The sequence below is a fragment of the Mustelus asterias genome, chromosome 1 (assembly GCF_964213995.1).
Source record: "Mustelus asterias chromosome 1, sMusAst1.hap1.1, whole genome shotgun sequence".
Lineage (NCBI taxonomy): Eukaryota > Metazoa > Chordata > Chondrichthyes > Carcharhiniformes > Triakidae > Mustelus > Mustelus asterias.
The window spans coordinates 175,869,686-175,941,774 of record NC_135801.1 but is presented as its reverse complement, the minus strand read 5'-3'; the positions used below and the strand labels follow the sequence as shown (position 1 = coordinate 175,941,774).

Sequence of the window (72,089 nt, the reverse complement as noted above, 5' to 3'; positions counted from 1 at the left end):
AGCCCTCCACCTCATCCACTACTCCACCAATCTTGGTGTCATCAGCAAATTTACTGATCCACCCTTCAGCCCCCTCCTCTAAGTCATTAATAAAAATCACAAAGAGCAGAGGACCAAGCACTGATCCCTGCGGCACACCGCTAGCAACCTGCCTCCAATCCGAAAATTTTCCATCGACCACCACCCTCTGTCTTCGGTCAGACAGCCAGTTACCTATCCAATCGGCCAACTTTCCCTCTATCCCACACCTCCTCACTTTCATCATAAGCCGACCATGGGGGACCTTATCAAACGCCTTACTAAAATCCATGTATATGACATCAACTGCCCTACCTTCATCAACACACTTAGTTACCTCCTCAAAAAATTATATCAAATTTGTGAGGCACGACTTGCCCTTCACGAATCCGTGCTGACTATCTCGGATTAATCCGCATCTTTCTAAATGGTCGTAAATCCCATCCCTAAGGACCCTTTCCATCAATTTACCAACCACCGAAGTAAGACTAACCAGTCTATAATTACCAGGGTCATTTCTATTCCCTTTCTTAAACAGAGGAACAACATTCGCCATTCTCCAGTCCTCTGGCACCATCCCCGTGGACAGCGAGGACCCAAAGATCAATGCCAAAGGCTCTGCAATCTCATCCCTCGCCTCCCAAAGAATCCTAGGATACATTTCATCAGGCCCAGGGGACTTATCGACCTTCAGTTTATTCAAAACTGCCAAGACATCCTCCCTCCGAACATCTATTTCCTCCAGCCTATTATTTTGTTGTTAAAGGGAATACAGAATAAATAAAAAGCCTATGACGCGCTCAGCCAAGCACATAGTACAGTCTAAATTGTGATGACTTTCATTCATTAAGGAAATGCTGTATGTGGCTGTATTGGGTTTCAACATGAGGAGAGTAGGTTTCTTAAAAGAAAATTTATTCCATTCTTAAAATTACAAAACCAACACTCAGAGTGGACCAGGCAGACCCGAATCCATCTCCTTGCTTGCTCCAAAAACTAAATTCAAATTCCAATTGAATCCAATTCAGGGTCCCCACAAGAGAGATAAACAAGATCCAAGCTGACACAACAAGGCATTGCATCCCATCTTGAGCTTGATTTGACGCTTGACCTGAGCCAAAAGGCCGAGAAACAACTTTTGAATGGAATAGAAATTAAATGACCAAAACAGATAATGGTGTCCTCAAATCAGAACAAAGGACTTTTTTTTCATTCATTTGTGGGACATGGGTGTCACTGGGTTGCCCATCCCTAGTTACCCTTGAACTGAGTGGCTTGCTAGGCCATTTCAAAGGGCAGCTGAGAGTCAACCACATTGCTGTGTCTCTGGAGTCACATGCAGGACAGACCAGGTAAGGACGGCAGATTTCCTTCCCTAAAGGACATTAGTGAACCAGATGGGTTTTTCTGACAATCGACAATGGTTTCATGGCCATCGGTAGATTCTTAATTCCAGATTTTTTAAAATTAAATTTAAATTCCGCCATCTGCCCTGGTGGCATTCAAACCTGGGTCCCCAGAACAACAGCTGAGTTTCTGGATTAATAGTCTAGCGATAATACCACGAGGTCATCACCTGCCCTGATTTGATTAGATTAGATTAGCCCATCCTGAAACTGACTATTGAAGTGCAGATGTTCTTGGGCTGAGGCTTGCTCCATTAAGCAGTGATATGGGGTGCTTGACACCTCAAGAAAAACAACGATTACATCCTTACATGAGAAATACAATGCTTTATGGTACTTTGTGTAAGTGTATGCCTGAGGGCTATATGTGATCAACAAGCTGATTCAGTAAACTGGTAACACATGCAATGCCACAAAGGTTCAGACAATCTCATAGCCCTTTTGAGTATTTAACATGCATGTCCATTCTGCAGAAGGGCACACATTGCTACAGAAACTTACACATGGAACTCCTAACAAATAAATATTCCTGTAGGGTTTGACGTACCACTGACATAGCCAACACCTCAGCATTGCTGCTCTGCTTACTGCCAAGGCAGCAGCTGACAGAAGACAGTATGGGAGTAGCAACCATAACCATCCGGCTTGGGTCACTGTGTGGAGTTTGCACATTCTCCTCGTGTCTGCATGGGTATCTCCTCCCACAGTCTGAAAGACATGCTGGTTAGGTGCATTGGCCATGCTAAATTCTCCCTCAATGTACCCGAACAGGCGCCGGAGTGTGGCGACTAGATTTTCACAGTAACTTCATTGCAGTGTTAATGTAAGCCTACTTGTAACTAATAAATAAGCTTTACTTAAATAATTGATGCGATATAGATGGGTGAAGTCACAGCTAATATTGACCTTATTACGTTCTTTATTCTCAAAGGGTAGCATGCACTATATTGTCAATGGTCAAATAGTCAGTTGTATCCGATTAATGGAATTTATAATATAACAATGTACAAAACATTCTGCTCTAAAGCTGTCAAACTAAAATTGCAATCTATATCCTGTAGTTCATCTGAAGAACTGTAAGCACTGGGTGAACAAATATAACCACGTTTCTGCGATCTGATATAAACTAACCACAGACTCATTTGTAAGACATTGGATCACACCTCACCGTGCTTCTTTACACCTTTCTGCTTGATTTCATCAGAATTTGATATTAATATAAAAGGACAACAAGTATATGTAGGATTGAGTGATCAAAATGCAGGCGCACTTTACACAAAATATTTTCCTTGAACAAAAGAAAATGATTCGAATTCTTTTCATTCAATTAGTTTATTTAACCAGAAATTTCTAACAAATACCTTTCTTTTACATCGATTTTGATTCCTAATAAATGAATAAATTAGGCGGGCAATGCCCATTCACTGCTGAGAATTTGTGATCCAACCCAGACTGAGGAGATGGAAAGCCTATCTGAAACGAGTGGGTTCGATCTGAGTGCATGCCCACCAAATCACCCTAATCGGTGCGGCATGGTGGCACAATGCATAGCACTGCTGCCTCACAGTGCCAGGGACCCGGGTTTGATTCTTGGCTTGGGTGACTGTCTGTGTGGAGTCAGCACGTTCTCCCCGTGTCTGCATGGGTTTCCTCCAAGTGCTCCAGTTTCCTCCCACAGTCCGAAAAGACGTGCTGGTTAGGTGCATTGCCCATGTTAAATTCTCCCTCAGTGTACCCGAACAGGCGCTGGAGTGTGGCGACTTGGGGGTTTTCACAGTAACTTCATTGCAGTGTTAATGTAAGCCTACTTGTGATTGATAAATAAACTTTACTTTTAGAAACATAGAAACATAGAAAAACAACAGCACAAACAGGCCCTTCGGCCCACAAGTTGTGCCGAACACATCCCTACCTTCTAGACCTACCTATAACCCTCCATCCTATTACGCTCCATGTACTCATCCAGGAGTCTCTTAAAAGACCCTATTGAGTTTGCCTCCACCACCACTGACAGCAGCCGATTCCACTTGCCCACCACCCTCTGTGAAAAACTTACCCCTAACATCTCCCCTGTACCTACCCCCCAGCATCCTAAACCTGTGTCCTCTCGTAGCAGACATTTCCACCCTGGGAAAAAGCCTCTGAGAGCCCACCCGATCTACGCCTCTCAACATCTTATACACCTCTATTAGGTCTCCTCTCATCTTTCGTCTCTCCATGGAGAAAAGACCGAGCTCCCTCAGCCTATCCTCATAAGGCATGCCACTCAATCCAGGCAACATCCTTGTAAATCTCCTCTGCACCCTTTCAATCTTTTCCACATTCTTCCTATAGTGAGGCGACCAGAACTGAGCACAGTACTCCAAGTGGGGTCTGACGAGGGTCTTATATAGCTGCATCATTATCCCCAGACTCCTAAACTCAATCCCTCGATTGATAAAGGCCAGCACACCATATGCCTTCTTAACCACCTCCTCCACCTGCGGGGCCGATTTCAGAGTCCTATGGACCCGGACCCCAAGGTCCTTCTGATCCTCTACAGTACTAAGAGTCTTTCCCTTTATATTGTACTCCTTCATCCCATTTGACCTACCAAAATGGGCCACGACGCATTTATCAGATGAAGTCCATCTGTACCACTTGTCCGCCCAGTCTTGCATCCTATCTATGTCCCTCTGTAACTTCTGACATTCCTCCAGACTATCCACAACCCCACCAACCTTCGTGTCGTCAGCAAACCTACCAACCCAACCCTCCGCTTCCTCATCCAGGTCATTTATGAAAATGACAAACAGCAAGGGTCCCAGAACAGATCCCTGGGGCACACCACTGGTGACCGACCTCCATTTAGAAAAAGACCCATCCATACCCACTCTCTGCCTCCTTTGGGCAAGCCAGTTCTGGATCCACCGGGCAGCAGCCCCTTGGATCCCATGCCCTCTCACTTTTTCTAGAAGCCTTGCATGGGGGACCTTATCGAACACCTTGCTAAAATCCATATAAACCACATCTACCGCCTTCCCTTCGTCAATGTGTTTAGTCACATTTTCGAAGAACTCCACCAGGCTCGTAAAGCACAATCTGCCCTTGACAAAGCCATGCTGAGTATTCTTGAGCATACTAAACCTCTCTAAATGCTCATATATCCTGTCCCTCAGGATCTTCTCCATCAGCTTACCAACCACTGAGGTTAGACTCATCGATCGGTAATTACCTGGGCTATCCCTATTCCCCTTTTTGAAAATAGGAACCACATCCGCAATCCTCCAATTCTCCGGCACCTCCCCCGTCTCCATCGACGACACAAAGATCATCGCCAGAGGCTCTGCAATCTCTTCCCTCGCCTCCCACAGTAACCTGGGATACATCCCATCCGGACCCGGCGACTTATCTATCTTGATGCCATTCAAAGATTCCAGCACAACCTCTTTCTTAACGTCCACATACTCAATCATTTCAGTCCACTGCACGCCCGCAGTACATCCACCCAGGTCCTTCTCCTCTATGAAAACCGAGGCAAAATACTCATTGAGCACCTCTGCCATTTCTACTGGTTCTGTACAGACTTTCCCGCCTTCACCTTTTATAGGCCCTATTCCTTCACGTCTCATCCTTTTACTCTTCACATATTTATAGAACGCCTTAGGGTTCTCCTTAATCCTACCTGCCAGGGCCTTCTCGTGACCCCTTCTGGCTCTCCTAATTTCCTTCTTTAGTCCCTTCCTACAAGCTGTATACTCTGCTAAATCCCTATCTTTGCCAAGCTCTCTGAGCTTTTTGTACACTTTCCTTTTCTTCTCGACTAGGTCCCGCACAGCTTTCGTGCACCACGGTTCCTTTAACCGACCAACACCTCCCTGTCTGCTTGGAACGTTGTCCTGTAGAACTCTAGACAGACATTCCTTGAAAAACTGCCACCTCTCTTCAGTACATTTCCCCGAGAATACCTCCTTCCAATTTACTCCTCTAATTTGCTGTCTAATGTCATATTTATTTATTAGTTTAATTCAGCAATAAATGGATAATTTTGGGGATAGGTCCTGGCTGCGATTGTTGTCAGTGCAGACTTTATGGGCCGAATGGCCTCTTTCTGCGCTCTAGGGATTCTATGATTGAGCAAGTTATTGCCATGTAAGTGCACTCGATATCACTGTCGACGATACTTTCTACAAATTAGCCGATGATAAATGGGGCTAATTGGTCAGATTGGATTTGTCCTACTTTTTGAGTACAGGACTTACCTGGGCAATTTTCCATGTCGTTGGGTAGAGGCCTAAAAGGTAGGGATATGTTCGGCACAACTTGTGGGGCCGAAGGGCCTGTCTTGTGCTGTAGTTTTTCTGTTTCTATGTTTCTATCCCAGTGTTGTAACTGTACTGGAAGAGCTTGGCTCCGACACAATGCATTCAAATACACAAATCTTCAGTATGACTTTTGTCAGCGCCCATTTTTTTAAAGCATATCTTCACACCCAGGCTGTTTTTTCCCTTTGGGAAGTAATAAAGGGATTGGTGAAAGGATTCCCAAGCTGATTATCAGTCCACTGAACAACATTATGAATGCTCCTCCCGTGGCCAGCAAGTCCTGGTTCTGGACTTGAACACAGTAAGAAGTTTAACAACACCAGGTTAAAGTCCAACAGGTTTATTTGGTAGCAAAAGCCACACAAGCTTTCGGAGCCCCAAGCCCCTTCTTCAGGTGAGTGGGTCTGTGTCGATATGCGCGATCTTCTTGGAGATCCTCTCCACTTGGAGCCGGCAGTTTGCGGTAACCTCCACTCACCTGAAGAAGGGGCTTGGGGCTCCGAAAGCTTGTGTGGCTTTTGCTACCAAATAAACCTGTTGGACTTTAACCTGGTGTTGTTAAACTTCTTACTGTGTTTACCCCAGTCCAACGCCGGCATCTCCACATCTGGACTTGAACTCAGAGTTTCTGGTCCAGAGGTAGAAGAGCTACCACTGCACTGCACAGCCTCCATTTCAGGGCCCATAGCCTTTGCAGTGTCCAGTGCCTTCAGTCATTTCTTGACACCAATTGGAGTGAATCGAAATGTCTGAAGATGGACAAAGATGGTGCTACAGACCTTATGAGGATGGTAAGATGGATCACCCACTCAGCAGTTCTGGCTGAAAATGATTGCAAATGTTACAACCATGTCTTTTGCACCGACTTGCTGGTCTTCCCATCATTAAGGATGGCGATCTTTGTGGCTTCTCCTCCTCTGGACAGCTCTTTAATTGTTCATCACTACTATTGTCCAGTACCTTGCTGGCTTTGTACCATGTTTTTTCCCATCTGTGTGTCAGTATATTGTCACAATAAGTAGTCTCACAACTCCAGGTTAAAGTCCAACAGGTTTATTTGGTAGCATAAGCTTTTGGAGCGCTGCTGTTGGACTTTAACCTGGTGTTGTGAGACTACTTGTTGTGCCCACTCCAGTCCAACACCAGCAACTCCACATCACAGTATATTGTCTACAGGGAAGGTACAAATTTAAAGAGATGTCAATGTTTGTTGATAAAAATGTTGCTCTTTAGCCCCTGTATCCTTTGCAAATTAACATTAATTGATGACATAATTTGATGTGAAGGTTATGTTTTGAAAGCAGCTTCAGTTAGCTTCGCCTGTACTTTCGGGAAATCACTGGCGTCTATACTAAAAGTGGCCAAATGTCTTGAAATTTTTTAGTTGGTCAGAAAGAGCCAGAGTGGATTTGTAAATGATAGATCTTGATGAATGAATCTATCTGGACATTTTGAAGAGCAAGGAGGTGAAAGGTTATCAGGGACAGGAATGTGGAGTTGAGGTTACAATTAGCTCACTCACTACATCAAATGGCAGAACAGGCACGAAGGGCTGAGTGGCCTACTCCTGCCCCCAATCCAGATGTTTGTATGTAAGAGCTGACTGGTATGGGTCTGACCATAAATAGCAGTAAATCAGAAAAGTGTAATGTTAAGGGATTAACTGAGAGGCACCAGGGACAAGTAAAAATCAGAGCCAGCATAATAAAGTGATCAGTAATTGTAATAAGTAATACAAGGATAAGTAGGCAAAAGTAGAATTAGACAAGGAGACTAAGTTAAGGTAAGAGGAGTACATTTTAAGAATAAGTCATTAGAAAAGTTAGAAATTAGAAAAAGTTAGAAAAAGACGAAGTACATTTAAGTTTCAGACATGGCAGGTGAGATCAGCCAAGTGGAATGTGTGACCTGTCATATGTGGGAAGTCATGGGCTTTACCAGCATCCTAGATGACCACATGTGCAGGAAGTGCTCCCAACTGCAGAAACTTGAGCTCCAGGTTTCGGAGCTCGAGCAGCGACTGGAGACAATGTGGTGCATCCGCGAGACTGAGTTTGTGGAAGGTGCGTTTAGAGAGGTGATCACACCGCAGCTCAAGGGGCTGAAAGAAAGAAGGGTGACCACCAGGCAGCGCAAGAGAAACAGGTAGTGCATGAATCCCCCAGGGTCCCATTCTCAAATTGGTTTTCCAGTTAGGAATCTGGTTCCTCAAGGGAGTGAAGTTAGAGCCGAGCTTCTGGCAAGACAAGTGACCTGGCTGTAAAGGTAAAATCACCATAGTCCCAGATGACCATAGGCTGCTCCCCCCTTTGAGGGGGAGAGCTGACTGGTGGTGATTTAACCCGAGGGTCACCACACCTCGGGCAAGCAGCAGGGTTGAGAATGCAGGGGGGCCTTCATGGATAACCTCAGCCGATACAGGAATTGAACCCACGCTGTTGGCATTGCTCTGCATCACAAGCCAGGTATCCAGTCAACTGAGCTAACCCATCCCCTGGCTGTGCAGGAGGGGAGGAAGAGTGATAGTGTGATGAAAGTTTGCAAACTATATGTTTATTTATTGTGCTTATTTTATGTTTTAGGTAGTCAATATGTTTGGAAGGAATACAGCTGGGAGAGCAAACTAATTACTCATTTCAACCTTGCAAGTGGTTACGTTGAGTAGTTAATGGACTTTTGTTTATTTAAGTTCCCCTGGGATTTCAGAGTAGAGTGATTGACAGCGGCATGCATGCTGTGATTTATGTACAGTCCTGGATCTGTAGCAGAAAAAGAAACAGGCTTTTGCAGAAAGGAATTGGAGTTTGGCTGTTATGGTTAAATTTGAGAGAATTTTGCAGATTTCTGAAAGGTCTATATCTCTCAAAAAACTCCTAAGGCAGTCTACACTAATCATAGCAAGTATATTAGTGATTGCTAACAATATTTAAAGTGGGTTTTAAGTCTTGTAAGAAGGATGTTGCTTATTTCAAACAGAAATAGTGATAAGATCGAAATTAGAGTTGTTTCTTTTCATGTTTAAAGATTGTTCAACTGTTAAGAGTTAAGCTGCTTCATTTTGTTAGAGTTAAACTTAAACTATGTTATGAATAAAGTTTATTTTGATAAAAGATCCCTAATTTGTCAGTAGAATTACTCCTGGAGTGAAGCATTTATGCCAAAATAGAAAAACTGTTGGGGTCTGGTCTGGCTTCATAACATACCTTGGGGTTCTGGTCCAGGATCCTAACAATAGTGATAGGGGATTCATTAGTTAGGCAAGCATTTCTGCGGTCGTGACGTGACTCCAGGATGGTGTGTTACCTTCCTGGGGTCGAGGTCAAAGATGTCACTGAACCAGAGGTGGCGGACTTACACTTTTGGAGGCCTGGCACTCTCCCTCTTTGAGGGGCCCCGTGATGTCACCACCCCCCCCCCCCCCCCCCCCCCCCGCAGTAATGTGTCGGCCCGCTCACCATTGAGGGCCTTGACCTCACCTTCCCAGCCCTCCTCATCTCTGGCCTTGGGGTCGAGATGCCCCTGCAGGCACTCCCCTCTATGTAAGCTGGCAAGTGAGATGGTAGCTGCCTGGTCTCTGCTGCTGCTGGCTATCCGGCCTGGCCTCTACTCTCACCCCCACCAGTCCAGTTGCCCAGCCCTCCTCACTCTCAGCCCTGGCCTCTGATCGAGTCAGCCGGCTGCTCCCCGAAAACAACACTGATGCCTGCCTGGCCCTCACACCTCCAAACTGCTCACCTCTCACTCGGGTGGCCAGGCCTCAAGCCTCGACGACAATGTGTGTTCCTGCCTGGTTGCTGGCTTTATCTGGCCAGCCGTGGCCTCGGCTCTCGGCTGCCCTCGGTCGGTGGCCTTGCCCTCGCTGGTATAGTTGCTGCCCAGCCCTCTCACTCTCAGATAAAAGCAAATTACTGCGGATGCTGGAATCTGAAACTAAAAGAGAAAATGCTGGAAAATCTCAGCAGGTCTGGCAGCCCGAGCTTTGACAAAGGGTCGCCTGGACGTGAAATGTCAGTTCTTTTCTCTCCTTACAGATGCTGCCAAACCTGCTGAGATTTTCCAGCAGTTTCTCTTTTGGTTCCTCTCACTCTCAGCCCTGGCGTCTGGTCGAGTCGTCCCGCTGTTCCCTGAAAACCATGCAAATTCAGAGATACAAGGCTCTGATTGTTGCTCCCACAGCCCTCTCAGTATAGTGCCCCCATTGGCCAGTGCCCCAAGCTGCAGCACTCTGTGTTTCACTGTAAGTCCGCCTCTGCACGGCAGAGTATCCAAAAGGGAGAGGGAGATAAATCAAAGATCAAGGGACAGGTTGGTACCAGTGTTATAGGTAGAATGAAGGACGAGATCTTGCATCAAGAGTTCAGGGAGCGAGGCAGCAGATTAAAAATCGGGACTTTAAAGGTTGTAATCTCTGGATTATTCCCAGTGTAATGTGCTAGCAAGTGCAAGAGAATAGGGCAAATAAATGAGTGGCTCAAGAGTTGATGCAGGAAGGAGATTCCTGAATAACTGGGACAGTTTCTGGTGGGACATGTACAAGCGGGATAGTCTGCAGCTGAACCAGAATGGGACCAACATCCTTATGGGTGGCTTTTCTGGTGCTGTTGGGAGGAGTTTAAATTCGGCAGGAGGAGGGGACACAGAGCATTGCGACAATAGGAACACCTCATACAATAGTAAAGGAACCAAGACAGAGGGAGTTCAACGATGTTGAGTTCCAAGGGAGTAAGGTGAGGCTGGATGGCCTCTACTTTAATGCTAGGAGTTTTAGTATTAAGCATTAAGGAAGACAGATGAGTTAGAGATGTGGATTGACAGGTGGAATTGTGATATTGTTGCCATCACAGAGATATGGTTGAGGGAGCAAGTCAACCTTCTGGGCAATAGGATCTTCAGGCGTGACAGGGGAGGGTGTAAAAGATGAGGTGATGTTATATTATTAATTAAGGAGTCAGTTACTGCACTAAGAAGAAACAATATCTTGGAATAGTCTTCAAGTGCAACTTTATGAGTAGAGCTCAGGAATATCAAGGGGGCTGTCACATTACTGGGAGTAATTATAGGAAGAAGTCTCACAACACCAGGTTAAAGTCCAACAGGTTTATTTGGTAGCAGTAATTATAGGCACAGTCAATGGGCAATACAGAAGTAGATATGTAGACAATTTACTGAGGTCTGTAAAAATAATGATGAGGGTAATTGTATTAGGGGATTTCAACTTCCCCAACATTAATTGGGATAGTCTGGTGTTAGAGGGGGTAAATTTCTTGAAATGTACTCAGGAGAGCTTTTTATTTCAATATGTAGAAGATCCAACAAGGGTCGGTGCAGTGCTGGATCTAATTCTGGGGAACAAAGCCGGACAGGTGTTTGAGAGGTCATTGGGGGAGCATTTTAGTGATAGCGACCATGGGCGGCACGGTAGCACAGTGGTTAGCACTGCTGCTTCACAGCTCCAGGGACCTGGGTTCGATTCCCGGCTTGGGTCACTGTCTGTGTGGAGTTTGCACATTCTCCTCGTGTCTGCGTGGGTTTCCTCCGGGTGCTCCGGTTTCCTCCCACAGTCCAAAGATGTGCGGGTTAGGTTGATTGGCCATGCTAAAATTGCCCCTTAGCGTCCTGAGATGTGTAGGTTAGAGGGATTAGCGGGTAAAATGTGTAGGGATATGGGGGTAGGGCCTGGGTGGGATTGTGGTCGGTGCAGACTCGATGGACCGAATGGCCTCTTTCTGTACTGTAGGGTTTCTATGATTTCTATAACACAGTATAATGTAAGTTTCTAATGGAAAAGTAAAACAAGAGTCAACAAAAAAACGTTTTGGATTGCGGGAAGGCAGATTTTATTAAAATAAGGCAGGGTCTGGCCAAAGTAGACTGGGAACAGCTTGTTGTGGGGAAAATCGACAGCAGAGCAGTGGGAAGCATTCAATAAGGAAATGGGGAGAGTAAAGACCCAACATGTTCCCTGTAGAGTGAAATGTAGGAGTAACAAACCTAGAGAACCTTGGATGTCTATGAATATTTAGAACCAGATAAGAAAGAAAAGCAGGTACTAAAGGAACAAATCAGCAGAGGCCTTAGTGGAGTATAGAAAGTGGGTAAGATTGGGGAGAATCCCAATCTATTCAATAAGTATATTGAGGGAAAGAGAGTAACCAGGGAAAGAATAAGGCCCATTAGGAACCAAGGGGGCAATCTGTGCCTGGAGCCGCAGGACATTGGTAGGGTGTTAAATGAGTACTTCACATCTGACTTCACTCAGAAGAAGGAAGGGGTAGGTACAGAACTTGGGGAGAGGGACTGGGAGATTCTTGAACAGTTTGACATAGGAAGGTATTGGAGGTTTGGCAGGCTTAAAAGTGGATAAATCCCCAGGTCCAAATGAGTTGTATCCCAGGCTGCTGTGTGAGGCAAGGGAGGAAGTTACAGGAGATCAGATCCAAATTTTTAATTCCTCTCTGGCCACAGGGAAGGTACCAGAGAATTGGAGGGCAAGAAGGATGGTAGATAAAACTGGGGAATTACAGACCAGTGAGTCTCACGTCAGTGGTAGGGAAACTACTGGAGAAAATTCTGAAGAGGGAATGAATCTTCACTTGGAGAGGCAAGATGTGACCAGGGATAGTCAGCATGGCTTTGTCAGAAGGAGGTCATGCCTAACAAATTTGATTGAATTTTTCAAGGAGGTGATCCTGTGTGTCGATGAGGGTAGTGCAGTTGATGTAGTTTAAATGGATTTCAGCAAAACCTTTGACAAGCTTCCACACGGGATAATGATAAAGAAGGTAAAAGCACCTGTAGTCCAGGGTAACATTCAAGGTGCTGGAAAGTGGGATTAGGGTAGATTTAGCGTAGTTTTGTCAATGCAGACTCGACGGGCCGTAGGGCCCCTGTACTGTATGACTGTACGGACTCAGGCTGAATGGCTTCCATCCATGTTGCAATGATGCTACAACACTTGTGAGGGATGTTAAATCTCACATTTATGGCCTCTTATTCAATCCAATGGGGTTTTAAGAGAAATTTCTTTCGGAGAAAATTCAGAGAGTGGTGAGAACGTGGAACCCACTGCCACATAGTGTCGCTGAGGCGAATAGCATATCTGTATTTATGGTGAAGCTAGTAAGTACATGAGCAAGAAAGGAGCAGCCTGGCATGTTGCTTGGATTCAATGAAATAGGGTGGGAACAGTCCCGTGTGGAGTATAAGTGTGGGAAGAACCCTGAATTAAAAGTGAAAGTAAAGTAAAGTCAAGTTTATTTATTGGTACAAGTAAGGCTTACATTAACACTGCAATGAAGTTACTGTGAAATTCCCCTAGTCGCCACACTCCAGCGCCTGTTCGGGTCAATGCATCTAACCAGCACATCTTTCAGACTGTGGGAAGAAACCGGAGCACCCGGAGGAAACCCACGCAGACACGGGGAGAATGTGCAAACTCCACACAGACAGTGATCCAAGCTGGGAATTGAACCCAGGTCCCTGGCACTGTGAGGCAGCAGTGCTAACCACTGTGCCCCCATGCCACCCCTTTGTACATTAATGGTTTGTGGGCATGGCTGGCAAAGCCAGCCTTCATTGCCCATCCCAAGAGTCAGACCAAATTGCCTGTGTTTTTTTTGCTGTAAATTCTTTCTAAATAATGTGCCAAAAAAAAAGCACCTTCTTATCAAACCACATCATTATCTGCAAAGAATCGGGGTTATGAAGCAGTGAAACCAATGTGCAAAGCTTCAAAACCTGAACGGCTTTGGCGCCTGAGAAGGTAGATTTAGGAGCAGTGATAAAAAGAAGAAAACAAAAGATGATAAAGTTGCTGCTTTAAAATGCACTCCAACAAACCCCACCAAAGAGTAACACCAAGTCTTAGGATGATTTCATGCAAATCTCCCCAACCTCAAACCAACACTAAGACTAGGCTGCAATTATCACTGGAGCTCTGAATGCTTTCCAGTAACATTGTGAAAGAAAAGCTTCCAAATGATCTTCAAAACCGTGTAGTCAAAAACAGCTGCTCTAAGGACATCTCACTCCACAGTAACTTTTTAACAGTAGCCTTTAATGCCCAGAATTTAGTACAGCATTAATGGAAAGTGAAATGACATGACATGAACTTTCAATAAGCTTGGCCCCATCAGATTATTAAATGTTTTAAGGGTTTTGAATAATCACAGGTAAAATTCCCAAATATTTAAGGCTTTGAAATTTCTCCTTGACCTAAGGCAATCTACCTAATTTTTGGGATAGTAACTCAACACTGCACCAAATAACTTTGAACTTTAACCAAGTGTATTCCAGGATGACCCATCCAAACACCCAGCAGCAGTTAGATATTTGATCATTTCTATATATCCTGTTTATTATCTTCAACCCAGGCAGGTCACGGATCATGCAAAGGTCCGCTGAACTTGGGTGGGATTTTGTGGTCTTGGGGCACCGTGGCTGGAAAATCCCACCCATAGAGTCAGTTTTACATCACGGAAAGAGGCCCTTTGGCCCATCATGCCCACACCGGCTATCAAACACCTATCTAGTCTAATCCCATTTTCCAGAACTTGGTCTGTTCCCTTGTTTGCTATGGCGTTTAAAGTGCTCATCTAAATACTTCTTAAATGTTTTGAGGCTTCCCGCCTCTACCACCCTTTCAGGCAGTGAGTTCCAGATTCCCATCATACTCTGGGTGAAAAACCTTTTCCTCACATCTCCTATAAACTTAAATATATGACCCCTGGTTATTAACCCCTCTGCGAAGGAGGAAAAGTTCCTTCCCATCCACCCTATCAAAGCCCATCATTATTTTACACACCTCAGTCAGTTCCCCCTCAGCCTTCTCTGCTCCGAGGAAAACAACCCCAACACATCCAGCCTCTCTTGATAGCTGAAACACTCCAACCCAGGCAACATCCTGTTGAATCTCCTCTGCACCCTTTCTAGTGCAATCACATCCTTCCTATAGATTAGCGACCAGAACTGCACACAGTACTCTAGCTGTGGCTTAACGAACATTTTATACAGCTCCACCATATCCTCCCTGCTCTTATATTCAAGCCTCGGCTAATAAAGGCAAGTTTCCCATTTGCTTTGATTTTCACAGTAACTTCATTGCAGTGTTAATGTAAGTCTACTTGTGACCTTATCTACCTGTCCTGCTGTCCTTTCTTAAAAGGATCAATCAGCATAAAAAATGGAACTTACATTTATTTAGCTCCTTTCATGACCTCAGGGTGCCCCAAATTGTTTTAGTCAGTGAAGTACTTTTAGTCACTGTTTCAATGTAGGAACACAGCAGTCAATTTATACATGGCAAACTCCCACACACAGCAAGGACGGTACGGTGGCACAGTGGTTAGCACTGTTGCCTCACAATGTCAGGGACCCGGGTTCAATTCTCGGCTTAGGTCACAGTCTGTGTGGAGTCTGCACGTTCTCCCTGTGTCTGCGTGGGTTTCCTCCGGGTGCTCCGGCTTCCTCCCACAGTCTGAAAGACGTGCTCGTTAGGTGCATTGGCCATGCTAAATTCTCCCTCAAGTATCCCTGAACAAGTGCTGGAGTGGGGCGACTAGGTGATTTTCACAGTAGCTTAATTGCAGTATTAATGTAAGTCTACTTGTGACACTAATAAATAAACTTTAAACATGATAATGACCAGATCATCTGTTTTTAGATTCTGAATGAGGGAGAAGTTTTGGGCAGGGCACTGGGGAGAACTTGTTTGCTGTTCTTTGAATGGGTGCCTTGGGATCTTTTACATTTTGCCTGAGAGACATTTAAATCTCACCTCAAAGACAATACTTTGCAGGGGATGCTGTATTCTGAGTTATTTGAGTTGGATGCACCCTCCACCTGCTCAGATCTGCATGCACATTGGTGGGTCCCCAATCATTGATAAAATGGGTGGCACAAGAGGCACAAATGACACATTGTAAAATATACAATGCAGCACTCCCTCGGAATTACACTGGAATGTCAGTATGGAAAAACTTCTGCTCAGGGCCTATTATCCATGGTCAACACTCAGTGGGAAAAGTAACTTTGATTAGAAAGCTAGTGGTGAATTTTAAGACCCGTGAACAGAGGGGGTTGGGGGAGGGGTTAAATCAGCAAACATTGCAAAACCCACCCCACTGCCAACATGTCTACTTTCATTTTAATATAGCGGGTTTGTGGATGCAGTATCACACTCTGGAGGGATGAGTGTTAAGCTGCAGCTGCATAATCCAAAGACTGAATCATTTCAATATTTGAGATGGGTTCCTTGAGGAGAGTCCCCATTGCCACATTCCATGACTTCCCCTGCCCTTTCAGGACTTACTGTACATCCCGGGAGCGGGAGAGCACCTGGTTGCATCTCCATACATTTCTGAGCCACCACTGCAACTGATTGATCCAAACTGCTTGGAGCTGCAGACATATGGTGAAGGCCACTGCATTGGTCCTGCATTTCTCTTTGGCCTGCCACAGATCATTGTCCATGAAGTTGGTTGACACAGGGCATGGAGTGACTGCATCACATTCTGCCCACGGTTGTGTATGGCCTCAGGAAATCTCTGACACATACCCACATACTCCCCTTCACGTGCTACTGTTCACATGTGACGCCTTCCTCACCTCTTGTGCCACCCATTTTATCAATGATTGGGGACCCACCAATGTGCATGCAGATCTGAGCAGGTGGAGGGTGCATTCAACTCAAATAACTCAGAATACTGCATCCCCTACAAAAACTGCATTGCCTCTTTATGTGGCTACTGCCGTACCTCTGATAATGCCCTGTAGGAGCAAGTCAACTTCAATTAGTGAAGCTGCCAGCTCTCAATTCTTGCACCTTCTGGCATTTCACTGATATTCGACTGTGAATTTATGAATAGAACTGCAAAGATAAAGGAGAAGATGCAACTCAATTGTCTGGTTAAAACATGATACTGTCACCCGTGCTCTGTAGTTGCCTGGCTCTCTACTACCCTGCCACACTCTGTAGCTACCCCATCTTACCCTCGGTCATTACCTGCCTCACTGCCATCCTGCCACACACTGTAGCCACCCCATCTTACCCTTGGTGGTGGCCTGGCTCACTGCCATCCTGCCAGTCTCAATGGCTTCTTCCTCCATTTGCATCAGGATTCCCAGTGAGGGGGTCCCACCCCAGGTGTGACACCTTTCCTGGATGCTGTGCGTTCTCTGCCCCTGCATGGTGAAGAACAAGAGTACAATGAATTTGAGGGGCCTACTGAGTGCATTAAGATGCACTGACACCAGGGAGGTGATGGCCTCATGGCATTATCATTCGACTATTAATCCAGAAACTCAGCTGGGGACCTGGGTTCGAATCCCGCCACGGCAGATGGTGGAATTTGAATTCAATTTTAAAGATTAAGAATCTACTGATGACCATGAAACCATTGCCAATTATCGGAAAAACCCACCTGGTGTTCACTAATGTCCTTTAGGGAAGGAAATCTGCCGTTCTTACCTGGTCTGGCCTACATGTGACTCCAGAGCCACAGCAATGTTGTTGACTTTCAACTGCCCTCGGGCAACTCGGGATGGGCAATAAATGCTGACCAACCAGCGATGCCCGCATTCCACAAATGAATAAAATAAAAATTCGATCATCCTCACAATAGAAAAGATTTATCCATCATGATGGATGAGGAAAGGAGCTGGGCACACATACCTCTGCATTGCCACAAACATGTGACATTCAGCCATTCTGTGCAGAGGATGAGTCAAATTCATAACTGTCCTCTAAGCATTGCAGGGCACTCACCTTGCCAGACCTCAAAACCCATCAAAGCTCTTGTGGTATGACCACACCCTTCTGACCACACTGCTGACCTCCTGCTGAACTCCAGCCGTGCCTGCTGGCTTTTGGTCACTGGCCTCCACCCAGTCTCACTCTCAGCCAGCTGGATATGCTTCCTTCACCCCGCTGCTTCCTTCACCCCACCAGGGTGGGGTCTCTCTGCTAAGGCTGGTGCAACCCTTTCCCCCCATCTCACTTCCATTTCACTCTCTTCAGCATCACCTTCACTCCAACCAGTTAAAATCCCTGGTCACTCTTTAAATCGTCCCTGCCTATTTGCCCTTCACCTCCTCAACCTGTCTGCGGTTCTCCATTGGATGGTGATCCCCAGGGGTGAGTTCTTAATTGGGTCCAATTGCCAAAGATTAAACTGGAAGAAGAACCACTCGCACCTCTGGGTTAAAGAACCTTTGCAATACACAATTTGATATTTAAGTAAAACGTGACCAATGTCTCTGCCATTCCTGTCTGAGTTCCTTCATCAGTGTGGATTTGGATTCATCCATCTTAAATTTTACTGTTTTTTTCTTTTTTCTTCTGCTATTATTTGAACTATTTCATACCTTCCCCCGCGCAACTACACCCTCACATCCTCCATCATTCGTAAAACATGATACAAAATGCTTATTTCATACCATCACCACAACTCCATGCTCCAAAATCACATTCCCACTCATCTCTCACTTGTTCTACCCTCTTTCCAAACATGAAGCTTTTAGTATTTCCTTGTGTGCTGCCTGTTAAGTCTTAATCACACTCCCCTTTAGCTCTTTAATCTCATACCCCACCATACTTCACTATTCCTCATTGTACGATTAGTTATCACGATGGGCGTCACAGTGGCACAGTGGTTAGCACTGCTGCTTCCTGGCTTGGATCACTGTTTGTGTGGGGTCTGCACGTTCTCCGGGTGCTCCGGTTTCCTCCCACAATCCAAAGATGTGCGGGTTAGGTGGATTGGCCATGCTAAATTACCCCTTAGTGTTAGGGAATCTAGCTAGGGTAAATGCATGGGGTTATGGGGATAAGGCCTGGGTGGGATGTGGTTGGTGCAGACTCGATGGGCTGAATGGCCTCCTCCTGCACTGTAGGGATTCTATGAAATGGATTTCAATATGCTTATTTCATACCATCAATCACAACTCCATCCTCCAAAACCACACTCCCTCTCACCTCTCCCTTGTTCTACCCTCTCTCCAAACATTCTATCACTCCATGTGCTCATGAAAGCTTTTACTATTTCCTAGTGTGCTGCCTGTTAAGCCTTATTCACATTCCTCTTTAGCTCTTTAACCTCATCTCCCCACCAGGGCGGCACGGTAGCACAGTGGTTCGCACTCCTGCTTCACAGCTCCAGGGACCTGGGTTCGATTCCTGGCTTGGGTCGCTGTCTGTGTGGAGTTTGCACATTCTCCTCGTGTCTGTGTGGGTTTTCTCCGGGTGCTCCGGTTTCCTCCCACAGTCCAAAGATGTGTGGGTTAGGTTGATTGGCCATGCTAAAATTGCCCCTTAGTGTCCTGAGATGCATAGGTTAGAGGGATTAGTGGGTAAAATATGTAGGGATATGGGGGTAGGGCCTGGGTGGGATTGTGGTCGGTGCAGACTCGATGGGCCTAATGGCCTCTTTCTGTACTGTAGGGTTTCTATGATTTCTACTTCACTATTCCTCATTGTACCATTAGTTATCACTTCCCTTCTAAATTTACAAATAACTAAACATGCAAAAGACTTTGTATATCTGAACATATTTTCTTGTGAATTCAACTGCAGAAACCAAGAACAAAAAAAAAGCTAGAATCTTCAATATGCCAGATCACCGTAAATAGATAATCTGGTCTTCTGATACTCGGGTGCAGTACTGAGGGAATGCTGTCCTATCGGAAGTATCTTATCTCGGCTGAGGAGAAGTCAGTCTGCCCTCCTCAGTCACAGATGAAAGGTTCCATGGGATCATCCAAATTAGGGAGGGGAGCTCCCCCCTCGGTTTTGTGGCCAATATTCATCTCAGAATTGATAATCGTTAACAAAACATAGATTATTTGCTCAGTCGTTAGTTTTTGTGGGAGAGTTGCTGCTTCCAAATCGACTAATAGGTTATAAATACTAGAGACACTCAGCACTCGGGGTTCCCGCTTTCCTTCCAGATTTTCTACCAAAGCAATATTTGGCTTAATGATTCTCCTAATTTAAAATCGTGCTGTTTTTTAAAAAAGTACACGATTAGCTTTGAATGTGGGGAGTGTGCTGAGGTAGTGAAAGGCGCGAATACAAACACAAATCCTTCTCCACTCTCTCCATTCATCCTTCGAGATTGCCCCGGGTCACTTGCAACGATTCGATGCTGTGAAGGTTAGCAGTGTTGTGAGGGTCTGTCAAGGTTTAAATGATCTTTAATTCGCAGCGTTGGAGGGTATCATGCACATTGGTGTTACAGGATAGCAATGTTTATCTGTGCGGTGTGAAATGTTTTATTGCCCGCTTCGAGGCATTTATGCTTCAACATATTCCGAAGTTACCTCAATTTACCGCTCCCTGCACCCACTTTGTGTTCTCTGTGCCACTCACCCACGCTGCTTGCGGCTTGGGAGAAAGTTAAAACCCCTTCAATCAAATAAAAGAGAAAAGGAAGCCGTTACAATTTCGGTGAATTATACTACAGGCTATGTTTCAAAAAATGTGCACCGCCTGTACCTTGATCAGAAGTCAACTTGTAAATTCCACAAGACCTGTCATTCTGAGAGGAGTGTAGGTTATAGTAAATTGAGTATAATTAAATGAGTTCGTCACTAAAGAAACATTTTAAACATGGGAAATGTTTAAATGCAAAACTTCCCACTCCTAAAGTTGAAGTTTTAAGTTTATTTATTATTGTCACAAGTAGGTTTACATTAACACTGCAATGAAGTTACTGTGAAAATCCCCTAGTCGCCACACTCTGGCGCCTGTTCGGTACACTGAAGGAGAATTTAGCATGGCCAATGCACTTAACCAGCACGTCTTTCGGACTGTGGGAGGAAACCGGAGCACCCGGAGGAAACCCACGCAGACACGGGGAGAACGTGCAGACTCCGCAAGCCGTGAATCGAACCTGCGTCCCTGGCGCTGTGAAGCAGCCATGCCAACCACTGTACCACTGTGCCACTCCTCTACATAAAATAGGATTTTCACATTCTTTACTCATTATTGGGTCTTTCTCGATCGGGCTGCTTTCCCAGGGAGTTTAGTCTTTCATCAGTTAGGATGCCCCTGGACTTATTCCACCTCCCCACAACCCCCCGGGAATTGAGACCTGGAATTCAAGTAGATCGCGTGTGTATGTTATTAGGCAAGGGGGGGATTGAAAATTGGTGAATCCGACATTTAATCAAATGTGGAGATGCTGAAGTGAATTGTCCATCTCTGCATGTGGCTGTTCCCTCGCCACAAGCAACGTGACATTGTCTCTGTAACTGGAACACAAGCTCCCATCACCGTCACTTACTTGAACAATGTAATGTCCGCGGCCTTGCTTTGAACAGGTAATTGCAATGGGAATCCATAAAGCTGCTCCCCAAAACACAGTCCCGATGGTTCCGTTTTCTCAATCCCTTGTTCTGAATAAAAACCTTAAAACTGAAGCTGCTAACAACCGCGCCGCCAGAACAATTCACCGCCTGCTGGTTTCATCTGTTTAATGGTCGCTTTATTTGGTCGCTCCCTGAGAGTTTTCATAATTTCAGAGTCCCTGGAACAAAATGTATTTTTATAAAGGCGGGGGGAGTGGGGTGAAATAGCAAGATGATATTTGAAGGTAGAGTTTATTTTTGTTCTACTTTTAGATTTATGGATGTTGAGATGCATACTATACATATAAATAATATATGGATTTTCACAGTAACGTCATTGCAATGTTAATGTAAGACTACTTGTGACTAATAAATAAACGTTTTAGGCTTTTTAAACTTTTAAAATGTCTTTTAAAACGAGTGTCGAACTCGTTTAATTATATTCACTTTGATATAATCTAAACTCCTCTCAAAATGACAGGCCTTGTTATACAATGTGGGAATTTTGACTTTTATCTCTGGGCTGGAATTCTTCCTAATTCCTCCCTAAAATGTTCTTTTCAGCCTCAATCATGCATTTATATAGCGCCTTTAACATCCCAGGGCCCTTCACAGAAACATTCTAAAACACAATTTGACATTAAATTGTATGTTAATGTAAACGGCCATGAGCTTGGTCGAAGAGTTAGTTTTTTTTTAAACAATGTGTCTTGATAGAGATGATGTGGAGATGCCGGCGTTGGACTGGGGTAAGCAGAGTTTTGGGGTATCTTGATAGAGAGGCAGGGAGGTCTCGGGAAGGGATTCCAGAGCTTAAGGCTATGAGCCCTGAAGGTGCAGCCACCTAAGCTGGAGCGATTAAATGTGAGAGTGCACAAGAGGCCAGAATGAGGAGAGGGTTATCGTGGAGGGTTGTGGGGCTGGAGAAGTAACAGGGATAGTTGGAGCTCGGCCATTGAGGGATTTCAAAACAAAGGGTGAGTGTTTTTAAATCAGTATAGTGCCTAATGGCAACATGTGTATGTCAGCAATGATGTGGAGATGCCACAACCGGGATCTTGGGTTCATGTCACACTATCTGTAACCCCCACAGCTTGCCTGGACTTGCAGAATCTCACTGGCTGTCCTGTCTGGAGACAATATGCATCTCTTTAACCTGTGCTTAATGCTCTCTCCACTCACATTGTTTGTACCTTTCAGACTTGATTATCTGTAAAGACTGCATTCCAATCATTATTCTGTAAATTGAGTTTGTGTCTCTGTATGCCCTGTTTGTGAGCATTTCTCCACTCCACCTGACGAAGGGGCAGCGCTCCGAAAGCTAGTGGCATTTGCTACCAAATAAACCTGTTGGACTTTAACCTGATGTTGTTAAACTTCTTACTATGTCAGCAATCGCAGCGGCGTGTGGGGAAACCGGGCTTCTTCTGAGCTGAGACAGGGGCAACAGAGTTTTGGGTAACCTCAGAGAGTAGAAGGTGGAACAACAGCCAATCCCAGCAGTCTGGGATAAATTCCTGGCATCCCCGAGATGAGTGGCTTTTGAAGGAGGATGTAAATAATTACTTGTGGCTTTCAAATGTTTGTGTTGCTGGGAACATTCCTCCGGGGGAAGCGATCCACACACACTGATGTTGTACACATGAGTGATATAACATTGTCTCAAAGGCAGCAAATACACACTGCGTTTTGGTTTTTTTGTCCATGGGATGTGGGCATCACTAGCAAGGTCAGCATTTGTTGCACATCCCTATTTGCCCATGAACTGAACTTGCTTTTAGAGGGGGCAGTTCAGAGTCAACCACATTGCTGCAGGTTTGGAGTCACATGTGGGCCAGACAGATAAGAACGGCAGATGTCCTTCTGGCACAGTGGTTAGAACTGCTGCCGCACGGCACCAGGGACCCGGGTGACTGTATGGAGTCTGCGCGTTTCCCTGTGTCTGCATGGGCTTCCTCCCAGAGTCGTAAAGACATGCTGATTAGGTGCATTGGCCATGTTAAATTCTCTCTCAGTGTACCTGAACAGGCGCTGGAGTGTGGCGACTGGGTAATTTTCATAGTAACTTCATTGCAGTGTTAATGTAAGCCTACTTGTGACAATAATAAATAAACTTAACTTAAAGGACATTAATGAACCCAGGTGGAGTTTTATGATGACCAATGGAGGGAGGCAATGGTCTAGTGATATTATCGCTAGACTATTAATCCAGAAACTCAGCTAATGTTCTGGTGAGCCGGGTTCGAATCCCAGCATGGCAGATGGTAGAATTTGAATTCAATAAAAAAAATCTGGAATTAAGAATCTACTGATGACCATGAAACCATTGTCAATTGTCAGGAAAAATCCATCTGGCTCACTAATGTCCTTTAGGGAAGGAAATCTGCCGTCCTTACCTGGTCTGTCCTACATGTGACTCCAGAATCACAGCAAGGTGATTGACTCTCAACCGCCCTCCAAGGGGCAACTAGGGATGAGCAACGAATGCTGACCAACCAGCGATGCCCGTGTTCCATGAATGAATTTTTAAAATGATAGATTCACGGTCACTGTTAACTGGCTTTCAGTTCCTGATTTATTAATTGAATTTAAATTCCACCAGAGCATTAACCCAGGCCATTGGATTACTAGACAGTGACTTTACCATTACACCACCATCATCCTGATTGGGGTATCTGATCATTTACTCTGGCAGTTGGGCAATTAGAGGTGAACAATAAATGTCGCTCTTGTCAGTGATGCCCAGATCCCCTGAAGAAATATTTTAAAAGTTCAATTTTTTAAAACTTTGATTATCTGTAAATAATTCAGTTAAACGGGTACCTAGAGCTATCAGAATCAGTTCTATAAATTAAGAAATGTACAACAAACACAGACGATGAGGTTGTAACTAAATGGAAAGATTTCACAGGCTGGCATTCTTTTCTCTAGAAAGGAGAAGGTTAAGGGAAAATCTAGTGGAGGTGTTTCAAATTAGGGAGAGTTTGATAGGGTAGAAATGGAAAGAATGTTTCCACTTGTGTGGAGTCAACAATAGAGACCATAAATATAAGGCAGTCCCTAATAAATGCTATCAGCACTTCAGGAGAGATGCCTTTATCCAGAGAGTGGTTGGAATGTCATACCATGTGGAGTAGTTGAGCTGAAGCATTGATGTTTTCAAAGGATAGCTAGGGTGACAGGTTGGCACAGTGGTTAGCGCCAGGGACCTGGGTTCAATTCCGGCCTCAGGTCACTGTCTGTGTGGAGTTTGTATGTTTCCCCGTGTCTGCGTGGGTTTCCTCCAGGTGCTCCGGTTTCCTCCCACACTCCAAAGATGCACAGATTAGGTTGATTGGCCATGATAAATTGCCCTTTAGTGTTAAGAGGATGAGCAGGGTAAACATGTGGGGTTCTGGGGATAGGCCGTCTGTGGAATTGTTGTCAGTGCATGTTGTTGATGGGCTGAATGGCCTCCTTCTCCATTGAAGGGATTCTGTGATTCTATAAGTACATAGGGTGGAAAGAATAAAAGGATGTGCCTCATGTGGAACATTAACATTACTATGTGCAGTAAATCCTACATAAAATCAAATGCACAATAAACAACTGAGTGACATGCCACCCATCATGTGACAGATTGTAACAATTACGCCAGAATCTTTATTGACCAGAAACCGGCTGCAATGAAGAGAATCAGAACACTTGGACAGTGAAGAAGGTTATCTAGGATTGCAACGGGCCAGTGGGCTGATGAATGGCAGATGGAGTTTAATTTAGGTAAATGCGAGGTGATACATGTTGGTAGATCATACCAGGGCTGGAATTACTCGGGTAATGGTAGGGCATTGGGGAGAGTTATAAAACAAAGAGATTTAGGGGTACAGGTTCATAACTCCTTGAAAGTGGAGTCACAGGTGGATGGGTGATGAAGAAGGCATTCGGCATGCTTGGTTTCATTGGTCAGAACATTGAATTCAGGAGGTGGGACGTTTTGTTGAAGTTGTACAAGACATTGATAAGACCACACTTGGAATACTGTGTATAGTTCTGGTCACCCTATTATAGAAAGGATATTATTAAACTGGAAAGAGTGCAGAAAAGATTTACTAGGATGCTACCAGCACTTAATGGTTTGAGTTATAAGGAGAGGCTGGATAGACTGGGACTTTTTTCCCTGGAGCATAGGAGGCTGAGGGGTGACCTTATAGAGGCCTATAAAATAATGGGGGGCATAGATCAGTTAGATAGTCAACATCTTTTCCCAAAGGTAGGGGAGTCTAAAACTAGAGGGCATAGGTTTAAGGTGAGAGGGGAGAGATACAAACGGGTCCAGAGGGGCAATTATTTCACACAGAGCATGGTGAGTGTCTGGAACAAGCTGCCAGAGGTAGTATTAGAGGCGGGTACAATTTTGTCTTTTAAAAAGTGTTTAGACAGTTACATGGGTAAGATGGGTATAGAGGGATATGGGTAAAACGCGGGCGATTGGGACTAGCTAAGTGGTAAAAAAAAAGGGGGCATGGATAAGTAGGGCCGAAGGGCCTGTTCCCACGCTGTAAACCTCTATGACTCCATGACTTGATAAACCCTTGCCTTTTTTGGACGCCTTGCGTGGTTACATTTTATTTCACCTGAACTTTCTGCAAGAAAATGTTGGAAATGCAATCTGATAATACGGCTATTGATGTGTTCAATATTTATGAAGCGACATTAGGATTAAACATTGCAGCACATCAGTGTTTTCTGCCGAGTGTTCCAGGATGGAACATATCAGCGCCTGGTTCAGTCAAACACCAGAGACATGCTGACAGAAATCTGGATATCATTTGAAACTTGAAGCATTTTTTTTAAAGTCAGCGCGCTTACAATAATGTAAATGACTGAGAAACGGTAACTGAGCTTTTCTTGGCAATGTGCTTGTCTTGGTAAGTTAGGTTTTTATAACTCACTGTAGGACATTCTGAGAGTAAGTGCGTGTGTAAAAACCCTTTCTTTGTAGCAGAGAGACCATTTTCCACTAGAACTTGTTCATCGATTAAATCCGGAGTAAGGAAGATGCAGAATAATTAAAGTTTAATGAATCAACGCACACATGCGGAGTACGGTCCTGCAAAGTGGTATAATATATCCGTGAGAAGAGAGACGTGGTAAATGCAGTTTATTGAGATAACAAAGAGAGCTTGCGGCACATAGTCATAGCACCATGATCATAGTGAATGGCGGAGCAGCCTCGAAGGGCCGAATGGCCTGCTCCTGTTAACCCCGCGCGTTTATTAAATTGTCATATTTTAATATAATATGACCTGATCAAAAGCGGGCTAAAGGACTGTGGAGAAATGGCAGGGAGGTGGAGTTAGGATGAGATGGAGATGAGCCATGATCATCGAGAGCGGGCATGAAAGGGCTGAATTGCCCCTAATTCTTATGTTCCTGTACTGTTTAGTGCTTCGGGTATAAACTAAACACGCCTCACAGTAGACTTGAGATGAAGGTGATTCCTGTTCCAGTTGTGTGCATACGGAATGCTTTCCCAGATGAAGCAGTTAAGGCTGATGGTTGATGCTGAACATTGGGAGATCTTTCCGAGCACAAATACACATTGGGGGATATTGTGTGTAATCTGATGGAGTTTAGTGAACAGGGCGCCAAGAGTAATTGACAAAATGTAATGTAGAAAGTCAGATTAAATAGACATTCTGAAATGCTGTTTGATTTAAATCTCGTGTTCAGAAAGGTTAGGAATGATAAGAGACAGTTAGATGTATCAAACACTGTCTTTGCACAAGCTGTGTACAATCCGCACTATCCTGGATTCCACCCATTTCCTCAGAGGACCTTCTGCACCTCTCTAAACCTTAAAGTAGCATTCGAAATAATTATCCACCCCCAAATCCATTGTGACCCCTTTCAGATGAACGTTCTTCTAATGTTTCTTGAAGCGTTTGATTATAGCTGACTACACGTGAAAGATTTGACACAAATGGGTACACTCTCACTAAACTGGGAATGCACCGTTTAACTGAACACCTCCAGCGGCTGTGCCTACCGCAGGAATTAATTTAACTCAATACACTTCATGATTCCATCTCACAAAAAACCTTTATTCCCGTTTATCTCACAGAGAGTGTCTTCGTTTTCGAGTTTCTAGCTCTCAGTTGATGCTGTCACAGTGCGAGTTGAGCAACTTGCTTTGTTTATATCATTCCTGTATGTTATTTGAAATATTTTGGATATATTGCACAGTGAAGAACACAATGCCTGATGTCTGACTTCCCCGGCTCTATTTTTCCTGATCTGCTACGCCCCAGCTCTTGCTTCTTCTCTGAATCCTTCCAAAGTGTTTCCTCTGAATTCTCAAAGGATCACAGAATAGTCCAAATTTGACATCTGTCAGAGTAACGGAATTGAAACAGTCGGCAGGTCAGGCAGCATGCGGGGAGAGGTGACATGCTGAATATTGGCAGCAGCCTTTCCAGTTTACAGTGCAGGTTTCCAACATCTACAGTGTGTGTTGGAATGAGATATCCTAGTGTTGACCGATACAAGCATGTGCTTGGACAACATGAAGTTTAAAGTTTATTTGTTATTTATTAGTCACATGTAAGGCTTGCATTAACACTTCAATGAAGTTACTGTGAAATTCCCCTAGTCGCCACAGTCCGGCGCCTGTTCGGGTCAATGCACCTAACTATGTTATTAATTAATTATGCCGGAAATGTTTTTGTAAATAAATATAAGACATTTAGGATCAGCCATGGTCGTATGGGCTAAATTGCATACTCCTCCGCCTAGTTTATATGTGCTCTGTGATGAGACTGGAGTGTCTGTGACATGACTCTCCAATGATGGAACCGATGATATTTAGCTATTTCATGTTCCTTAAATGTCTGCCAATGGCATGTTGACATATGGAAGTGTTAAGTGTGGAATACTGACTATTGTCCTGGGGTGGTTGTGGAGCCTGGAACCCGCTGTCCAGATTTGAGTTTGTCAGTGATATTTGCATAGAAGGGGTGTGAGAATGACGCGCCGTTCAGCCAGCAGCTGAGTGGTGCCGAGTGGCAGGGAACCACCTGGGTTACTCTTAGAGGCGACTGGTTTCTCTCTCAAAGCACAACCTCCTCCCCGGGCCTTCAGCAAACAGCTTAAACATGAAGCTTCTTGGATATATCTGTATTCTGGGCTGCTGGATACAAAGTAAGTTGCACTGTGTGAAAAAGCTATATTAACATTGTTATAGTATTACTTATTGGAGGGAGTTTTGAGCAGCGCTTAGACAGGGGATGAGTGTCAGGCTCGACTCTGGAATCATAAAGTTACACAGCAGAGAAAGGGGCCATTCGGCCTATCGTACCAGTGCCTGCTCTTCGAAAGAATTACCCCATTATACCCCTCGTTCTCCCCCTCCCCCACTCCTCCTGTAAATGTTTGCGAGGGGAATTTCACAGTAACTTTATTGCAGTGTTAATCTAAGCCTTACTTGTGACCAATAAATAAACTTCTTTAACTGCTTTTTAAGGGTGTTTTTGAAAGTTATGAACGAATTTGTATATGCTTACCCGGGAAAGGGAATGACAAAAACTAATGTCAATGTTTTTTTTAAAATCAACACTGTCTGACCAGGTGCCTACCCACAGCCAGTCTTAGTCCAGACTCCGAGGGAAATACTGGCGGCCAAAGACGAGAAGGTCGAACTCTCTTGTGATTTGAAAGGAGCCTCACTCGAGCAAGTTTTTTGGTACAAAGTCGAACGCAACCAGACGACGCATTTTGTGAAATCGGCCAGCGTCCTGAATAAGCAGGCGCAGGGAGATGGAATAACTGGGCGGTTCGTTTTGAACAGGGATGCCTTTCGACTGACATTCAGTTTAACGATTAAGGACTTGAGGCTCACCGACAATGGGACCTACTACTGTCTGATGATGGACACTCCACGTCTGTACTTTGGGGCTGGAAGTGTGCTGACCGTGGGTAAGGAGATGTTCGAATATTGTCAACTGTAACATAACCAAAATAAGTAGAACCGTTTTACAAATATTGCAGGTCAGGCAGCATCGCTGGAGAGAAAACAAAATTTAAAATCGATGGCCTTTCATCAGAAGTTAAGAAAATAAATATAAGGACAGGTTCAGCTTAAGGGACACGGGCCCAGTTGTGATTTCAGATACCCATGTTCTGTAAATATTTGCTCACTTGCAAAAAGAATAATATTTATAGAACTTTTTTTCAGATTATACCGGTTTAACCTAATGTTCTGTGTCCACTTTTTAAAAGGTTGTCTTTGTTAATACTGTTCTAGTTGCTGGCGGTGGATTCTTAGAGAAAGTTAGCACCCTCCTCAAGTCTAACAAAGCTGATTGTGATAAACGAGTGATGTCTTATAGGTCTGATATAAACAATCCGCATTGCCATTTGCGAATTGCCCGCTTCTCCTTGTCAGAAGGCGCTTTGGATGTCACATCTGGAAAGAAAATGCTCACCAAACTCTGTTCATTTCAGTTCCAGAGAGAGAGAAAGTCACTTCCCCGCCTCCAACTACAAGACGCCGCAGAAATCCTCCGAACAGGCGCCGGAACACTGGCCGCAACAAGAAAGCGAATAGTAATGGTAAGAAAAAATGTAAATTGCCTCAACCTGGTCTGAGAGATAGACTGGGCCTGTTCTCCCCACTGAATACATCTGACTGATAAACAGGGCTGGTCTTAAATATTCAATTTAACTAGCAAACGGTTACTGAACGGATGGCCTGGCCTAAAATGTCCCAATTCTAACTCAAACCTTGCCAGAGAACTCTTTACAGGACAGGTTTGTTTCTCTGAATCCCCCCGCAATCTGAATCTGCCTCTGTATTTATTGATTTTCCCCCCAGTTTTCTGATAAATGTTAACTCTCTTTTTCCCCCCTGATTCTGCCTACCTCGCTGAGGATTTCCAGCATTTTCTGCCTTTAATTTTTTTAAATTGTGTTGTTTTTTTGCTATTGTTGTTGCTGCTGTAAAAAAAAACTGCTGTGTTTATTTAGTGATCAGCCCACGTCAGGTGCAAGATGTTTATTGAACTGTGTTTTGAGTTATTTAGTTTATTTTTAAAATCCCCTACAAACCCCGGTTGAGATGCTGGGGAAAGCGTTCTAACTTCCATGTGGAGTTGAGAGAACCATGAATGTCTGTAATAAAAATGAGGAAGGTTTTCCTTTCAACTGGACACTGACATTTCCCAGGAAGGGAACTGTTATTCATGGGGAACTCCTGGGAAGATGTCCTGATGCAAACCAACATGCCAGTCTGGAGCAATAGACCCAATTTTGATTTTGATTTGATTTATTATTGTCAACTATATTAACATACAGTGAAAAGTATTCTTCCTTGCGCGCTATACCGACAAAGCATACCGTTCATAGAGAATACTGAGGGATCTTCATTACATATGGTTTCCCAGTATTTCCTGCAGTTCCCATTCGCACAGCCCATTTGTTTATTTCAAGACATATGTTGGCGGATCCCTGAATATGATCACTCCACCATTGGTGACTGCCAAAGACCTAAGAAATAGGAGCGGGGAATTAGGCCAGTCAGCCCTTTAAGCCCGCTCCGCTTTTCAGCTGATGGCTGATCTTCTAATTTAACACCATTTCCCTGCACTATCCCCAAATCACCAGAAGTTTTTAATACGTAGAAATCTACTGATCTCAGTCTTGAATAACTTAAACTTAAACTAAGACCCCTTATTCTGAGACTGTCCTCTGGTTCTAGACTCCATCCAGGGAAAACACCCTTCCTGTTTGTATGCTGTGGAAACCTGTAAGAATTTTGCATGTAGATCACCTCTCATTCTTCTAAACTCCAGATAATGAAGGTCTATTTTATCATCCCTCAGAGGACAATCCCCTCCATCCCATACATTAATTTAAAGTTAAAGTTTATTTATTAGTCACAAGTAAACTTACATTCACACTGTGATGAAGGTACTTTGAAAATTCCCTAGTCGCCACACTCCGACACCTGTTCAGGTACACTGAGGGAGAATTTAGCATGCCTGCACATCTTTGGAGTGTGGGAGGGAAACGGAGCACCCGGAGGAAACCCAGACACGGGCAGAATGTGCAAACTCCACACAGACAGTGACCCAAATTGGGAATCAAACCCAGGTCCCTGCTGCTGTGAGGCAGCAATGCTAACTACTGTGCCACCAATGAAACTTTTCTGGAACTCCCTCTCTAAACCTCTGCTCCTCTCTCTAAACCACTTTCTGTCCCTTTGAAGCAATCTTTAAACAATGTGAGCAAGCTTTCAGTCACCTCTGCTAATCTCTCCTAATGTGAATGGGTGTCAAATGTTCATCAATACCACTCCATTCAATCCCCTTGGGAGTTTGAGCACCTTAAAGGCAATATATTAAAAGCAAGTTGCAGCTTAGAAACTTAGAAACTTAGCTGTTTATTTTCGTTGGACTTGACAACAGTGCGATGAATGTAGAAAGTTTTAATGGTCTGAAATTACAGTGAGCGTTTTTAACCCGTTCCCTTCAACTTTGAATGAATTCAGTCGGTCATGGATTTGTGAGGACGTTGATACATGGTCTGTGGTAAATGTTAGGGATGGAAGACTCAGTCTCTCTTCCCTTGAGACAATTAGAATGAGGATTTTTGTTCAGTTGAATCAGACTCCTGGTGCTTTGGCCCCAAGAAACCCTCCTGATGTGCCGTGTCAACCAGCCCTTCAATTTTACAAGTCAGCTTACCCTGCAGAGTGTGGCCACTCCACCCATCGTGTCTGCATTGCCTTTTTTTGCTAAAGTAAAGCAAAACCATCTCATTTATCCCCATAGCCTTGGGTCTTCTGTCACATCAATGCTTAAGGGTCCGTTGCCCTCTTAAAAAGTGCAGTGGGTTCTCCTTCAGTGTTTACAGATATGAATGGTCACTTGCAGAATTCCCCATGGAATCTGTCCAATTTGGCACTAAATGTCATTTATGTTAAAACGCATCATTATCAAACTAATGGTTATATTTTAAAGTTCATTGCAATGGATGTGGTGGCAGAATGAATAAGGACAGAGAAAAACTATCCTGAACTGAAGCAGCAAGCTCAGGCCAGGGAGTATCTGCGTATCCAGTGGGGTAGAACATAAGAACTAGGAGCAGGAGTAGGCCATCTGACCCCTCGAGCCTGCTCCGCCATTCAATAAAATCATGGCTGATCTTTTTGTGGACTCAGCTCCACTTACCCGCCCGCTCATCATGACCCTTAATTCCTTTACTGTTCAAAAGTTTATCTATCCTTGCCTTAAAAACATTCAATGAGGTAGCCTCAACTGCTTCACTGGGCAGGGAATTCCACAGATTCACAACCCTTTGTGTGAAGAAGTTCCTCCTCAACTCAGTCCTAAATCTCTTCCCCCTTATTTTGAGGCTATGCCCCATAGTTCTAGTTTCACTCGCTAGTGGAAACAATTTCGCTGCTTCTAACTTATCTATTCCCTTCATAATCTTGTATGTTTCTATAAGATCTCCCTTCATTCTTCTGAATTCCAATGAGTATAGCCCCAGTCTACTCCATCTCTCCTCATAAGCCAACCCTCTCAACTCCGGAATCAACCTCGTGAATCTCCTCTGCACCCCCTCCAGTTCCAGTATATCCTTTCTCAAGTAAGAAGATCAAAACTGTGCACAGTACTCCAGGTGTGGCCTCACCAGCACCTTATACAGCTGCAACATAACCTCGCTGTTTTTAAACTCCATCCCTCTAGCAATAAAGGACAAAATTACATTTGCCTTCTTAATTACCTGCTGCACCTGCAAACCAACTCCTTGTGATTCTTGCACAAGGACACCCAGGTCCCTTTGCACAGCAGCATGCTGAAATTTTTTACCATTTAAATAATAGTCCATTTTGCTGTTATTCCGACCAAAATGGATGACCTCACATTTACCAACATTATACTCCATCTGCCAGACTCTTGTCCACTCACTTAGACTATCTATATCCCTTTGCAGACTTTCAGCGTCCTCTGCACACTTTGCTCTGCCACTCATCTTAGTGTCATCCACGAATTTTGCCACACTACACTTGGTCCCCAACTCCAAATCATCTATGTAAACTGTAAATAATTGCGGTCCCGACACTGATCCCTGAGGCACACCACTAGTCACTGATCGCCAACCAGAAAAACACCCATTTACCCCCAATCTTTGCTTTCTGTTAGTTAACCAATCCTCTATCCATGCTAATACATTACCCGTAACACCGTGCACCTTTATCTTATGCAGCAGCCTTTGGTACAGCACCTTGTCAAATGCCTTCTGGAAATCCAGATACACCACATCCGCAGGTTCCCCATTGAGCATGTAATGTTCTCAAAGAATTCCACCAAATTAGTCAAACATGACCTGCCCTTCATGAACCCATGCTGCGTCTTACCAATGGGACAATTTACATCCAGCTGTTTTGCTATTTCTTCCTTGATGATAGATTCAAGCATTTTCCCTACTACAGAAATTAAGCTAACCGGCCTATAGTTACCCGCCTTTTGTCTACCTCCTTTTTTAAACAGTGGCATCACATTTGCTGTTTTCCAATCTGTGGGAGCCACCCCAGAGTCCAGCGAATTTTGGTAAATTACCACTAGTGCATTTGCCATTTCCCCTGCCATCTCTTTTAGTACCCTGGGATGCATTCCATCAGGACCAGGAGACTTGTCTACCTTTAGCCCCCATTAACTTGCCCAACACTACCTCTTTCGTGATAATGATAGTTTCTAGGTCCTCACCTGCCATAGCCTTCCTGTCATCAATTTTTGGCACGTTAATTGTGTCTTCCACTGTGAAAACCGACACAAAATACCTATTCAATGCCTCAGCCATTTTCTCATTTCCAGTTATTACATCCCCCTTCTCATCCTCTAAAGGACCAATGTTTACTTTAGCCACTCTTTTTCATTTTATATATTTGTAGAAACTTTTGCTCTCTGTTTTTATATTCTGAGCTAGTTTACTCTCATAATCCATCTTACTTTTCTTTATAGCTTTTTTTGTGGCTTTCTGTTGACTTTTAAAGATTTCCCAATCCTCTAGGTTCCCGCTAATCTTTGCCACTTTGTACGCCTTTTCTTTCAATTTGATACCCTCCTTTATTTCCTTAGATATCCATAGCTGATTATCTCTTTTTCTTCAGTCCTTCCTTATCACTGGTATATACTTTTGCTGAGCACCGTGAAAGATCACTTTGAAAGTCCTCCACTGTTCCTCAATTGTCCCACCATAAAGTTTTTGTAAAGTATGGTTAACCTTGTAGGAAATATGACTTTTGGTCAGACCCCAGTCATAGAACATAGAACATTACAGCGCAGAACAGGCCCTTCGGCCCACGATGTTGCACCGACCAGTTAAAAAAAAAACTGTGACCCTCCAACCTAAACCAATTTCTTTTCGTCCATGAACCTATCTACGGATCTCTTAAACGCCCCCAAACTAGGCGCATTTACTACTGATGCTGGCAGGGCATTCCAATCCCTCACCACCCTCTGGGTAAAGAACCTACCCCTGACATCGGTTCTATAACTACCCCCCCTCAATTTAAAGCCATGCCCCCTCGTGCTGGATTTCTCCATCAGAGGAAAAAGGCTATCACTATCCACCCTATCTAAACCTCTAATCATCTTATATGTTTCAATAAGATCCCCTCTTAGCCGCCGCCTTTCCAGCGAAAACAATCCCAAATCCCTCAGCCTCTCCTCATAGGATTTCCCCTCCATACCAGGCAACATCCTGGTAAACCTCCTCTGCACCCTCTCCAAAGCCTCCACATCCTTCCTGTAATGTGGGGACCAGAACTGCACACAGTACTCCAAGTGCGGCCGCACCAGAGTTGTGTACAGTTGCAACATAACGCTACGACTCCTAAATTCAATCCCCCTACCAATAAACGCCAAGACACCATATGCCTTCTTAACAACCTTATCTACTTGATTCCCAACTTTCAGGGATCTATGCACACATACACCTAGATCCCTCTGCTCCTCCACACTATTCAAAGTCCTCCCGTTAGCCCTATACTCAACACATCTGTTATTCCTACCAAAGTGAATTACCTCACACTTCTCCGCATTAAACTCCATCCGCCACCTCTCGGCCCAACTTTGCAACCTGTCTAAGTCTTCCTGCAAACTACGACACCCTTCCTCACTGTCTACCACACCACCGACTTTGGTGTCATCAGCAAATTTGCTAATCCACCCAACTATACCCTCATCCAGATCATTAATAAATATTACAAACAGCAGTGGCCCCAAAACAGATCCCTGAGGTACACCACTTGTAACCGCACTCCATGATGAATATTTACTATCAACCACCACCCTCTGTTTCCTATCCGCTAGCCAATTCCTGATCCAATTTCCTAGATCACCCCCAATCCCATACATCTGCATTTTCTGTAGAAGCCTACCATGGTGAACCTTATCAAACGCCTTACTAAAATCCATATATACCACGTCCACTGCCTTGCCCCCATCCACCTCCTTGGTCACTTTCTCAAAAAACTCAATAAGGTTAGTAAGGCACGACCTACCTGCCACAAAACCATGCTGACTATCACCTATCAATTCATTACTCTCCAAATAACTATAAATCCTATCCCTTATAATTTTTTCCAACATCTTGCCGACAACAGAAGTGAGACTCACCGGTCTATAATTCCCGGGGAAGTCTCTGTTCCCCTTCTTAAACAATGGGACAACATTCGCTAACCTCCAATCTTCTGGTACTATACCAGAGGCCAACGACGACCTGAAGATCAGAGCCAGAGGCTCTGCAATCACTTCTCTTGCCTCCCAGAGAATCCTTGGATAAATCCCATCCGGACCAGGGGATTTATCTATTTTCAGACCCTCCAGAATATCCTGCACATCCTCCTTATCAACTGTAATACTGTCTATTCTACTCCCCTGCAACCCAGTGTCCTCCTCAGCTATATTCATGTCCCCTTGCGTGAACACCGAAGAGAAATATTGGTTCAATGCTTCACCAATCTCCTCCGGTTCCACACATAACTTCCCTCTGCCATCTATAACTGGCCCTAAACTTGCCCTAACCAACCTTCTGTTCTTGACATACCTATAGAACGCCTTAGGATTCTCTTTAACCCTATCCGCCAAAGTCTTCTCATGTCCCCTTTTAGCCCTTCTAAGCTCGCTCTTCAACTCCCTCTTAGCCAATCTAAAGCTTTCTAGTGCACTACCCGAGTGCTCACGTCTCATCCGAACATAAGCCTCCTTTTTCTTTTTAACCAACAAAGAAACTTTTTTGGTGCACCACGGTTCCCTAGCCCTACCAATTCCTCCTTGCCTGACAGGGACATACCTATCACAGACTCGCAGTAGCTGCTCCTTGAAAAAACTCCACATGTCGGACGTTCCCAGTCCCTGTAATCTCCTAGTCCAACCTATGTTTCCTAATTCTCTCCTAATAGCCTCATAATTACCCTTCCCCCAGCTAAAACCACTGGCCCGAGGTTCATGCCTATCCCTTTCCATCACTAAGGTGAACGTAACCGAATTGTGGTCACTATCACCAAAATGCACACCAACTTCCAAGTCTAGCACCTGGTCTGGCTCATTTCCCAGCACCAGATCCAATATAGCCTCACCTCTAGTTGGCCTGTCTACATACTGAGTCAAAAAACCTTCCTGCACGCTTTGAACAAAAACTGACCCCTCTAACGAGCTAGAGCTATAACAATTCCAGTCAATATTAGTCAAGTTAAAATCCCCCATAACAATTGCCCTATTACTTTCACTCCTAAGCAGGATTGACTCCGCAATCCTTTCCTCAACCTCTCTAGAACTTTTAGGAGGTCTATAAAAGACTCCCAACAGGGTGACCTCTCCTCTCCTATTTCTAATCTCCGCCCATACTACCTCAGGAGCAGGAATAAGCCCTTCGAGCCTGCTCCATCATTCAATATGATCATGACTGATCCTCTCTCTCAGTGCCATATTTTCACACTCTCTCCATAAGACTTGATGCCATTGAAATATAAAAGAAATCTATCCCATTCTCCGCCATTCAATATATTCATGGCTGACCCTCTATCTCAATGCCATATTCCTGTTTTTTTCCCATGCCCCTCAGTGCCATTAAAATCTAAAAGATTATCTATCTCTTTCTTGAATATATTCAGTGGCTTGGCCACCACAGCCTTCTGTGGTACAGAATTCCACAGATTTGATTTGATTTGATTTATGAGCATTTAGAGAGGTTTAGTATGCTCAGGAATACTCAGCACGGCTTTGTCACAGGCAGATCGTGCCTTACGAGCCTGGTGGAGTTCTTCGAAAATGTGACTAAACACATTGACGAAGGGAAAGCGGTAGATGTGGTTTATATGGATTTTAGCAAGGCGTTCAATAAGGTCCGCCATGCAAGGCTTCTAGAAAAAGTGAGAGGGCATGGGATCCAAGGGGCTGCTGCCCTGTGGATCCAGAACTGGCTTGCCCAAAGGAGGCAGAGAGTGGGTATAGATGGGTCTTTTTCTAATTGGAGGTCGGTCACCAGTGGTGTGCCCCAGGGATCTGTTCTGGGACCCTTGCTGTTTGTCATTTTCATAAATGACCTGGATGAGGAAGTGGAGGGATGGGTTGGTAAGTTTGCCGACGACACGGAGGTTGGTGGGGTTGTGGATAGTCTGGAGGGATGTCAGAAGTTACAGAGGGACATAGATAGGATGCAAGACTGGGCGGAGAAGTGGCAGATAGACTTCAACTCAGATAAATGCGTCGTGGTCCATTTTGGCAGGTCGAATGGGATGAAGGAGTACAATATAAAGGGAAAGACTCTTAGCACTGTAGAGGATCAGAAGGACCTTGGGGTCCGGGTCCATAGGACTCTGAAATCGGCCCCGCAGGTGGAGGAGGTGGTTAAGAAGGCGTATGGTGTGCTGGCCTTTATCAATCGAGGGATTGAGTTTAGGAGTCCAGGGATAATGACACAGCTATATAAGACCCTCGTCAGACCCCACTTGGAGTACTGTGCTCAGTTCTGGTCGCCTCATTACAGGAAGGATGTGGAAAAGATTGAAAGGGTGCAGAGGCGATTTACAAGGATGTTGCCTGGATTGAGTGGCATGTCTTATGAGGATAAGCTGAGGGAGCTCGGTCTTTTCTCCTTGGAGAGACGTAGGATGAGAGGAGACCTAATAGAGGTATATAAGATGTTGAGAGGCATAGATCGGGTGGACTCTCAGAGGCTTTTTCCCAGGGTGGAAATGGCTGCTACGAGAGGACACAGGTTTAAGGTGCTGGGGGGTAGGTACAGGGGAAATTTTATGGGGAAGTTTTTCACTCTCACTCAGAGGATGGTGGGCGAGTGGAATCGGCTGCCGTCAGTGGTGGTGGAGGCAAACTCAATCGGGTCTTTTAAGAGACTCCTGGATGAGTACATGGGACTTAATAGGATGGAGGGTTATAGGTAGGCCTAAAAGGTAGGGATATGTTCGGCACAACTTGTGGGACTGCAGGGCCTGTTTTGTGCTGTAGTTTTCTATGTTTCTATGTTTCTATTATTGTCACATGTATTAGCATACAGTGAAAAGTATTGTTTCTTGCACGCTATACAGACAAAGCATACCGTTCGTAGAGAAGGAAATGAGACAGTGCAGAATGTATTGTTACAGTCATAGCTAGGGTGTAGAGAAAAATCAACTTAATGCGAGGTAGGTCCGTTCAAAAATCTGACAGCAGCAGGGCAGAAGCTGTTCTTGTGATGGTTGGTACATGACCTCAGATTTTTATATATTTTTCCCGATGGAAGAAGGTGGAAGAGAGAATGTCCGGGGTGCGTGGGGTCCTTAATAATGCTGGCTGCTTTACCGAGGCAGTGGGAAGTGTAGACAGGGTCAATGGATGGGAGGCTGGTCTGCGTGATGGATTGGGCTACATTTACGACCATTTGTAGTTCCTTGCGGTCTTGGGCAGAGCAGGAGCCATACCAACCTGTGAAATAACCAGAAATAATGTTTTCTAAGGAGGATCTGTAAAAGTTGGTGAGAGTCGTAGCTGACATGCCAAATTTCCTTAGTCTTCTGAGAAAGTAGAGGCGTTGGTGGGCTTTCTTAACTATAGTGTTGGCGTGGGGGGACTAGGACAGATTGTTGGTGATCTGGACACCTAAAAACTTGAAGCTCTCGTTCCTTTCTACTTCGTTAGGTTCACCACTCTCTGAGTAAAGAGATTTCACCTCATCTCAATCCTAAATGGTCTACCGTGTATCCTGAGATAGAGTCCCCGGCTCCCCAGCCAGGGAAAACATCCTCCCTGTATCTAGTTTGTCCGGCACTGTCAGAATTTTATACATTTCAATCTTGTACAATAAAGCTTCTTGGTACTCCTGTTGTATCTGCAAAGCAAGATCTCTTGAAACAGGATCAGCAGCCTTTGCTCAGTGACAGTATTCCATCTTGCCTTTAAATCAGAACATCTTGAGTTCAAGTCTCACTGCAGAATCTGGGCATATAGTCCAGTCTAGTACTCGGAGTGCCTCACTGCCGGAGATACTGGCCTTTGGGGTGAGACGGGGCAGCACTGGTGAGGGGCATTGATCATGCTGAATTCTCCCTTAGTGTACCCGAACAGATGCCGGAGTGTGGCGACTAGGGGATTTTCACAGTACCTTCATTGCAGTGTTAATGTAAGCCTACTTGCGGCACTAATAGATAAACATTAAACCAAGGTTTTGTTGCCCTAGCCTATACATGTGAAACATCTCAAGGTGTCATTAGAAGAGTGGGGGAGCTCTCCCGGCATATTAGACAATATGTATCCCTCAACCAGTACAGAAATGTATGAAATGGCCATTTATTTAATTGCCGTTTGTGGGATCTTGCTGTACGGACATTGGCTGTGACTTCGCAAAAGTCCAACAATGGCCACACTGCGAAAGTACTCAATTGGCTGTCATGATGTGGAGATGCCGGCGTTGGACGGGGATGGGCACAGTAAGAAGTCTCTAATCTGGTGTTGTGAGACTTCTTATTGTGTTAATTGGCTGTAAAATACTTTGGAGCGTGCTGAAGTCGGAAAAGGTTTTTTTCTTTTATTCTCTTTAACTTGTTTGCATCTTTCTGTTGGTCAACATGACCATACATGATAGTTAATGGGACCATAAATGATGATCAATGGGACCATACATGGCAGTCAACATGACCATACAAGACAGTCAATAGGATCATACATGACAGTCAATGGCACCATGCATGATGGTCAGCATTACCATACATGGAAGTCAATAGGACCAAACATGATGGTCAACATGACCCTACATGACAGATAATAGGACCATTTATGACATTCAACATGGCCATAAATGATGGTCAACGGAACCATACATGACAGCTTCATCTTTCAGCAGATAGAGTGATGAGCTATCTAGATCCATGGGACATGGGCTTGATCTGAGAAATTGAAAAGTGCAAGATCAAGCCTTGACCTAATGGCATCAGTGGCTTCTATGCACACTGATAGAGAGGTCATAGGGAGGTAGGATGAGGAAGAAAAAAATCAATGGAGAATTAAGTATTTATTTGAGGGAGCTAATGACTGAAAGACAATGTTTGGATTCAAGGGAGTGACTGAGAGACATTAACGTTTGGGTTTAGGGAGTGAGTGACTGAGAGACATTAATGCTTGGGTTTCGGGTGTGAGTGACTGAGAGACATTAACGTTTGGGTTTAGGGAGTGAGTGACTGAGAGACATTAATGCTTGGGTTTCGGGAGTGGGTGACTGAGAGACATTAATGTTTGTGTTTGGGGGAGTGAGTGACTGAGAGACATTAACGTTTGGGTTTAGGGAGTGGGTGACTGAGAGACATTAATGTTTGGGTTTGGGGAGTGACTGAGAGACATTAATGTTTGGGTTTAGGGAGTGACTGAGAGACATTAATGTTTGTGTTTGGGGGAGTGAGTGAGTGAGTGAGAGACATTAACGTTTGGGTTTGGGGAGTGAGTGACTGAGAGACATTAATGTTTGTGTTTGGGTGAGTGAGTGAGAGACATTAATGTTTGTGTTTGGGGGAGTGAGTGAGTGAGAGACATTAACGTTTGGGTTTGGGGAGTGAGTGACTGAGAGACATTAATGTTTGTGTTTGGGGGAGTGAGTGAGTGAGAGACATTAATGTTTGGGTTTGGGGAGTGACTGAGAGACATTAATGTTTGGGTTTGGGGAGTGACTGAGAGACATTAATGTTTGCATGTGAGGCTTTGGTGTCTTTTCCATGCTGCGTGTTTCTATGTTTCTAATGGGCATCTATCACACTAATACCCAGATTCATTTTAAAAATCATTCACTTAAAGCTCTCAGTGTTGAAATCAAACCGTAAGAAATTCCAGTCCAAAGGAATTCTGTTTTGAGACATGTTCCGGTAATGTTAAGATTACAGACACAATTAGCTTTGACTCAAGCTCTCCAGTTGGGACGCTGGATGTGGAATGTATCAGCGCTGGACTACAGACAGCCTTAACATTTGAATGACCCAGTGGGTTTTTGCCCAGTGACATGGCTGGCTTTGTCCTGTGTATAGATCTGTCCATTGTGTTGTGCTGAGCAAAGATTCCTGACGTGTAATTGTGTTGTTCTACCAGGATATGTGTGCAGCTGGACTATCTGGGGGTCATTTCTCGCCTTCAACCTCCTGTTGCTGAGTTCTACCATTGCTATTGTCATCCACCGTCGGAGGAGGGGTAAGTCCCGACATTAGTTAATGTTAATATCGACATTGATCCATTTCATTAATCGTAGCAGTATTTATTTACCCGCTATATCCCCGTGTCTCCTCACTTTCTAGATTCCCGGAGGCGATGTCCCCACCAGTTTCGGAAAAGGGAAAGGTAAATTTTGCACAGCTTTAAGGGAGGGGTAAGAATGAGATGATGCCTCTAATCACATGTGGAATGAACACTGTATTTTGTTTTAATTACTCAATTTTTAAACTTACAAAGCAGAGTGGACAGAATAAACTAGTGTGGCAGGGGGGTGGGGATCAAAACAGTAGGTCAGTAAGTACTGAGGCTGGGGTCGAGCTGGGGGCCAGGGCAAGGCTAGCTAAGAAGAGGAGCACTCTGGAACAGGATGACCTGAGTGGGCCTGGAGGTCTGGAGTGCATCTGCTTCAATGCGAGGAGCATAACGGGTAAAACAGACGAACTTAGGGCCTTAATGCTTACACGGAATTTGGATGTGGTTGCGGTGACGGAAACTTGGTTAAAAGAAGGACAGGACTGGCAGCTGAATATTCCGGGGTATAAGTGTTTTAGGCGAGACGGAGGAGGGGCTAAAAAAGGTGGGGGAGTAGCGGTATTAGTTAAGGAGCATATTACAGCGGTGCAGAGGGTGGACAATTTAGAGGGGTCATGTAATGAGTCGCTGTGGGTGGAGCTCAGAAACAGGAAAGGTGCAATCACTATGCTGGGGGTATACTACAGGCCACCCAACAGCCCACGGGAAGTGGAGGAACGGATATGTCAGGAGATTCTGGATATGTGCAGAAAAAATAGGGTTGTTGTAATGGGAGACTTCAATTTCCCTGGTATAGACTGGAAAGTGCTTAGGGCTGGGGGTCTGGACGGGGAGGAATTTGTAAAATGCGTACTGGAAGGTTCTTTGGAACAGTATGTAGATAGCCCAACTAGAGAGGGGGCTATACTGGATCTAGTTCTGGGAAATGAGCCCGGCCAGGTCGTCAAAGCTTCGGTCGGGGAACATGTGGCAAATAGTGACCACAACTCTGTTAACTTTAGGAAAGTAATGGACAAGGACGAGTGTTGTCCTAAGGGTAGGGTGCTAAATTGGGGGAAGGCTAACTATAGCCGGATTAGGCAGGAATTGGTGGCCGTTGATTGGGAGATGCTGTTCGGGGATAGGTCCACGTCTGGCATGTGGGAGTCTTTTAAGGAACAGTTGACAAGGCTGCAGGACAGGCATGTGCCTGTAAAAAGGAAAGATAGGAAAGGTAGGATTCGGGAGCCGTGGATAACCAGGGAAATTGAGGACCTGATCAAAAAGAAAAGAGAGGCGTACCTTAGGTCCAGGCAACTGAAAACAGATGAAGCTCTGGAGGAATACAGAGAGAGTAGGAAAGAACTCAAATGGGGAGTTAGAAGGGCAAAAAGAGGTCACAAAATGTTCTTGGCAGACAGGATTAAGGAGAACCCTAAGGCATTTTATTCATATGTTAGGAACAAAAGAGTTGTCAAGGAAAAAGTTGGACCTCTCAGGGACAAAGGAGGGGAATTATGCTTAGAACCCACGGGAATAGGGGAGATCCTAAATGAATACTTTGCATCGGTATTCACAAAGGAGACGGACTTGTTGACTGGGAGTGTCTCAGAGGGAGGTGTTGACCCGTTAGAGAGAATCTCCATTACAAGGGAGGAAGTGTTAGGTTTTTTAGGTAACATTAAAACTGACAAATCCCCAGGGCCTGATGGCATCTAGACTGCTCAGGGACACAAGAGATGTAATTGCTGGGCCTCTGACGGAAATCTTTGTCTCTTCATTGGACACAGGTGAGGTCCCTGAGGATTGGAGGATAGCGAATGTGGTACCGTTATTTAAGAAGGGTAGCAGGGATAACCCAGGTAATTATAGGCCAGTGAGCTTGACGTCCGTGGTAGGGAAGTTGTTGGAGAGGATTCTTAGAGACAGGATGTATGCGCATTTAGAACGGAACAATCTCATTAGTGACAGACAGCATGGTTTTGTAAGAGGGAGGTCATGCCTTACAAATTTGGTGGAGTTTTTTGTGGAAGTGACAAAAACGGTTGACGAAGGAAGGGCCATGGATGTTGTCTATATGGATTTCAGTAAGGTATTTGACAAAGCCCCTCATGGCAGGTTGGTTAAGAAGGTTAAGGCTCATGGGATACAAGGAGAGGTGGCTAGATGGGTAGAAAACTGGCTTGGCCACAGGAGACAGAGGGTAGCAGTCGAAGGGTCTTTTTCCGGCTGGAGGTCTGTGACCAGTGGTGTTCCGCAGGGCTCTGTACTGGACCTCTGCTATTTGTGATATATATAAATGATTTGGAAGAAGGTGTAACTGGTGTAATCAGCAAGTTTGCGGATGACACGAAGATGGCTGGACTTGCGGATAGTGATGAACATTGTCGGACAATACAGCAGGATATAGATAGGCTGGAAAATTGGGCAGAGAAATGGCAGATGGAATTTAATCCAGATAAATGCGAAGTGATGCATTTTGGAAGAACTAATGTAGGGGGGAGTTATACAATAAATGGCAGAGCCATCAAGAGTATAGAAACACAGAGGGACCTAGGTGTGCAAGTCCACAAATCCTTGAAGGTGGCAGCACAGATGGAGAAGGTGGTGAAGAAGGCATATGGTATGCTTGCCTTTATAGGACGGGATATAGAGTATAGAATCATAGAATCCCTACAGGGCAGAAGGAGACCATTCGGCCCATCGAGTCTGCACCGACCACAATCCCACCCAGGCCCTACCCCCACATATTTTACCCGCTAATCCCTCTAACCTGCACATCTCAGGACTCTAAGGGGCAATTTTTAACCTGGCCAATCAACCTAACCCGCACATCTTTGGACTGTGGGAGGAAACCAGAGCACCCGGAGGAAACCCACGCAGACACGAGGAGAATGTGCAAACTCCACACAGACAGTGACCCGAGCCGGGAATCGAACCCAGGAGCTGTGAAGCAGCAGTGCTAACCACTGTGCTACCGTGCCATATAAAAGCTGGAGTCTGATGTTGCAGCTGTATAGAACGCTGGTTAGACCACATTTGGAGTACTGCGTCCAGTTCTGGTCGCCGCACTACCAGAAGGACGTGGAGGCATTGGAGAGAGTGCAGAGAAGGTTTACCAGGATGTTGCCTGGTATGGAGGGTCTTAGCTATGAGGAGAGATTGGGTAAACTGGGGTTGTTCTCCCTGGAAAGACGGAGAATGAGGGGAGACGTAATAGAGGTGTACAAAATTATGAAGGGTATAGATAGGGTGAACAGTGGGAAGCTTTTTCCCAGGTCGGAGGTGACGATCACGAGGGGTCACGGACTCAAGCTGAGAGGGGCGAAGTATAACTCAGACATCAGAGGGACGTTTTTTACACAGAGAGTGGCGGAAAGAAATAGGACAACCAATTTCCCCGAAACATTGGGGGGAATTTTACCAGCCACAGATTACTCTTCCCTGCAGGGGCAAGAGAGCGGGAGAGATGGCTGTGGCTGGTAGTGTACCAGTGATGGTGTATCCCTTTACAGGCCCAGCTTGGTCCTTCTCCAGTGTCTCCTCTTGGACTTGTACTGATCTTGTAGCCGGTTTTCATGCGGATCCACTGTGGAATCGGCCGGTTCTGCTTCATCTTCTTAGCGAGGAATCGCTTCATCCTGAAGGTTTTGTGGGATGGCACATCCACTCCGGCAGGAGGGATCGGCCGCAGACTGGCAGCGGACCCCTCCCCGACCAGAGGATGAGACGTCACACCCCCTCTCCTCCCCCCGCTGGGGGATGATATGTCACACCCCCACCACCCCCCAGAGGATGAGACGTCACACCCCTTCTCCTCCCCCCGCTGGGGAATGATACGTCACACCCCTCTACCCCCCCCCCCACCCCCCCAGAGGATGAGACATCACAGCCCCTCCCCTCCCACCACCCCCCCCCCCCCCTTCCCCCCCTCCTCCCCAGGGGATGAGACATCACACCCCCCCGCCCCCGCCCCCGCCCCCGCCCCCCCCCCCCCCCCCCCCCCCCCCCCCCCAGAAACATAGAACATAGAACATAGAACATTACAGCGCAGAACAGGCCCTTCGGCCCACGATGTTGCACCGACCAGTTAAAAAAAAAACTGTGACCCTCCAACCTAAACCAATTTCTTTTCGTCCATGAACCTATCTACGGATCTCTTAAACGCCCCCAAACTAGGCGCATTTACTACTGATGCTGGCAGGGCATTCCAATCCCTCACCACCCTCTGGGTAAAGAACCTACCCCTGACATCGGTTCTATAACTACCCCCCTCAATTTAAAGCCATGCCCCCTCGTGCTGGATTTCTCCATCAGAGGAAAAAGGCTATCACTATCCACCCTATCTAAACCTCTAATCATCTTATATGTTTCAATAAGATCCCCTCTTAGCCGCCGCCTTTCCAGCGAAAACAATCCCAAATCCCTCAGCCTCTCCTCATAGGATCTCCCCTCCATACCAGGCAACATCCTGGTAAACCTCCTCTGCACCCTCTCCAAAGCCTCCACATCCTTCCTGTAATGTGGGGACCAGAACTGCACACAGTACTCCAAGTGCGGCCGCACCAGAGTTGTGTACAGTTGCAACATAACGCTACGACTCCTAAATTCAATCCCCCTACCAATAAACGCCAAGACACCATATGCCTTCTTAACAACCTTATCTACTTGATTCCCAACTTTCAGGGATCTATGCACACATACACCTAGATCCCTCTGCTCCTCCACACTATTCAAAGTCCTCCCGTTAGCCCTATACTCAACACATCTGTTATTCCTACCAAAGTGAATTACCTCACACTTCTCCGCATTAAACTCCATCCGCCACCTCTCGGCCCAACTTTGCAACCTGTCTAAGTCTTCCTGCAAACTACGACACCCTTCCTCACTGTCTACCACACCACCGACTTTGGTGTCATCAGCAAATCAGAGGATGAGACATCACAGCCCCTCCCCTCCCACCACCCCCCTCCTCACCCCCACACTCCCCAGGGGATGAAACATCACACCCCCTCTCCCCCCACCCCCCCCCCACCCCCGCACCCCCAGGGAATGAGACGTCACACCCCCTCTCCTCCTCCCACCCCCTCCCGCCCCGACCAGAGGATGAGCTGGGTCAGAGAGCCGTTGCAGTCTCTGACCCCGCTCATCGGAGGCTGCAGCGGCGACTTCAGACTTTTATTTTGCAGGTCGGTAACAGCGCGGACGCAGATCGGGCCAGAAGACGGCAAAGTGGGATTTGGCGGTAGAGTTGAGCGCGCGGTTCATTAAGTCGATTTAAATGCATGCAAATGCATTTAAATCGTCGGGCCGCCCGATTCGGGTGCAGGCCGGACCCGCGCCCGAATCGGATGTCGGTAAAGGCGCGATCTGCTCGGATTCGGTTGCAGATCGCGGTAAAGGCCCGACACCCAAATTTACCACGATTTCACACCCGTTTTGGTAAAATCAGGCCCATTGTCTATGTCGTCTAGTTGAGGGATAAATATTTAACCAGGATACTGGGGAGACACTTTTGAGCCACAGAATTGGGAGGTTGAAGCTTTGCTCTAAGTTTTAAGTTTAAATTTATTTCTTAGTCATAGAGGTTTACAGCATGGAAACAGGCCTTTCGACCCAACTTGTCCATGCCGCCCTTTTTATGTAACCACTAAGCTAGTCCCAGTTGCCCGCGTTTGGCCCATATCCCTCCATACCCACCTTACCCATGCAACTGTCTAAATGCTTTTTAAAAGACAGAATTGTACCCGCCTCTACTACTATCACTGTCACAAGTAGGCTTACATTAGGGTGGCACGGTGATTAACACTGTGGCTGTCTCACAGCGCCAGGGACCCGGGTTCGATTCCAGCCTCGGGTCACTGTCTGTGTGGAGTTTGCATGTTCTCCCCGTGTCTGCGTGGGGTTTCCTCCGGGCGCTCCAGTTTCCTCCCACAATCCAAAGATGTGCGGGTTAAGTTGATTGACCATGCTAAATTGACCCTAGTGTCAGGGGTATTAGTCGGGTAAATATGTGGGATCACGGCAATAGAGCCTGGGTGGGATGGTGGCTGGTGCAGACTCGATGGACCGAATGGCCTCCTTCTGCACTTCTATGATTCTATGACATTAACAGTGCAATGAAGTTACTATGAAAATCCCTTAGTCGCCACACTCCGGCGCCTGTTCAGGTACATTGAGGGAGAATATAGCATGGCCAATGCACCTAACCAGCATGTCTTTTGGACTGTGGGAGGAAACTGGAGCACCCGGAGCAAACCCATGCAGACATGGAGAGAGCGTGCAGACTCTGCACAGACAGTGACCCAAGCCAGGAATCGAACCCAGATCCCTGGCACTGTGAGACAGCAGTGCTAACTAACCACTGTGCCAATGTGCCTTGAGCACTTGGGAAGATCTTGGATATTGGCAGTACAGAGAGAGTCCTTCATGATATATTCAACTCGAACCCATGACACGGATTCCAAGAGAAACCTTCACCCAACACCAAAAAGAAAGACTTGCATTTATATAGCACCTGAGAACCTCCCAAATGCTCTGCAGTCAATGTAATAATTTGATTTTGATAATTGTGTAGGTCTTAGGCTGCTACCCACTGCTCCAGGTTCAAGTCCCACTTCAGGACTTGATGGACAGGGAAGAAATAACAGAATTCGGGGCAGTCCGATAGGGGAATTCTGTATCAATTTTTCACACAAATGGTAATAGAAATGTGGAATTTCCTAATGCTCCTGCAAGGCTGTAGATGCAGGATCAACTGGGATTTTCAAAGCTGGAATGGAGGAGCGTTCATTAGATAATCACAAGTGCTGATAAATAGAGTTGATGTACAGATCAGCTATGGTCTAATTGAATGGCAGAACAAACTCGAGCATCTGAACGATTTGCCCTCATTCTTATGTTGGAATGCAGTATAAACAGGATGACAACATTCAAACCTAAATAAGATGGAATAAATCATTAGAGAGCTACGCCGAAGATTCACTTTTATCTTTCGCAATTGGGGTGAACATTTCCTCATGAGCTTAAGTGAGTTTGGTGGAGCCCAAGATTCACCAATAAGTGCTTGAGGTGTGGCACGGTGGCACAGTGGTTAGCACTGCTGCCTCACAGCGCCAGGGACATGGGTTTGAATCCCGGCTTGAGTCACTGTCTGCGTGGAGTCTGCACATTCTTCCGTGTCTGCGTGGGTTTCCTCCGGGTGCTCTGGTTTCCTCCCACAATCCAAAAGATGTGCTGGTTAGGTGCATTGGCCATGCTAAATTCTCCCTTGGTGTACCCGAACAGGCGGCAGAGTGTGGCGACTGGGGGATTTTCACAGTAACTTCATTGCAGAGTGTGGTAAACCACTGTCGTGCCTTCGACACGGTTGAGCTGTATATATTGTTGCCACTACTGTTCGTATATGAGACACTCCCTGACACCTTTAATTCGGCTGCACCTTTAACTGGAGGCTCTGCCCTCAGGGTATAAAGGCTGCAGCCCTCTCCCTCCGGCCTCAGTCGGGAGATCCTCATGCCCAGTATTGTTCTGTTTATTGTCTGTTCCACATCGTTCCTTTTTAGCGAATAAAAGCCTTCTGTTCCTGGCAACATCAACCTATTTATCAGGCACGCCTCACAGTGTTAATGTAAACCTACTTTGACACCAATAAATAAAACTTAAAACTTGATAATTAGCAGAACTGGCCATTTCTCAGAGAAGGTATAAAATAGGGCATTTTCATGTTGGCAGACTGTGACTAATGGAGCGCTGTAAAGATCAGAACTGAGGTCTCCGCTATTTACAATCTATGTTAATGACCTGGACAAAGCTTGCATCTAACTTGTATCTAAGTTTGCTGACAATACAAATCTGGTTGGGAATGCAAGGCTGCAAGGTGATAAAGACAGATTAAGTGAATGGGCGACAGGATGGCAGATGGAGTATTGCGTGGGGAAGTGTGAGGTTATCCATTTTTGTGGGAAGAATAGAAAAGCAGAATATTTTTTAGATAACATGTTGATGTTCAGGTAGACTGGGTGTGCTCATACAAGGAACACAAGAAGTTAGCATGCAAATACAGCAAACATTTAGGAGGGCAGATGTTATGTTGGCTTTCACTACAAGGGGATTGGAATATAGTTGTACAGGGCTTTGGTGAGACCTCATCTGGGGTAGTCACCAGTATTTAATGGAGGCGACAGGGCTCTTGACGAGAGTCCCATGTCACTTATTTTCAGGAAGGCCTGTTGAATTAATGCCTATCAGGCATCTAAACGCACAGTGGCGGACATCCCTTGGATCAAGGATGACCGACTCACTGAGAGCTGCCAGCCAATCGGAGTCCGGTGGGGGGCGGGGGAGGAGCAAGGGGAGGGTGGGAAGGGACATCAGCAGCAAGGGCAGGCAGTGTGGCTCACAGTGGAACCCCCCCCCCCCCCCCACCCCTTCATGATGCCAGCTCCCTTAATCAGGTACGTGGTGCCTTTTGAATGAGGGACCACTTCTGGAAGCCAGTGTTGTGGGAAAAATCCACCAGTAGTCAGACTTCGAGATTCAGAAAATACGATTTATTAAACGGAGCTCCGGGAGATAAGGCACATGTCTGTAGCAAACCTTCTCTCACTAGTATGTCGGGAGCGGTTCATTTTTATACCCTTTACACAATGGGTAAACCGGTGATTCGAACATTATCACATCGTATAAGTGAGTACAAGCATTTAACATTTTATGAATGGGTACATCTCCTTATGTCTGTATCTATCAATGGCTAGTTTCGTCTCGTTCAGGTGCTAATCGGTTCCCTCGCATTCATATTTTTCCGCGTTCCTCTAACGTTAATCTAAGCTCTTTGTTTCGGGTTTTCCTTATCTTAAAAGATGTCTTGACCCTTGGCTTGGCTTCCTGAGGTGTTTGTTTGCTATGAGTCACTGTCTGTGATTTGGAAATGGCTTGTCTGTTAGGTTTTGACTTAACGTGATTTCTGAACAGCGGAGCCTGTGTCTGCTTTTCTGGCTTCTTTCCCAGTTAACCCTTTATGTGCCAGGCAGCCATTTTAGAGTGTGCTTTCTTGTATTGCCATTTTAAAGTGTGCCCCCCTTGTATTTTTCCCCTTACACCTGCAAGAAAACATGTCAAGAATTACTTTTCAGGCTTCCCACGTGGTGAGTGGAGAAGGCCATCCGTAAGCCTTCCCGTTGTCAACTTAATCAGAACAGTGGTGGGAAGGTTGCAACATCCCCACCTGCCATGCTGCCGCCTGTTTAAATAACTCCCCCCTCACCACTAAATTCGCCATGGTGGAGGGAATTAAATTCCTCTCACTCGAGGGGATTTTCACATTAACTTCACTGCAGTGTTAATGTAGACTTACTTGTGACATTCATGAATAAACTTTAAAACTTTAAATAATGCTGTTTCTCCACATTTAAAGAAATAAATATTTGCATTGGAGGCAGAATATATTTTTAAATGGTGCAAAACTTGTAAATGTTGATGGTTAGAGAGACTCTGGTGCGGTCATACAAGGAACAAAATGTTAGCATGCTGGTACAGCAAGCGATTAGGAAGGCACAGAATGTTAGTTTTATCAACTGTTATTTTCTGTCACAGAAACCTCCCTCTGTAGGTTTAAGCACTCCTACCATTTTTAGGAATTTAAAACCCAAGCTCACATTCCACCCCCCCAGTCTTTCACAATCGGCCTTGGCTTTTCACCCTCTGGTGACCGTGGTAGATAGACCAGTTTTGTGGTGGAGTCTTCCGTCATGAAGGGAATCCCAAGTTGTGTCGAAAGCAAATTAAAGTCAATAAATTCTGCACTAATATTGCAGTATATGTTAAAAAATGCAACCTATTTTAAAATTCAGGTTAACATTATCTCAGCTTAAAATATGTTAGAATATTTGCAAAGATTTATCAAAGTACATTACAATAAAATTGAAAATTATTCTCTTTTGCAATCTTTTAGCTCCTTGTAAATACAGCTGTGTTTAAGGTACTTGCTTTCTTAAATTAAAATGAGCTTTTTATATTGATCAAGCCATCCTATCAATTTATTAACTCGACCACCATGGTTTCTGGAAAGGGACAAGTAAAATGCTTTGCAGTAATCTTGTAACCTTGAAATGCTAGAGTATTTCTTAATATTCATTATATTGATGATTCATTGTCAAAGCCATAAGCTGATTAGAACTGAAACCCACCCATACAAGGAATGCCTTTCTACTGGGGAGGGATAGTGGTAGGCAAGAGTTTCTTGAAATCACTCACAATCACCTTCTGTTCCTTCTGTTTAACGGTAATTAAGTAACAACAAGGAAGTGGGATTATAGTCGTTAAGACCTCTGAGATATCATCCTATACATCAGGAGCAATAAGATATGGTTAAAATAAGCAAAATACCGTGGATGCAGGAAACTGAAACAAGGACAGAGGAAGCTGGAAAAACTTAGCAGATCTGCTGGCATCTCTCAGGAGAAAAGCAGAGTTAATGTTTTGAGTCATAGACTCTTCTTCAGAACTGAAAGGAGGGTGAATCTGTTAGAACTATAGAAACTGCAACAAAAAATAGCAATTATAAGAACAAAAGGCAGGTGGCCTGGAGTGAGGCAGGAGTGGGGGGGGGAAGGGGGGGGGGGGTGAGGGGGGGGGGGATTATTTTGCATTGAGGCAATGCATGTATGCAATATTTAAAAAAAGAAGAAAGTGGGGTGGGATTTAAGATGGAGGAGAAAGATCAAAATCTGAAGTTATCAAACTCAACATTGAGTCCCAAGAGGTTCAATGTGCCCTATCGGAAGGTGATGGGGACCAGGGTCCACCCCTCCATCACACCCAACTCCCTATCCCCTCCCCGTGGCACCTTCCCTTACAATCATAGAAAGTGCAACACCTGCCCCTTTACCTCCTCCATCCTCATCGTTCAAGGCTCCAAACACTCCTTTCGGGGGAAGCTGTATGTCACTTGTACCTCCTTCAATTTGGTCTACTATATTCACTGCTCCCAATGCTGTCTCCTCTACATTTTGGAAGCTAAACGCAGACTGGGTGACCGCTTCGTGGAACACATTTGCTCAGTCCACAATCATGACCTCAACCTTCCTGTTGCTTGCCAGTTGAACTCAGCACCTGCCCTCATGCCCACATGTCCATTCTTGGCCTGCTGCCATGCTCCAGTGAAGCCCAACACAAGCTGGAGGAGCAGATGTCATCTTCTGGTGGGCACGTTGCAGCCCTCGGGACTCAACTCTCTTCTTGAATAATATATGGCTGATGCTTTTATTATAATTATAATCATAATTAGTAGTTAAAAGTAGTTGCTTCAGGAGCTAGTGTCAGCATGGGCACCCTGGCTTTGATAACTTCCTTCAACTCAGCAGTTTCAGTGTGATTCCACTGTGGCCTGGATACGTTTCCATCCACTGTGAAAACTATAAAGCCTGAGATCGGTATGTCACAGTATCTAGGACCAATGCCTGATTCTTGGTTCTTCCAATTTACTGGGACTAATGAAAGTGGTTATCATAGAACATAGAACAGTACAGCACAGAACAGGCCCTTTGGCCCATGATGTTGTGCCGAGCTTTATCAATTACTTTATTAATCATAATGAAATGAGAGGCACAGTGGAAGGCAATGGCCTAGTGATATTGTCACTGGACTAATAATCCAGAGACCCAGGGGAATGTTCTGGTTCGAAACCCACCAGGGTGAATTCAATAAAAATAAATCTGGAATTAAAAGTCTAATGATGACAATTAGACCATTGTCGATTGTTGTAAAAACCCATCTGGTTCACTAATGTCCTTTAGGGAAGGAAATCTGCCGTCCTTACCTGATCTGGCCTAAATGTGACTCCAAACCCATAGCAATGTGCTTGACTCATAAATGCCCTCTGAAATGGCCTGGCACTCAGTTCAAGGGCAATTAGGTTTGGGCAACAAATCTTGGCCTTGCCAGTGACACCCACATCCCCCTGAACAAATAAAGAAAACATTATTTTGTGTTCAAGGGTAAAATGGACACCGTAGTGACCAATTAAGTGTTTTAGATTTGGTTGATATATTTATTTAACTACAATGTGATATAAAACAAAGCAGCTCTGAGATTAGAAATAGAATAATTAATTCAAATAACCAAAAGAATGCAGAACTTTTTTTTAATTTAAAATTCTAACACTATTTGTGTTTTCTTGTTTGCCCTTTTTAGTTCATTCTGTTTTCCCCTATTCACTTTTGTACTATTATAATTTTGCTTTTATTTTTTGCCATGACAAGGAGCTGACAGTTAAAACAGTTGCTCTCTGAGTAGCTGCAATTTTTGTTTCCATTAACTGATTTTGTTGTAAAGGGAACAGTGATAAGACACAAACTTGCAAAACCAAAAAGTATAATCCAGCACAGAAAACAGAGCTGCACTAGAAAAGCATCTCTCACTTTTTTCTTTGTATCTGCTCATTGGGTCCCATTTTCTCATATTACAGTCGCTTCATAATTGTAATTAATTGTATGGATCGCCTTAAGATGTTGTGAAGTGATAAAGTGCTACATACACGTAACTATTATATATAGGTTACCATCTTAAGGGAGCTAAGCTAAAGATGAAAGGGTTGGTTTCTGATTTGCTGATATCTGACTCTGGACGGTTGATTGCTGTACATAGCAAAACGAAACATTACATGTTGGGATCAACTCTAATACATTAGATACTTCAGTGGTCTCCCTCAATGGGTTGTCTCAACCATGCCTATTGTACAGGATAACACATCCATGACACTGTAGGGGCTCAATTAAAACAGACTCTTGCCAGTGGCTAAGTTAAAGTTTAAGTTCATTTATTAGTGTCACAAGTGGGTTAAGGATTGTATAGAGGTTTAACCAAAAACAGCCACCACCCTATCTGATCCTCTAACATGTTTGCATAAGTTAATGTAATGTAATGTTTTCTACAATATTTTTTGATCTAATTTCTAAGCCCTTTTAGGGGTATAGTGATTTTTGGTTGATTGCTCATTTTGACCATTGGACATATATTATTATAGATCACGCTTTTTAGTGAATTATCAGGCTTTGGCTTTGCATAATTTTCCTTAATTAAGTAAAATAGCTAGATAGAATTGAGCACAATGATTTCAGAGTAACTACATTCAGCAACTGCTGCATATACAGAATGCAGCATTTGAATTGGACACCCACCTGGTTACCTGAGGTAACGGGTGACTTTATGAACATTGCCCTCTTGTGCTTGTGTTCCAGAGGCCCTGCTGTTTCCACATCAAACTTGTGAAAGGTGCATTGGGTTTGTTAACATTCGGGCTCATTTGGCAATGAGAAATGTTAGATTTTGATCATGAAACGAGATAAATTTGAAACAATTTTGGTTGTTCTTTTAAAATTCATTTTCCAATCTCTGTTTGGAGCTGAGTGAAATCAGTTAGTGTTCGCCCCGCTTTCTCCATATGACTCGTTGTCTCAATATGAAATTGAGAAAAAAGATCTAAAGGGTGTTGTATAGTTTCCAGCATCATTTTATCAGACTTTGATCGCCCCCTTTAATGAGTGAAGCAGTCAATGTACTAACATTCCACAGAAAGAGAGCCGAGAAGCAGGGAAGTGGCTTGCTAAACGGCTTAGAAATTAGATTAAAATATCATTAAATATTTCACTGCTCTTAGAAAAGTTACAGTATGGAAGGAGGCCATTCGGCCCATCTTCTTCCCACTTAAACTTTAAAACACCCCTTTACTGGGCCATTGAAGATATTCCTTCGCTTAGTTTGTCAAGCTATCTAGTAAAGGAATCATGTAGTAAAGTGCTTTCTCCTGATCAATTTCTTAATTTCACTATCACATGCAAGAATATCTGAAACAATAAAATACCCTATAAAATGAAAAATATTTTGATTAATGTGAAGAGTTGGAAAACATTACTTTTGAGAGTTCCTCTCTGCATTTAAAAAGTAAGTGCTGTAGAGAGATAATTACTCAGACTGAAACCGATAAAGTTGCAGTAAGGAACCACAAGCTGTACTTATTGAATTCTCTGTTTCCTTGGTGTGGATATTGGAAATGGCATTTTTCTCAGTACGCCAGAGAAGACTACCATGGTCTGCGTCATTAGTTTGTAAAGGCAGATTAATGGTGCAGTAAAGCAAAAGGTTGCCGCTTATGTACTCTTTAACTATGTTCTCAGCCAATTCCAAATCACTCTGCAACCAACAGATTTGTCGTGAAGCCATACTTTATAAAAATAACTTTATGAATTTTCTAGCTGGAAACCACTCATTGAATTTTTAAAAATGACTAAAGCCACATCCCAGTGACTTCAAATCATAGTCAAAGATGGCTGTCCATTTGATTCACTGTATCTTCTACATGACAAAGCTTTGAAATGTTACTGAAATCTGTATGACTGTGCCTTTTATGACCACAGCATGCAAACAGTATCTTGGAATCCCTACAGTGCAGAAGGAGGCCATTCGGCCCATCGAGTCTGCACCGACTTTCTGCCAGAGTATCCCACCCTGGCCCTATCCCCATGACCCCATGTATTTAAAATTTAAAAGTTTATTTATTAGTCACAAGTAAGGCTTACATTACTACTGCAATCAAGTTACTGTGAAATTCCCCTAGTCGTCACACTCTGGTGCCTGTTCGGATCAATGTATCTAACCAGCACGTCTTTCAGACTGTGGGAGGAAACCGGAGCACCCGGAGGAAACCCACGCTAACATGGGGAGAACGTGCAAACTCCACACAGACAGTCGCCCAAGGCCGGAATTGAATTCGGGTCCCTGGCACTGTGAGGCAGCAGTGCTAACCACTGTGCCATCATGCTGCCCATGTCAAACTCTGTTGCAACCAAATAAGGAGTGGGAAAAGAGGGAAGCCATCCTACCACTACTCATATGGACATAACAAGTTGCTTTTCAAATGGTCCGAGATTGCTACTACCTCGTTCAACTCTAGTACATACACTACAAATCCACCACGTCCCCAGTTTTAATTGCTCCGGCCATGCCTTCAGTTGCCTATGCCCCAAGCTCTGGAATATCCTCCCTACGCCTCTCCACCTTTTCCTTTAAGAATTCCAAACAACCTGCCTCTTTGACCAAGATTTAGACCATCTGACCTAATATCCCCTTGTGTGGTCTGTGTATCATATTTTGTTTACAATGATCCTGTGGAGCACCTCAGAACATTTCATTATATTAGAGGCACGATATAAATATAAGTTGTTGTTGTTATTGATGAAGCATTTACTATTTTACTATTCCATATTTTCTGTTTACATTTATTCCAGATAATTAACACATCAAAACATCACAGGACCAATATGCGGAGAATGGACTGGAATGTTATCTCAAATACTTTTGTGATTTTTAAGGTTGCAGTCAGAATTTTATAATATCGAACTCAGTCTCATCTATGTTCTGCCTTGTTATATCTTTACTATTCTATTTCTTTTGGTTTTGAAAACTGGAATGAAACTTGCACATCCATGAGCCACGCTGAGCAGATTTAAAGGCATTCAGGGCTTCAATCTTTGCTTTTCCGAGGATGATACTGGGAGTGGGTGGGATATGACGGGGTGGGGAGTTTGGGGGAGGGTTACGAAGCGATGTTTAGCCATGATGGTTTGGATATTATGGTGAGTGGGGCAGGCCTGATGCACCAGCTGGACTGTTCCTGTCTGTGATATTTCCAAAACGCTCTTCAGATAAATGTTACAACGATGGATGTAAAACATTGGCTCCCTACAATGTCTCCCTTGTGTTTACTATGTAGTAATATTGGCCTTCCTTATTCTATTGTTAGCAGTTTGTATCATACGGAAAGTGTAAAATGTTTACTTTGTGGTTGTGAAAGCAGCAATTTTGTGGAATTAAAAAATGATTTCCTGTATTTTAAAAATATTTGGTTCTCAGTTAATTGTTTGGTTGAAAAACTGACCTCTGAAGATTGCAGTGTGAAATATTGACCTTGTCTTGTTGAATAGAATCTCACTGCATGCATTGAGTACAATCTAACATTACAGAGCGGAAATTGGTGCAGAACACCCTCTCCACTCAAACTGTGTCCCCAATCACATGAACGTAACATTGAACCCCTAATTGGTGCCGATACTGAATTAAAATGAAATCGGTGTTGCACTGTTATTGGCATCTCCCCAATGGGAACGTCTATATCAATGTGGCTGCAGCCATTCAAAGACATCCTGTAACTCTTACAGGCGTAGTCCATTTGGCTGTCGGGAACTGATGATTGTGGACAATGGGAGGCACAGCAGAAACTGCAAGGCCTGCCTCTTCCATTTTGTTTGAGGTATGACACTTGCATTAGATAGAATATATATGATGTGGAGATGCCGGCGTTGGACTGGGGTAAACACAGTAAGAAGTCTCACAACACCAGGTTAAAGTCCAACAGGTTTATTTGGTAGCAAAAGTCACTAGCTTTCGGAGCGCTGCTCCTTAATTGACTTACCTGACGAAGGAGCAGTGCTCTGAAAGCTAGTGGCTTTTGCTACCAAATAAACCTGTTGGACTTTAACCTGGTGTTGTGAGACTTCTTACTATAGAATATTTGGCCAGGGCGGCATGGTGGCACAGTGGTTAGGCCTGCTGCCTCACTGCTCTAGGGACCTGGGTTCAATTCCGGCTTTAGATGTCTGTCTGTATGGAGTCTGCACATACTCCATATGTGCGTGGGTTTCCTCCGGGTGCTCCGGTTTCCTCCCACAGTCCAAAGATGTGCAGGTTAGAAGGATTGGCCATGCTAAATTGCCCCTCTGTGTGTGAGTGTGTCTTGTGATGGGCTGGTGTCCATTCCTGGGTGTTCACTGCCCCACGTCCACTGTCTGTCGGGATAGGCTCTGACTCCCCGCAACCCTGAATTGGAGTAAGTGGTTAGTGAAGTGAAGAATATATGGCACAGGAAGAGGCCATTCAGCCTAACCTGTCCATGCTAGTATTTATGCTCCACTTGAGCCTCCACCTAATTTTTTTCATATAAGTCTACCATCCTTCAAATCTTTGTCTATCCTTAATTCATCGAGATGATTCGCTTCCACAACTCTCTGTGGTAGTGAGTTCCACATTCTTAATTCTTCTGAATTCCCATTTCTCAGTGACTATCTTATTTTGATGGCGTCTTGTTATGCACTTCCTCAAATAGGAAGCATATTTTCCTGAATCCACTATATCAAACTGTTTCATATTTTTAAAGGTATCTCTGGTTACTTCTCAACCCTCTTTTTCAACAGAAAACAGATCAAGACTGTCAATCCTTTCCTGATATGTGCACCCATGCATTTCTCATATCATCCTAATCAATCTTCTCTGCAATCTCTCTACTGCCTCTATATTCCTTTTATAATATGGCAACCAGAATTGAATCCAAAGCATCTCTACCGTGCAGAAGGAGGTCATTCAGCCCATCGGGTCTGCATCAACCACAATCCCACCCAAGACCCTATTCCCGTAACCCCACACATTTACCCTGCTAATCCCCCTGACACTAGGGTCAATTTAGCGTGGCCAATCCACCTAACCCGCACATCTTTGGAGCGTGGGAGGAAATCGGAGCACCCGGAGGAAATCCACGCAGACACGGGGAAAACGTGCAAACATAGACAGTCACCCAAGACCGGAATTGAACCCGGGTCCCTGGCGCTGTGAGGCAGCAGTGCTAACCACTGTGCCACAATGCCACATGCAGTTCTCTGTGCGATCTAACCAAGGTTCAATACAGATTTAGCTTAACGTCCCTACTTTTCAATTCTATCCTTCTAGAAATGAAGTCTAGTGCTTGATTTGTTTTTGTGGCCCTGGTGCAACTTTCAGTTATTTGCGCATTTATACTCTAACTGAGATCCTTTGTTCCCCTACTCCACCTAGACTTGTATCTTCCAAGTAATAAAGAACCTTGCTGTTATTCCTATCAAAATGTACGACTTCACATTTATCTGCATTGAACTTGATGGGAAAGGTTAGCAAGAGGAGGAACATCTGTCCTCCAGGTGGCAGGAAGGTGGCAAGCTGGCTGGCATGTGTGGGCAGAGAGGGTTCCTGTCAGAAGCATCGCAACCCTCCAGGGCATGACTGCAAGGCAGTGAAAAGTTCAGTAACCTCACCAGGATAACTCAGGTAAGCTTCCTAACTTGCATCTCTTATTGCTCTACTTAATCTGTTGTGTCAGCTCTCACCACACTTCCCTCCTTCAATTTTTAGTACACTCCTCCAACCACTACAGCACACTACAATCCACCTTCTTCATCTCCTAATACCATTATAACCTCTCCAGTCCAGAAATCCAATGTGGCCACACTAGTTATCTGGAAATTTCTGAGCATTATTTTAGTACAATACTTTGGCAGCAGAGCAGATAAAGTGTATGGAGAAATAATACAACTCTTATTACTGCTTTCTAATGCTATATCACTAATTAATGTTTCAGGTAAATATCTATACCAATGGTGTTTTCTGGTTCACACATTTGTGGTTAGGCATTCCAATGAGATCCTATAATCCAGAAAATTCTGAAATCCAGAAATGACTTGATCCCAAGCATTCAAGTCCAGAGAGGCTGTAATGTACCATATTCTGGCTGTTACCCTCTTCACTGTTACCTCCTTCACACCTACTCCTATTTCTGCCACATTTCAGATATTAATGATAGCATTCTACCCTGGCACACGTGTCCTCAGAACCTCTTGCTGCTCTAACACTGACACACTCCCATTTTTCTCACAGGGCAAGGCTATATTCCCAATGGGAAGTCCAAAGTGAATTTCCCATTCGCAATGATAGGAAGCAGGTAGCCACAGAAGGATGTCCAGGAGTCATCCATGTGCTGTCCTCACCTGAAGAGCAGGCCATGGATATGGGTGGGGAGCATGTGAATATATCTAGTGAGGTTGCAGGGTAGGCCCAGCATGGACTGTAGCCATCCTCCCCCTCATTCCCATCTCTTAAATCTCACTAGGGGAGGTGCTCGTCTTTGTATTATCGCTGGACTATTAATTCAGAAACTCAGCTAATGTTCTGGGGACCCAGGTTCGAATCCCACCATGGCAATAAAAAAATTATTTGGAATTAAGAATCTTACTGATGACCATGACACCATTGTCAACTGCTGGAAAAACCCATCTGGTTCACTAACATCCTTTAGGGAAGGAAATCTTCCGTCCTTACCTGGTCTGGCCTACATGTGACTCCAGAGCCACGTCAATGTGGTTGACTCTCAACTGCCCTCCAAGGGCAACTAGCGATGAGTAACAAATACTGGCCAACCAGTGATGCCCGTGTCCCACAAATGAAAAATAACTAACACACATGATTTATGACACACAAGCTTTCAGAAGCCATTTGCCTTCTCTGCTTTTCAGGGACAATAAATACTAACACATCTCTCCTCATTCTATCTCATGTCCAGAAGCTTAACACAGGCCTAAGAAAAGATGAAGAAACAGAAGGGGGAAGGTCACTCAAGTTTACCTTTGCTGAAACCAGCTCACTGACTGACATTGCGTAGAGTTCAGAGGACTCATCTACACATGGGGATGAACTCAGCACCAGTGTGTAGAGGCAAGGGCAGTGGCATAGAGTGAGTGGGGACGCAGTTCACAGAGACAAAGCTCGTATGCTAGTCCTGCTGCAGAGGACTCACCTTACACAAGGTCAGCGGGGAAGTTTGAATGGCATTGGGCTGCATGTCGCTGAGCTGCTGCACAGTGCTGGAGAACACGGAGGAGTCCAGCCAACAATATTTGGACCACACAGTCAAACAGAGCGAGTAGCCAGCACTCTGAGCATTATTAGGGGACCCACAGTGATGGAGCCTCTGGTCACAGCTCTGACTGCTTCAAGGGAAGCTCTGACCGTTATCATCTTGCCTCTCAGTTCAGCATATCCTCGAGTTTAAAAAAACCTAAAGGAGCGTGTGGATAGGATCATCAAGCACCTTCCTGGGTGCCTGAAAAAGAGCATCGGAGAGGCACTAAACATCATTTCCTAGGGTGACAGCACACCCACAATGCACCAGTCCTGCAAACTGTGTCCATATTGGTGCCAGTCAGACAACAATGCCAGATTGACCAGGCCAAATTCAAGTTCCAATGATCTGTAGCACTCCTAGAACACTGTGAGTGCCACAGCAGATTTCAGCAGTCTCTCAAGTTGTAACCAAAGGGGAAACCACCTTGTAGGAATACTAGAATTGATAACAAAGCACAAAAGATGGGGTCAGAAGAGTACACCCAGATGATTTGTAGAAATATGGTAGTCTTGGAACAATTTGTGAAACTAAGAATGGAAGAATGGAGTCTTTTGGAGTCGAGAGGTAAAATGTTTGATTTTGGTCTTTATAATTTTAGTGATGGAGTTTACATTTTGAGGCCATTGGGTGTCAGAACTGGGTCTTGTAAAAAGACAGCTTGGTCGCTTCAGAAATGTTTACAACCCCGGAGACTTCCCCACTGCGGACAGAGCTGTTTGCCGGAATTTTACTGCCTCACCAGCCCGAGGCTCGTAAGATCCCTCCCTAGGCCAATGCCATTCTGTGAGCCTCGCCCACCCTGGAATTGGGGCGGATCTGCCAGTACAATTCCGGCACTTGTCTCCAATTTGAGCTCCAATAGGTAGTTCAAGCAGGATGGTCAATTTCTTAATGTCCAAATGCTTCCCATCCCCTTTCCTCCTTCGCCCCATTCTGGCAACATGAACAATTCCCTGTTGCCTCTCTTTTTTTATTCATTCATGGGACATGGGCATCGCTGGCTGGCCACATTTATTACCCATCCCTAGTTGCCCTTGAGAAGGTGGTGGTGAGCTGCCTTCTTGAATCGCTGCAGTCCATGTTCTGTGGGTTGACTCACAATGCCGTTAGGGAGGGAATTCCAGGATTTTGACCCAGCGACTGCGAAGGAACAGTGATATATTTCCAAGTCAGGATGATGGTGAGTGACTTGGAGGGGAATTTGCAGGTGGTGGTGTTCCCATTTATCTGCTGCCCTTGTCCTTCTAGATGGAAGTGGTCGTGGGTTTGGAAGGTGCTGTCTAAGGATCTTTGGTGAATTGCTTGTTGTGTTAACTTTTTGATTACAGTTCTAGGAAACTCTAATCTCATTTTATTAGCTCAAGCCAACTAAAACATAAACAAGCAACAACATTACATGAATAAAGCAGTTCTGAGATCAGATAAAGACTGCAAAAATATCCTCAAACTACATAGAAGATAGGAGCAGGGGGAGGTCATTTGGCCCTTCAAGCCTGCTCCGCCATTCATTACGATCATGGCTGATCATTCAACTCAATAGCCTAATCCTGCTTTCTCCCCATAACCTTTGATCCCATTCACCCCAAGTACTACATCCAGCTGCTTCTAGAAATCATAGAAACCCTACAGTGCAGAAAGAGGCCATTTGGCCCATCGAGTCTGCACCGACCACAATCCCACCCAGACCCCTACATATTAACCCGCTAATCCCTCAAACCTACACATCTCAGTACACTAAGGGGCAATTTTAGCATGGCCAATCAACCTAACCCGCACATCTTTGGACTGTGGGAGGAAACCGGAGCACCCGGAGGAAACCCACGCAGACACGAGGAGAATGTGCAAACTCCACACTTCTTGAATACATTCAATATTTTGACACAACTACTTCCTGTGGTAATGAATTCCACAGACTCACCACTCTTTGAGTGAAGAAATGTCTCCTCACCTCCATCCTAAATGGTCCACCCTGAATCCTCAGACTGTGACCGCTGGTTCTGGGCTCCCCCACCATCGGGAACATCCTCCCTGCATCTATCCTGTCTAGTCCTGTTAGAATTTTATAAATCTCCATGAGATTCCTCCCCTACCAAAAGAAACAGAACATTTTTTACTTAACATTCTATTTTAGTACTATTTCTGGTCTTTTTTTCTCTTTTTATCCCATTCTATTTTTCCCTATTCTCTTTTCTATTATTCCTCTGATTTTTACTTTCTATCGACCGAATGTACATTTTCTCACATAACAGTCACTGAAGTTCAGAAGTGTAATTAATTATAAGGATCTCCTTATAATTATAATTATAAAATGCTCCATAAAAAGCGATAAGATGCTCTATAAGTGGAAATATTATATATATTTTTCCACCTTGCAAGTACAACCACTTTGAAAATGTTGGCTAGTGATTAGCTGTTTTCTGACTTGAAAACTCAATGATTGTTATATTACAAAAATAATTACTTCATTGACATGTTGGGATAATTTGATACAATTTTTCACATTAGATGCATGGTTGGTCTCACTCAATGGGTTATCTGATGCATGGAACATGCATCTTGTGTGGAATAACTCATCATGGCACAGTAAGGGCTTAATTAAAGCCCAACAGTTGCAAGTGGCTAAGGTTTGCAAAGATTAAAATAACATCAGCCACCACGCTATATGGTCCCCTAAAATGTTTGCATAAATTAGTGTTATGTAATGTTTTACAGGGTTAGGAACACATTGTGGTGATTTTTAGACAGGTGTTCATTTTTAACCAATAGACCCATGTTAATATAAACCAATGTGTTGTGTGAACCACCAAACGGTGACTTTGCATTACTTAATTCAGTAAAGCATCTAATTAGAATTTAGCAGGTTGTGGTCAGCAACTGCTGAATAGTTGAAAGGAGCAGTTTCATTCGGTATCCATTTGGTTTCTTGAGGTAATAGGGGACTTATAAAACATTGCCCTCTTGTGCCTGTGTTCCAAATTCACTCCTACCTCCACATTAAACTCTATGCAAAGTGCATTGAGTTTTTAAGATAAGACTATCAGCCTTTTTTTGGTGATTAGAAATATTATTTTTTGATCACGCAGCAGAATAACTTCTAAATATATTTGATTTTTTTTTTATTCATTCTTCACCATCCATTTCAGTTGAGTGAAATAGTTGATCCAACCTTTTTCAGATGGCTTGTACCTGGATATGAAATTGACAGCAACATTTCTGTTAGATGCTGTGTAGATTTCAGCATTGTTTGATGATATCTTGATTATTTATGAATGAACCAGTCAATGTGCCAACATTCCACTGAAAGGAAGACTTGCTAGAGGAGTTAGAAATTACTCTAGATCAAACTATTATGAAATGTTTTACTGCCCTCCTTCAGCTTAATACACCCCGTTACAAGAGACCATAAGACCATAAGATATAGAAGCAGAATTAGGCCATCGAGTCTGCTTCACCATTCAATCATGGCTGATATGGTTCTCATCCCCATTCTCCTGACTTCTCCCCGCAACCCTTGATCCCCTTATTGATCAAGAACCTATCTATCTCTGTCTTGAAGACACTTAATGACCCACCCTCCACAGCCTTCTGTGGCAATGAGTTCCACAGATTCACCACCCTCTGGCTGAAGAAATTCCTCCTCATCTCAGTTTTAAAGGAGCGTCCCTTCACTCTGAGGTTGTGCCCTACAGTTCTAGTCTCTTCCACTAGTGGAAACATCCTCTCCACGTCCACTCTACCTAGGCCTCTCAGTATTCTGTAAGCATTGAGCATTAATGATATTTCTTCACTTTGTTAATGAAACAGAGTGCACCCACGCTGCCTAGTAAATGAATCATTAATGTAAAGTACCTTTTTGCAAAGAATCTATTGATCCAGTATCACATGTATAATATTTGAAACAATAAAATACACCAGAGAAAGAAAAATATTTTGACCAATGCAGAGAGCCTCAAAACATTACTTCTGAGAATTCCTCTCTTCTTACAATAAGTAAGTGCTTATAGAGACATAATTACTCAGAATAAAAGTGATAAGGTCCCAGTTACAAATCATATGTTCTATTCATCAAATTGTCTGTTTCTAAACTCTTTAGATGTTGGAAATGATATTTTTCTCATTACTCTGTAGAAAGTTACCAAGACTGCATGTTTGGTTTATAAAGGCAGATAAATTGTGCAGTAAAGGAAATAAGGTGTTCATCATGTTGTGCTTAACTATGCTCTGAAAAATCAAAACCTCTTTGCAATCAACAAGTTACTTTTGAAGTTATCCTGGTGTCATCGTAGTACTATCTAGGTCAATTCTGAAGTTTAGTTTATTTATTAGTGTCACAAGTAGGCTTACATTAACATTACAATGAAATTACTGTGAAAATCCCCCAGTCGCCACACTCCAGCACCTATTTGGGTATCACTGAAGGAGAATTTAGCATGGCCAATGCACCTAACCAGCACGTCTTTTGGACTGTGGGAGGAAACCGGGGCACCCGGAGGAAACCCACGCAGACACGGGGAGAACGTGTAGACTCTTTACAGAGAATGACCCAAGCCAGGAATTGAACCCAGGTCTTTGGCGCTGTGAGGCAGCAGTGCTAACCACAGTGCCAACGTGTCACCATAGTACATGCACATACATAATTCTAGTACAACACAACTGGCAAAGCATCAACCTAATAATATCGTAGCCTAAACTCTTAAATATATTAAACTGGCAAAAAAAGAATAATTTTATGCATTCTCTTCAGAACCATAACCAGCCTCGTGACAAAGATATTAGAATACTGTTTGTGTGTCTTTCATGTCAAGCTTTGGGACAATCTGGGACAAGTGTTAGCTCTGAAGTATCAATAGCTCTGAGGAAATTACAACTTTCTGGAAGTTTTTTATCATTTCAGCGAATGCAGCATAATTTAGAAACATACCCTAACATTACTGCTGTTGAAATCAAATGCTTCCGAAAATGAAACAATTTTTTTCAAATTTCATTTATAGAATTGAAAAAGGACATCTACTCTCTCCCCATCTTTCCATTATCTTACCCGGCTGATTTCATAAATCTGCAGCATTACTAAGATCACCTATTTCGCATTCTTTAACATCGCCTGACTCCACCCACCAAAGTTCATTTGCCCCAAAGCTCCCCAAGATATCAGCACTCCTTTCATTCTGGCCTGTTCTACATCCCGAACTTTAATTGTTGCACCATTGGACCAAACTTTTAATATCACTTGTGTGGCTGGGTGTCATAATTGGTTTTATAATGCCCCTGTGCCTCAGGACATTTCATCTTGATAAGGGTGCTTTATAAATATAAATCTCACATGTCGGTGCAGGCTTGATGGGCCGAAGGGCCTCTTCTGCACTGTCTGATTCTATGATTCTAAGACTTCTTTTGGACATTGGGAATTTACATTACCACGGTTATTGAAGCAGTCTGTGTGGAGGATGTAATCATTAAGTTGTTAAAGTGTGAATAAGTATGTTGGGTGTTTCTTTTGCACAGAGTAGCAGGTGGCACAAAAACCGCTCCCTTTTTCAGACTGCAGAACACACCTGCTGCCTTGCCTGTCTCTGTGGGATTTATTTCATGTGGTGAAAATTATGTAGAGTACAGGTTGGCTAGCTGCACTCACTGGTTAGTTAGCATGTTCTTAGAAATTCAGTTTTGCAATGAAATGCAATTACTGCCATTCAAGACATCCTGGTTAAATAAACTGCAATATTTGTAGACATACTCTAGGACAAAAAATGTAGAGCATAGTTATTTTGTCTGTTTTAGTCATGGTGATTGCACTCTCGTCTCTGAGTCAGAAGGCTGTGGTTTCAAGGCCAGTTCAAGAGATAATGGAGGCTGACATGGTGGTACAGTGGTTAGCACTGCTGCCTCACAATGCCAGGGACCCGGATTCAATTCCAGCCTTGGGTGACTGTCTGTGTGAGCTTGCACATTCTCCCCATGTCTGTGTGAGTTTCCTCCGGGTGCTCCGGTTTCCCCTCACAGTCTAAAAATGTGCAGATTAGGTGGATTGGCCGTGCTAACTTGCCCCTTAGTGCCCCAAGATGCGTAGGTTGGGGGAATTGGAGCGGTAAATTTATGGGGTTAGGGACGGGCCTGGGTGAGATGCTCCAGAGAGTCAGTGCAGACTTGATGGGCTGAATGGCCTCCTACTGCACTGTAGAAATTCTATGATTCTATGACAGTGCAGTGCCTATCTGCCCTGCTGGAAGTTCCCATTTTTAAATGAGATGTTGAATTGAGGCCTATCTAGGGCAGACAGAAAAGATCCAATGTCATTATTCACTAAAGCATGGGGTGTTCTCCTCGATGTGCTGGCCCTACCAGCAAATCAAATCAAAACAGAAAATGCTGGATAAACGTATGATCCCTTCAGAGCTTGTTCGCCACTAAAACAGTGCAACAGTGCATTAACATTTGCAGGAGCTTGCTGTGTGTAAATTGCTGCCAGTTTCCCCTGTATTGTTTGTAAGATTGACAAATGGAATTAAAGTGCTGGGCGGCACGGTCGTTAGCACTGCTGCCTCACAGTGCCAGGGACCCGGGTTCAACTCCTGGCTTGGGTCACTGTCTGTGTGGCGTTTGCACGTTCTCCCCATATCTGCGTGGGTTTCCTCCGGGTGCTCCAGTTTCCTCCCACAGTCCAAAGATGTGTGGATTGGCCATGCTAAATTGCCCATTAGTGTCAGGGGGACTAGCAGAGTAAATCAGTGGGATTACAAGGAAAGAGCTTGGGTGGGATTGTGGTCGGTGCAGGCTCAATGGGCCGAATGGCCTCCTTCTGGGCTGTTGGGATTGTATGATACATAATTCAAATTGTAAAGTACAGACTTATAACACAACGGGTAGGTGGAAGGTATTAATCACATTTTCACTTATCACTATAGTTAATGTTTTTAATGAAATATTAACTGTGTTTTGATTCATTTTAAAATGTTGATCTTGGACTCTGGAGGACAGCTTGAACTTGTCAAAGGCGCTATACAAATTTAAATTCTTCACACCCCCAAAAATGAACGAATTGAGCAGGAAGGCCTGATTTTGAGTTTGCTGCGACCAACGACACTGTTTAGGATGAGGAGCGGGAAGCACCGGGATCCGCCCTGGATTCACACTGTCCCCAGAAAGAGCTGGGTGGAGTCAGCATTCCCTTTAGCAAATCCCGAGGACCAAAGGCCAACAGCCATGAGTAGCCCTGCCTCCAGTGTGCGATGTGAAGGAGCGGCTTCTCACACCTCGACCTTTCCTTAACCAGTTTTCGATTTTCATCACCAGCCTCGATCTCTCGGGGTTTCCAGTGAACTGACTGGGTCAGAACGATACCAGAGACGCCTGCCTGCCTCCACCGCCTCACACAAGGTAAGTCCCAACAGACTGAATGTGTAAGTCGTGGGTGTTAACAGGTTAGACACGAAAGAGGTTCCAGAAAGGTTTCAAATCTCATGGCCAACAACATTATGATTCGATATTTCTTGGTCTATTGCTATCAAATCATGACCCTTATTCGATTTGATTTGATTTATCATTATTGTCACGTGTATTGGGTGCGCTATACAGTTATGCAATTTCAATAAGACACCAATTTGTTTTTAGTATTGATTTGATTTGATTTAGTATTTGGCACATGTATTGGGATATGATGTGGAATGCCGGTGTTGGGATTGGGGTGGACAAAATGAGAGGTCACACCACACCAGGTTTTCGTCCAACAGGTTTGTGTAAAATCACAAGCTTTTGGAGCCAGAAAGCTTCTGATTTCATATAAACCTGTTGGACTATACCCTGGTGTCATGTGACCTCTCCTACTGGGATACAGTGAAAAGTATTGTTTCTTGCATGCTGTACAAACAAAACATACCGTCCATAGAGTACATAGAGGAGAAGGAAAGGAGAGGGTGCAAAATATTACAGTCTTGGCCATTCTCTTGTTTAAACAAATACCATGTTACAAGTAAGTCATTTTCCAGTCAGCCTGTGCGCACACAACTACCTGTTAACTCTTTATTGAAGCAACTTGTTGACATTGAATGGTCTGGAACAAGGCATGAATATAAAATTTCACATTGCAGAGTTAGAACAACAGAGCTGAGGAATCCTTTATAAACAAGGTGCTGTGTAACTGTGGAAGCATTTTATGCATTCCCATCAGAACTAGCCTAGTGACAATGACGACGGAAATCTGGGCCCCGAAGGTGCCACGGCGCCCAGTAGCTCGCCCATTAAACAGCCCCCGCTGAAGTCTCCCGGCCCATTACGCTGCTGGAGCAGCGGGCTGGGAGAATAGCCCCCAAAACTTTTCACTGTATCCCAATGCGTGTGACAATAATAAATTGAATCAAAAATCCTATGATTCTAGGACCAGGGTGGGCTCGGGATTAGGACAACGATTTATATGGGGGATCAGCATTAACATAGGCTGGGAGGTACAGCTTGTTTTTCTGTTGTAAATTCAGTGCATTTCAATGGGAAACTGAATTGCTGAACTGTAACAGGATTTGAGTGGGTACTTACTTCCTGTTGCAGTGTGGACGTAGATGATCTGATAACCCGTAATGCCGTATTTTATTATCACATTGATCTGTCTTTTCATGCAAATACTTATAACATTACGGAGGTTAGAATCATAGAAACCCTACAGTGCAGAAAGAGGCCATCTGGCCCATCGAGTCTGCACCATCGAGTCTGCACCAACCACAATCCCACCCAGGCCCTACCCCAATATCCCTACATATTTACCCGCTAATCCCTCTAACCTACACATCTCAGGACACTAAGGGGCAATTTAGCATGGCCAATCAACCTAACCTGCACATCTTTGGACTGTGGGAGGAAACTGGAGCACCCAGAGGAAACCCACGCAGACACGAGGAGAATGTGCAAACTCCACACAGACAGTGACCCAAGCCGGGAATCGAACACAGGTCTCTGGAGCTGTGAAGCAGCAGTGCTAACCACTGTGCTACCGTGCCGCCAGGTTAACTGTCATCCACCCTACAATGTGCTCATCAGGGCCTTTAATCCATCTCTGAGGTACATTGTATTTAAAATCTGGACACAAACTTGATTGTTATATACTGGAGTATGGCGGTAAGGTACTGAAATAATGATCCAAAGATATGAGCTCAAATCTCACCTTGGTAGATATGGGGATTTAAATTCAGTTCATTAAATTAAATCTGGAGTAAAAAACTAGTATCAGTCACAGTAACCATGAAACTACCAGATTATCATAAGAACTGACTTGGTTCACAAATGTCCTTTCGGGCAGGGGATTTGCTGTTTTTACCAAGCGTGTCATAGATGCGACTTGAAACCCGCAACAATGTGGTTGACTCTTAACTGTCCCCTGAAATGGCACTCAGTTGGATCAAAACCATAAGAATACAGCGGCCACCTGACTTGGGCACTGACTTGATAGTTGGCTGATTAACATTGCCAAGTTCATGTCTACAGGTCCCAATCTTTTCAGGCCACCACAAGTGGTAATGGCAGAATGCAGGCTGGGGAAATTGCAGAAGGTGGCATCAGGGCGTTATCTTGATGTGTTCCTGCCTCCTTCTATCTTTCCCAGGGGCAGGTTGGGAGTGGGGAGTGAAGTGAGAAACTCCCGTGGTTGAGGTGGCCAGCCATTTGTGGCAAACAAGACAGCAATTACAAGCCATTTTGCATTTGTAATAGTCTTTTTCCTGACAACACACGGGTCACTTGCTGTATCTGCAGCTCAGTAGGTTAGAGCAGGCAAGTGCACAGTGTCAAATCTTTGAGACCTTGAGATATGAAATCAGCAGTATAAACAGAGATAGCAGCAAGCTTGAGGTCATCCATAGGCAAAGGTTTGTACTGATATGAGCAGGCACTACTGGGTAGGTGACTTGGTGTGATTTTCTTACAGCGACTTGCAAACCTCAATGGGGGGGCTACCGACCTTTGTACCTGAGAATATGGATATGGGGTCCACCGATGCTGAGGTGGATCAGTGAGGAGGAACTGCAGGGGTATCCACCTCAGCAGCTAGTGGGAGAGGGTCGACAACTGGGAGAGAAACAGCAGTTGCAGCATGTAGCATAGTTATGGCCAACTGGAGACCATAGAGAGGATAGCTGCAAGTTAGGACGTGACAGAAGATGCTACCCTCTTCACAAGATTAGGCCAACGTAAGCAAGAAAATTGGATGGTTTTATTGCAAAGTGTATTCATGGGGTAAACATTCAGATGTATAATGTAATGATTTTGATACAGTGAAAACTGTTGCTCTCAATGCCTTCGGGTTAGTGCCAGATGCATTCATGCAAAAGTTTAGAAAATTAAGGAAGAAACAGAATCATACTTTTGAGGAGTTTGCTACAGAAAACAAAGTTATGTTTGGTAATTGGTGTAGCGCTCTGAAGATTCAACAATAATTTGCACCTCTTAGAAAGGAAGATGGAAAAATAAAGCCCCACCCATGAGACCACAATGTTTCTCAGATGTGGGCAGCTGCAACTGTGACTGATGCTTA

General features: G+C 44.4%; 1 gene segment (V, D, J or C); it reads left to right on the top strand.

Annotated features, from left to right (window-relative positions):
- The first annotated feature begins 28,147 nt into the window (after positions 1-28,147).
- LOC144500631 (Ig kappa chain V-V region T1-like) lies at positions 28,148-57,707 on the top strand. The segment is given in 6 exon segments: positions 28,148-28,252; positions 28,679-29,026; positions 29,555-29,662; positions 41,686-41,784; positions 41,889-41,931; positions 57,102-57,707. Coding segments are annotated over 6 exon segments (648 nt in total).
- Positions 57,708-72,089: the final 14,382 nt, after the last annotated feature.